At 41.0% G+C, this 67,506-nt stretch overlaps 1 protein-coding gene across 1 annotated transcript; it reads right to left on the bottom strand.

Moving 5' to 3' along the window:
* Positions 1-6,805: 6,805 nt before the first annotated feature.
* On the bottom strand, positions 6,806-60,584 carry VAT1L (vesicle amine transport 1 like; the record flags this gene model as incomplete). The annotated part of the gene is made up of 9 exons (XM_082290276.1): positions 6,806-6,934; positions 8,792-8,875; positions 34,243-34,437; positions 36,160-36,215; positions 37,051-37,154; positions 39,329-39,471; positions 50,300-50,515; positions 54,223-54,352; positions 60,355-60,584. 9 exons carry the CDS (start codon positions 60,582-60,584, stop codon positions 6,836-6,838), a joined length of 1,257 nt encoding a protein of 418 aa, XP_082146402.1. The 3' UTR covers positions 6,806-6,835.
* Positions 60,585-67,506: the final 6,922 nt, after the last annotated feature.

The raw sequence follows: 67,506 nt of genomic DNA, 5'->3' as shown, positions 1-67,506 counted from the left end.
AATGGTGAGAACTGGCAAGAGCAAGTGTGGTGCAGGACAGCCAGTGGCATCCAGCACGTTCGGGTGAGTGGTTCCAGACTGATCGTTCAAGTGAGACCTTAAAGATGATTCCCTCTGTCAATCCCCTGTCCTGTGCCTGTGCTGAGCCTGGGCACTGCCCTCTCTAGTGCCACCCTGCACAAACACACCACTGCTCTGTGGGTTCAGCATCCCCTGGCAATCAGACTTCAGGATGGCACTCATTTTTACAGCCCACTATGCAACACCATTTCCCAGCTGATCTTCAGATGGAGCAACCTCCGCTCTACTCACCAGGTGAGGACGAGCCAGAAGGGCTGGATCTGCAGCCTCCTCTGAATCCAGGCACTTGCTGGGTTTGGGGGTCACTTCTTTCCCTGGGATGCCCTTACCAGAGGCAATTATTCAAATGCACATGGAGAGAATGATCAAGAAAATAGCAGAAAATTCTTACAATGGCCACATTCAGTGTTGGTTCATGCTCTGAGTTACCTGATGGGAAAACAAGGAAAATTTATATTATTGTCTCTCAAATCCTTGTCTTTTTATGGAGTTTTCCTGTCTGGGCCTTAGCAGAGGGCATTCAGAACATGATTCTGTGCATGTCCATTGCTTTGGAGCAGGTATGATATGAGACACAGCTGTGAGCCATGCAGGCAAAGCTTCCAGCTCAGCTGCTGTTAATTAGGATTCCGCTATAAATTTGGTAAATTGAGAATTAAATGCCTAAGAACCATAAGTCCTTAAACCAAATGGCAGTATTATGGCAATGGACAAATAATTTCATTTTTCCTTTCTACAGCAGAAATGGTTCAGAAACTCACAGGGATGCTTTTGTACAAGCAAAGAGATACTTGGTGAGTCACAGGAGACTTGGTTGGTTTTTTTTGGTTTTTTTTTTACAGAGGGAAAATATTTCTAATATGAAATGCAGACACTAGAAGGAAAAAACAGCAGCAGAGAAACAGAAAAATAATCTGTCAAATCAAACTGATTTAGAAAAACATTTCACTTATCATCATCTCTCTTCTGTGTTAGCAACAGAAGAAATGTTTTCTCCTAGAAGCCTCTGGAAAACATCATGGATCTACCAGGGCTCCAGGCCACAGAATGCCTGTCACAACAGAAGATACCCCAGTGACCACTCAGCAAACTTTGCACAGCAGCATTTACAAATGTTTGTTTATTATCTTATCACCTGGCTGGCCCAAGGAGAGAAATCCTTATCACAGATAATGCATCCAGCATCTCTGCCATCTCACTGTGTTCTTCCAAGGCAGGAAGATGCTGCATCATGTCCTGCTGCACGACACGGTGAGCCCCAGCTCTCCATGGGGGAAATGTATTTACACAGATTACCCAGCAGACAGGCACAACAGGACTGTACTGCAACCTGCAGCTTGTCAGGGAGATGATGTTTGGCAGGGACACAGCCAATGTCTGGCAGAACATAGCACGTTTCCAGCTCTGGCAAAGGCAGAGGTGCTTCCAGCAGGGAGCAGGAGGATGGAGCAGGACTGGCAGAGCCCCTGGGCTGGGCAGGAGGGGCAGATTGCAGGAGCTGTGGGCATGGGAGGCCCAGGTGCTTCACACCTGTGGCTCTAAGAGCAAACCTGCCCCAGAGAAATGCTCACCTTCTACCCCCCAACCCCTCAGCACTCACAGTAAAACAGGCTTTCCTTCAGCACTTTTCCCAGTTCTTTTGGGCTAAATGTAGCACCTCAGCCTGGTCCCTGTGCAAGAAAAAGCAGCTCTTCCAGACAGATCAAAGCCCTCCTAATCTGTGAAGGAAAAGAAGCAAGTCCCCACAGCTGCAGCCCTCCCTCAGTCAGAGACCTCATACCCCAAACCACAACCCTCTGCCCCTTTCAGTAACTGGGAGCTGCTGGTCCTAAACTAACAAGTGTCAGTGGCATCTCTAAATTGAATCCCATTTAATCCCTGGCTGCCCAGTTTGAATGGTGGTATCTGTATCAAGCATTAAACACCATGAGGCTTCAGAAGCTGAAAGAGTAAAGAGTCTTCCTTTGATTTTTTAGATTATGCTTTAGTTGAGACAGTTTCAAAGCTTTTACCAGCTATGCAGGCTGTTCCTTCCTACATGAAAGCTGATCTTACATGATGGCAGGTGTAGGAGCTTTCAAGAGACAGGACAATCACTATGAAGGCTGTCAATGCTTGTTCCTTCCCTTTTTTTCCTCATCTTGCCCAAAATGCCTGCAGTTCCCGTAAGTGAGAAGAAAGGTTTCTATATGTGAAGGGTTAATCCAGATGTGATAAGTCCACCTGGAATTTCTCTGTCACTCCCTGAGGGGGATGAAAGTGGACTTGACCCATATTCTTCAGAAGGTAAAAAATTAATTTTCCAGAGAATAACAATGATGATTGAGTATTGCAGGGACTCTGGAACCCCTTCAGAGAAAGGCTGGGAGCTGTTCCAAACACACACATGAATCAACAGAAAACATGCTTCAAATGCTACTCCATCATTACTCTTGGGCAGAGATACACAATTCAGGTTTTTTTCCTACATTCATCCTCTAACTCTTCCTCACCTGCACTGTTCTCCCAGCACCTTCCAGTTCCTGCCCAGTGCTGATGGGGAGGTGACAGAGCCAGGCCAGGCAAACTCAGGAGCAATGGCTGGGGTAGGGTAAGCTGGGCACCATCAATCTGCAGGGCTGGACTGTGCAGATAAAGCAACACTCGCAGTCACGCTCCAGCCTCTCACAGGAGAACACGGGCATGTTTGCCTAGGTGTCACAAATGACTTGGGAGAAAGGTACTTAGAGTGTGTGGATTGTTCTGGCTCTTTCTGCAGTGGAACAAAGCACTGGCTCACATCAGGGGACCCCAGTGCTGCTGGGGGAGAAACTGCCGCACAGTTCTCCTGGAACTGGGCGGGTGTGCTGGCAATCGTAGCCAAACTAGGAGAATCTTTCCTGACAAAACCCAGTCAGGAGGAACCAGTGAGCTCACAAAAAATGAGAGGGGAAGCACAAAATGGAAGATGAGGTGAGAACCAGGGATACTGAGGATCCAAGGTAGATTTTTGCATTTCATGCAGATGGTGCACAAAGGCAACCTGCCACATCCTGCTCTGTGGTAGAGTGTGTGACAGGGCACTGCAGATGGCACAGTGGGAAAGCTGGTAAAGGCAGAGCTTTAGTGGTAATCACAGAGAATTTGCAAAAGGCTATGGCTGTTTGCTTTCAGCCTCATACTGACCCTGTGATTAGGGATGCACTGATCATTATCTGCTTATTAAGGCTTGAAAACAGAGGGCAGAAATTTACTCTGCTCCTCTATACACTCAGCAGCTTTCCTATGAGCTTTGAGATTATAGAGCAGATTTGGTAACTACTGAAGTGAGAGCTTCCAGGAACATCACAGGCTTTGGAGTGTGTCCTTCATGACTGGAATGAACCAAAGCCAACACTCCCTCTTTAGATATTAAAATGAAGTTCATTCACTTCTTTCCCTCATGCAGGGAGACCTTTAAAGCCATATACTCAAGTAAAGACTGGAAATGACTGTAGGCTTTGGTAACCATCACCAGTTCTTCCAAAGACATGGAGCCCTGGGTTAAGACCAAGGCCCAAGAGAGTGGGATTCAAAACTCAGTCATGTCCTCCTGCTTTCTATAAGCTAATCTGGTGATGACTGCTTTGGTTTCTATTTTAAGATTATTCCATTAGAGAATTCTAATTTCTGGAAGGAGCTGTCTCTCTGAGGATCACTTGTGTGGCAGTCTAGTCCTGAAGTTCTGGAAACTAGTTTCTCTTCATATCAAAATACACTTCCCTAAACACTTAGTGAAAGGTGTTTCTTTAATGTTTTGAATTTCCTAGACTGTGACATTCAAAATTTTATATCTACGTTGTTAATGTTCTGTAAAGCAGCAAGCAGCAGTTTTAATAACCTCAATTTACTCTGTAATAGACAAAGTAAATTCTTTGTATATCCCACAGTGACCAAAATGGAAAATAAGACCTCAAATTTTCCTCTTAAGCAGTTCCAAGTTAGTTCCCTAATGTGACCATAATACTAGAATAAAACATAGAGGCCAAGGATAATGCTATGCTCAACATTTTATTTATATTTTTGTGTAAACATAATTTGCTTTTTGCTTTGTAGGCACAATATAACAAAAGCTCTAAAGCAACAAATACAATTAAACAGTGTTTCAGTTCACTTCAATCAGGCTTAAGTTAAAGAAGCTTTCACAGTTCCTTTAAGGCAAATTGAGAAATAATTGGTTTCACTTGAAGAAACTATCCAATTGTCTCAGAGTTGTTTAAACAACACTGTCAGTAGTAAGCACAAACCTTCATTTCTGCTACAGTAAGACTTGGTCAGTGACAAGCCTTGGCTTCACCAGTTTGAACAGCACCACCTCCACCCCTTCCAGCGTGATACTACTGCTTGTGGTCTCCTGAAAGGTGCTTAGGGCTTGTGGGCCAAATTCTGCTAGCACACATCCTGCTTCCAGAATGGATGCCTGGAAAACTTCCATTCATTTCAGTAGCAACCTCCCTACATGCCATATTGATACCAGCAAAACACAGAGCAGAGTTTGGCTTGCTGATGGTCACACTCAGCTATGTTGCACCCAGGTACTTCCAGAAGTATTCCTTTGTACTCACTGCAATTACCTGAAATTCTGCTGATCAGAAAATGGCCCTAAAATTGGTATGAATTAGCATGAAGAGTATTTTTTGCCTTGCTAACAAAACCAGAAGGAACTAGCCAAAATTATGTGATTGTTGTCCCTGTGGTGTCTGTGGCCGTGACCAAGATCACCCATACTTGTCTTGCAGGGTAATTTAGAAGTAGAGCCCACCAGACTGTGGTTTAGAACAGAAGAATGGGTTTGCTATTCTGCTTGCCCTACTAATTTAAGGCCTTGAGAATGCCACTTACTGCCAGCTCGAAGGTCACCAGCAATATTGCTCACTTTGGCGTCAAATCAAAATTCCTAGTTATGTTAAGGTCTGTTGCAGGACAACATCATTACACTAGCTGCAAAACAAAATTGGGCATGTTTCCTACTGCTGTCAGCTGATGAGTCATGAAAACTTAATGGCCCTACTTAAAAGTCCAACTGGCAAGCCCAATAAATGGAAAACTCTCACTGAATACATATTTTCTTCTGTGGATAAGGTCCCTGTTTGGGCCTGAAATGGCACTGGAAGTGTAGGCAAGCTTGACAAGAACCTCAACTAAAATGAAGAGAAAAAAATGAAGTTCTGGTTGGATTAATAGTTCAAAAGCTTTTTGGCATTTTTCTCCACAGTTATTTCTTGCTGTTATTTTTGAATTTGTTCAACCCAAGGGAAACTCCTTCAGAATGAACCATCTACACAAGTATCTGACAATGATTTCATGAGTACAGTGTAAAGAGATGGACATTAATACTCAGGCAGCATAACCAAACAAACAGAAAAAACGTAATGAGACTCTTCTAAAACCACACATAAAAGTCATCCTGACCCAGAAGTGCTCTCACGCTGAGAAAAGCCTGAGAAGCCCACCCTTTTCATTTTTCTGTATTAATTTTTAACTTCTATCACAACATGCTACTTATAGATTTAGGTGAACAACTAGTCATGTCTGGGTAAATACTTCCTTTCGAAAAGAATATTAATTTGAAGCTGTAGGCATTATGCAAGGTCTCTGCCAGTCCTTCAACATTTCTACTGTACATGACTGCAGTAATTTCAAAAAAACTGTTTTAACAAGACAGTTGAGGACCTGAGTAGCTGCTGTTTGGACAGGTGAAGGATGTGGAAAAAAGATTTACTTTTTTCATGTTTAAATATAGTTTCCACTAGTGGGAGGTAGATAAAATTAGCTGGTCTTTGAATACTTGATCCTGTAAATAATTATAAATATAACTGTACAAATGGAGCAGAGCTTTTGATAGAACAACTCACCTAGATAAAAGTTATCGCTGTGCATGATTTATGGTGGGATTGAGGCCAAACCTCATTTTTTACAGGGTTAACTTCTGCAGGAGTTCAGCTCCAGCCTGACAGTTGACCACACATTAGCGATTTCAGAGCAATAAACTCCATCATCAAATTTCTTTCCACATCCTGGTAAGTGATCCTTACCAATGCTACTTAAAAATGATATTTCAAATTGGTTTGAATTTGACATACAAGTCGATGTGTCCTTACCAGAAGATGTTGATCAAAGGCTCTCAATTAATGATTTCTTGCACAATTTCAGATTCCATGATTCTAGATGAGGTACTTTTGAAAAGGAAGATAGGATTCCTTGTGAAATTATGAAGTATGACTGAGGAAAATGAAAAGTCATCTTTGTTGCAACTTTTATTTGTGGTTCATTAAAGAAAAATTGTTTTAACACTGAAAGTCCAGAAATACAAAATTATCCCTCCAGTTACCAGAATCTTTCAGACAGCAAGTGGGGATTTTTTTTTACTGTTTCCAACTTGGAAAAAAAGCCCAAACCTCCCAAATAACTTTATGCAAGATGTTGGAATTTGCATGAGAAAGATGTCCATCTAAAATTACACAGTAAGTTAATAAGGCTTTCAAACAAGAACAGAAAAATCCATGGGACTCCTACAGGGAAACTGGGTATTACACAGCAATGTTGTAATACTGCACTGAATGAGAATGGCACTTGAGTTCAAAACAACAATGATCAACAGCTCATAGCTCAGCTGACTGCAAACAAATACAACACACACTGTACTACAGCATTTGTTCACTGATGCACAGAAGAGACTTCCCAGTCTTGTTCCCTTCTCCTTCACGACTCCTCCTGCCTCCCCCACCTCTGGCTGCTACTGGATGAAGGGCATGCGCTCCTTGTTCTCATTGTCCCCTTCGTGGTCCTCTTCCTCCTCTCCAGCCTCGCTCGTCTCCGTGCTGTCGTTGGCCATCTGCACCATGAAAGACGAAGGACATCAGAGCACCTTTCTCACCCTTTGATTCCTCCTTATTTCAGTTTGGTTCATTTGACAAAGCGACTTTGGAAACTCAAGAAGACAGGGTTGCCACACGAAAATCAGCATTCTGTCTGTGCAAAGCCTTTGCTGGCACTACATCACTTCCAGCTAAACCTGCAAGCTGTTCCCCCACGGCTCACAGCTCTATTTCCTAACAGAAAGCTGCTTGTAGGACAGCTGCACACGTGGACTCTGCTCTGTGCACTTACTGATAGTAAGGTTCTCAGATAGGAAACACAGCTGAGTAGGAAGTTTACAGAATGTGGGACCTCTGGTTTACAACTCCTGTATCTGCTCTTCCAGGAGCAGGTAAATGCATGGCCCCATCTGAGGCACAGTGTGAAAACTCAGGGGGCGATTTCCTTTCTTTTGTAAACTAAAACCCCAGTGAAACTTTACAGAGCAGTGGATATGTAGATACTGGCAAAATACACCCACGACAGAGTGCAGATCCCAGATCATACAGGAGTGGGAAGAAACCGCATTTTCATATTTTACTGAAGATGCCTGCACAGGCAGTAGGCAATTGCAGAAATCAATTAATTCAGACCAGCATTTAAGGAGTACACTGTGGGTTTTTTTCACATGGAAATATTTATTACAAGCTGTGTAAAGGTGCAGGACCCTCCAGCACTTCACCCCGTCAGTGTGACAGGTCTGTGGAGGCACAAGAGTCTGGTTCACTGGATGGGGGTAGTGTTTAACAGCACAGATTAGTGTGACTGGATTCTCTCACACACCCACGTTACCTCTCACAGGACACAAGTATTAGCTTACAACTGTTTCAAAACCAACCCATTTACTTTTAAAAGAGAAATGCGGTGATGTTCCTTCCTTGTTTGCTTATTAACCTTTGCTGGAAATAAAAATCTCAAACACAACCAGATTTTTATGCAGAAAAGTATTGTTCTGAAGTTACCCATATTTTTGAGTTAACACCCTTTCATAAAAGTGTACTGTTCCACATGTGAGGTTCTCAAAGCCTTCCTTTTCCTTGCAGAGATTTTGTATGAGATTTGGGGTGGTTTTAGAGCAAGAGCTTAACTGTAAGTCCAGGTTCTTTTCTGTTCTTTTGAAATGGGAGATATCTCAGGTCTGAAAGTGAACTTCATACATCAGTACTGATTTAAAGTCAGTTTTGCATTACCTTCTTTACTGCTCTTTCCTATACCACCAGTGAATGCTCAGGCGTGAGCCCGGCTTTCATTTACCACTGCTCTCTGAAAGGTTTCTGTACCATGTTAGCATGTGCTCCAGTAAGTGCTCCAAATCCAGTGCTCCATCACTGCTATCTTCCTTCAGGACATTTCTAGAAATATTTACATATTATACTTCATGTATTATAAAAACCAGTAAACTAAATTCCTACCAAAAGTGCACTCTAACTTTAGTGTGGGAATCAGAAAGCACTTCTATGCACGTTAAAGTAATATTGACTGGGTTTTTTCCTGTTGAATCCACTTACTCATTCAGGAATTTTTTAGTGTGAGAAATGTCTGTTTGTTTTCCATCACAAGGACAGAAAGACACATGGCAGTTTTACCCAGATCCAACACTTGCAGGCACATTTTTGGAGAAGGAGATAGCCATTCAGTATAGAATAGTAACTACTGGCATTTCAGGAAGTACATTACACTTTGAGTTAAATACACAAATTATGGTTACTGGTGGTATTTGGGTGCTTTGGATTTAGAAGAAATTGGTGTCAAAACAGCATTGCAAAGGACAGAAGTCACTGCCAGGCTGTACTGTGCCTGGCTGTACATCATGTCTGCAGTGCTTTGCACTCACCAGGGGAGTGGGTGCTTTCTCCACATCCAGAATGAGTTTGCCTATATTTCCTCGGTCATGGATTCTCTGCATGGCCTCCTTCACCTGAAAGAAAGATCACTATTGATAATTTTCAGTGACACCCTAGGAGAAGCCTGAATCCCTCCCTTCCAAAACCAGCAACATGTTTAAGGCGTGCTATGTGCAAGGTCACTCAAAGAGCTGCTTGAGAAAAGACTGATAGTTAAACATTTTTTTAGTGAATTTATAAGGCCTGGCTTTTGCACTGTGTTTGCCAAAATGGGATGTGAGTCCTGAAGTCAGTCTCTGAACAGCATAACACGTCCATACCATTAATGCAGAACCAAAGTGATGGATAGCTGAGGTGCAGAGAGAGAAATACAGGCTCAGGGAGGTAATCCTAGAAGGTTGTCCATTGCATTTTATCTTTGCAGAATATTTATCAAGACATCCTACTTTCACTGAAAGTATGAAATGTTTTTCTAATTGACCTATGATATTTTTCAATTAATTTCTTACAGGTTACCACAGAGGAAATGCTGTGTCCAGGCAATGGCTGTGATCAGTGCAATACTGTGGGTCCTGCTGCCTAAGCAAACATTTATTTCTTTCTTCGTCTCACTTTTTTTTAGCAACTGTTAAATAAGTGGTGTCCTACTGATACCACCAAGACCATCTGTTTAACAGCTGGCTGCAATTAGCAGTGAGAAAGGCACAAGAACCTCTTCTTTCAAGTGCACTGGAGAGAAGCTTATTTTGATGTATGATGTTTCAGAACTCAAGAGACCTCATTGTTGATGAATTGAATTTGTGTGTGTGTTGCACTGAATGTGTAATATGCAGCACACAGACCACTGTTGAGTCACTGGCACAGGCTGCCCACAGAAGCTGTGGCTGCCCCTGGATCCCTGGAAGTGTCCAAGGCCAGGTTGGACAGGGCTTGGTGCAGCCTGGGATTCTGGAAGGTTCCCTGTCCATGGCAGGGGGTTGGAACTGGATGAGCTTTAAGGTCTCTTCCAATCTATGATTCTATAAATCACTGAAAATTGGAAGATGTCAAAGAGTTTCCTCACTTTCACAGTGGGAAACTTCAGGAACTGAAAATGTGCCCATAAAGTCTGTTCCATATCCTCATCACAGTGCTCTTTGCCAGCGTAACAGGGTTGGTCAAGACAAAAATGAGTTTTATGTTAATAGGATTTAGCACCTGTGACATAGTTTGTTGAATATTTTAAGAATAACGGCACGTAAGTTTGAAAGAAAATGTTGAGTTGGGACCTGAGGAGTCCCACAGTACATTTAAAAGCCTGAATTGGGGTCCAGGCCCCCAGAATAGTCCCTGAATGTCTAATACAGAAGGAGTTATGTGATTTTAAAGGTAATACAACATTCAACTTCCAAATAAATTTAATGGATGCTGGGCACAGCACAAAATGTCTTTCCCATCTGTTGGCCTTACTTGGGAAGCTGACTGCAGTGAACTCAATATTACTCCTTGAGTTTTGCAGAGATGTTCCCTCAATTATTAAATACCGGACTTAAGAAAAATTCTATTAGAACAAAAGAAAAATTGCACTGCAAACACAATGACTTTCTAATTTAGGGCATTATGGTAAATTCACCTCAGAAAACACAATCTTATGAATCCCACTGGATAGCAGGCTGACCTCTAAACGTAGTCCACAAAATCACAATACCCTTTATGAAGCTACCTTAGAGCATAAACAACACCCAACTATCCTGTCAGACTAGTTCTGTACTATGGATACTAGTCCTTTAAGAATATCCAACAAAGATGCTGGAGAAGCAGCAGCTGTATAATTTTTTATGGCTGTTATTAACCAAATCAAGCTTTTAGGAGGTTACAGCACAGCATAAATAATTGGAGAAATAAAGAATTGGAGAAATCAGCAAACACACTTACCCATCCACTGAAATTTATAACCAGAACATCATGTGGAAAGCAGGGTATGCAACATTTATTTTAATTTGCACCATATCATATTTAGCAAGGCAAATTTGAGAAAATGTGCTTTCCCTGCTTTTTTCACATACACAATATCAAATTTTAAGCCCCTGGAGAAAGGTTCAGGAGTTGTTTCCAAGACACTTGTAAGTAACTTGCAAATGCAAACAGCAGGCAGAGGCAAAGGGAACAATAAAACTTATAACAATAATAGTGGCTATGGAATCCAGATGGAGCTATTAAAATATATAAAAACATTGAAAAAAATTTGAAGAGCTGATACAACATCTGTGCCTTTTAGTGTTATTTGCAACTTACCTATCCAGTCAGTCACATTCTGTACTAGTGCAATGCCATTCAGCACACGATGTCTGAGTTGAGAGACCATGAGCTATTTTAGAAATGAGTAATTTTTATGTTTATGGCTGCTAACAGTCCACTTGTTCAACCAAGACTGCAACTACTTGTTTCCCAAGGTGCCTGACTATTAAAACCATTCCCTCTTTCCCTCTTCTCCTATAGGGGACAGAGTATTAAAAACCTTCTTTGCTGTGCAAGTATGGTTCAGTTGCTCTGCACAGACTATATGGAAGAGTTTACTTTTTTTCTGTGCCTTTCACAGAGGGAGGAGCTTCCATGAGTTTGTGCCTCAGTGTTTGCACATTGCTGATGAAGACAGTGCATCCCTCTGAGCTGGGTTAAAGCCAGACCTGGGCTTAATTGGTAGTACAGGGAGGCAAGTGGAAATTCAGGAATTTACTGGAGGTTCCCTGAAGTGGTTGAATTTTGATTGAAAATAAACATCCCTTCCAGCAGCAAAATCACAAGGGTTTCCCTCTTCTTACAGCATTCTACCCCTAAATCCCTCTTCACCAATTATTCCATATTGGTTGCTATTTGCATTTGTCAGCTCAAAGCCAAGTAAATGGATTTTACTTTTGTTTATATGGATGAGTTAATTGGAATTATTCTTGTGCAGAGTCATCAACAGAGGGCTCTTGGACAGGAAACAGTGCAAAGGAGTGTTTATTGATAGAAGAGTTTCCACTGGAAAAAAGGACAAAACTCTGTTGTCCTGTGTTTGCTTTCAGTATGGCCCAGCCCTGAGAGGGTTGTGTCTGAGGTAATGCCAACCTACGGATTTTAGCCTTGAGAGCCCCCAGATTGACACAATTTTTATCAGAGCTCTGCTATGGAATCAGAACTATTACACATTAGTGGACCACTGGTCCTGGCAGCAACAATACGCTGAATTGACATAGTATCTCTCAAAAAAACCCTATAATTTCATTCTCTTTAGTTAATGATTTGCAAAGTTTTTATTTCATTAAAAGCGTAAGTGAATCCTCTACAGTAATGGTCATAAACTGTCTTCCACTACTGAACACAGCACCTGTGTATGCACTGGGAACATGGTATGATTTTATTGTAGTCATTCTGGTTTTTGTGAGCTGATAGCAATTTTCCTTTAAAATAAAATACAAGCTTGCATAGAAAAAAGAGAATAATCCTGATCTCAGTTTCTTCCTTCTACATAGTAAAGTACTAATAATAGCAGAGTACTAACAGTGAAGCACTACTACTACAAGTAAGAAACCAGCTTTCAGGAATCACAATATATCCATAAATGACTTAGAGAAGTTTAATGAAGTCCTCTGTCAACATTCCTGACTAATTTACAATACACTTATCTTTGAGAAATATAAGTTTAAAAAGCTCCAAATTAAGCATGTTATTACCTGTGACCACTCATTACTCAGGATTTTCATACTGAAATTTTAAAAACAGCAAGCACTACATGATTTTTTACTCAAACAGTATCTGCAATGCTAAAACAATGAAACAAAGATGTATTCTAAACAGAAGAAATAATACAACATGCTGTCAGAGGCTGGCATTGTATTTGATTATTTGCAGCCAGCTTCTGATTACAGTGCTTTTCCACAGTTTTTGATGTCAGGGTGTAAAATCAGTCCATTTAAAATCAACTAAAAGACTTTTTTCCCCCCTGAAATACATATTGTACACCTGCCTTAATTCTGTTTCCCCCCCTATGTTCTCCTTGGATTTTTCTTGTTTGTTTTTAGCACTATGCTTTCCCCAGGTAATTGGGACAGAATTCTTGTCTGGCATTTCATTTTAAGTCATTCATTTCAGGTCTCCCCCTCTGCTGTCCTGGTTCCTTTTCCTGTGGAAAGTTCCTGAATAAAGACACTTTCCTGGGTGCAAGTCTGATTCTCTGTAAATAATATATACCTGAAACAGTTATGCTCCAACTTTGTATTGCTATAGTCAGTCCTCCACTTACCCATTTTACTGCCAAACTGATTTTTTGGCTGCTTGCATTCAAAATCAGGAGCCGACAGTAATCTCTACTGAGGTATTCATAAATCCTTGCTGACATTCAGTTGGCTCTGCAACTTCATTTTGCTGTTAGAACATAGCAAGAGCAGTCTACTGCTTTATAAATACAGGGAAATTCAAATGGAAAATGTATTACTAATTATCTGTTGCACCATTTCAGAGTGTGAAAGAGAAATGCAGCCTGCCTAAGAAGTGGATGCTATTTTCAAGCCTTTGGATATTATTTTAAACATTGATCCATTTCTGTATTTGGCTCTTAGAAGGAACCAATCTTAGGAGTAAAATAAAAGAGACTGGGAATCTGGAACATGAAACCACTCACTCTGCCAGCATAAAATATTGGGGGCTTTAGGCCCACGTCAGTAACACGGATGTTTAGAAGGGAGAAACAATGAAGGCGACATGCCATGGAAAAGCTGCCTAGTCGAAATGTCAAAACACAATGCTTTCATCATCCTACATGAAGCTGTTTAGCTCAGTAATGTGATTAATTTTATTGATTTGGTTTTTTAGTGAAGTTCTAAGTTTACTTCAGAAAAACAAAATACATTGAAAGACACTGGTGCAAGAGAAGAGTGGATATTCTTCAGCTGCACGAGGTTGGATGCAGTCTGTTGCACAAACTCCCATCTGTAGATTAAAGTTTCATTTTTTCAGACAACTTCTTTAGCCCCTCACTTCCAGCTAAGGCAGGTTTATTGGATGGTGGCAGAGAACTTTGTCCTTTCTTTTCTTGAGACACTCTGATGACAGTGTGTTTCCCTGAGGTATATGAAAGGATTTCTACTTACAAATAAAGAAATCCTTCATTCCCCTTTTTGGTAAATCAGGCCATGGTGTGAAAGGCTAAAGAATCCTCTGACAAGATTAAAAATTTAATCCAAGCCAGGAGTGAAATCAATTCAATTATCTCAGTGCAATCTGTAAAACTCCCCAGTCGTTCTAACACTATCATCACGAGCTGTCAAAAAGGTTATCAGCACCCAAATGGAGGAAACATCCCTGAGTTCCAGATGGGCACAGTGAAGCAGAGCATCAGTTTAGGTTATGATCTACAACTGTAATTTTCCCTCTCATTAGTTCCACACCTTTAGGTTCAAGATTACTGTTTATTTTTATACATCATCTCAAAGAATCACTTTTCATCCTCTGCTTACACCCTGAAAATGTCCAAGCCTTCCAGCATGTCAAGACTCTTCCCCTCTAGCCATGAAATAATCCCCTCATCCACTGTAACCTGTGCTGCACACTTCACCCCAAAGCCCTGCTTTTCCAGCTACATCCCCCTCTTTAATCCTTCAGCTGATTCTTCAGACCAAAAGGAAAGACAAAAGGAGCAACATTTACCCTCTGCATCTGGCCATCAATCCAAGTCCCTTCTGCCCACACCTCCTCCTGTGAGCACTTCTGCCCAGTACTTTTTTTAAGCACCCATGTAACTTTTTGTGGGTTTTTTCACATAAGAGAGGGTCCAACACAGACATCTCCAAAGCTGGTGCTTCAGTGATTCTTTACAGCAGCTCCCCAAATGTCAATGTCACTGCATGCCACAAAGCCAGTTACACCATCTGCCTGCACTTACTGGCTCATCCATTCACATACTGGCTCTTGGGCAGTTTCTGAAGCCTGCACTGTCTCATTGCCATGTCTACAGAACCCCCACCTGATCCTAGGGCAGCCTGCTCATCACAGCTGTAGCACCCAGAAACTGTAACAGCACCTTTTAACCATCTGTCGTCATCCAGCCCATTCATAATTAAGTAAAAGAGCTGGAACAAAGCATTTTGCCGCAGCAAAATGACTTTATCTTGAGGCTGGCTGACTTCTGTTCTTCAAAAACATGGGGAGAAAGGAGGGAGCCCCCTTTAGCCTGCTTAACCATCAGAAACAGAACCATGTCTCTTCTCAAAAGGTTTGTTAGGTCTTTGGTTTGGTATTGTGCAAAACAGATTCAAAATCTACTTCACAGTCCCATTGTGAGGTTCATCAGAGGTCAGAATGGAAAGCACAGCATGACAGCTACTTTTGGAAGATATATACAGACAGATATCTGTATATACAGACAGATTTCAGTCCCTGATCTACTGGCATAATTTCCTTGACATCACTAGGCTGCACATGAATGAGTGAGAGCAGGTACTGGGAGGAGAAAATATCCTCAGTTGATAAAGGAGTACCAGGAGTGTCCAATAGCCTTCAATCACTCAAACATATGTTCTGTAAATGAATATTATCATTCAAGCATGGATTTCACACAGGTCAGCACTCTTTGACCACTCCTCCCAATCTGAGCATGAACTTTCCTGCAGGAGAATTCAGTGTTTTCCATACAAAAGCCCAGAGAGCTCCCTCCTGTTACCCCTGCCCTGCTCCTCTATGTGCAGCTGAAACAACAAGGCAAAGTTTAACTCGTGCTTGACTGCAGGCTCTGCCTGCCAGGGCAGAGCTGTCTGCACCAGCATTGCTCACCAACAATTAATTCCTCTCTGAGACGCCTGCAACTGCATCATGCCTGCAAAACCACGTGGACAGGGTCTCCATGGTGACAGTGCCATGCGCTGTGCAAACATCAGCTGGCTAGGCAGGGTTACTTTGGCAACCCAAGTGCCACAGGTAATGATCCAAATCTCCTTCACATTTATGAAAAAATAATCTGAATTAAAAACATGCCCATGTTTCATTCTAGGGCCAGCTCTGTTCTGTTGCTGCTCATAAATGGCACTATTTCGATGAGGCCAGAGCTACCTCCATTAGAATTACAAACAAGAATATCAACAATAATTATTTAACCATCATTTCTATACAGTAATGAAGAAAAAAGATGCACACTGCAGTTGATTCTAGCTGAGATACCACGTAAGCAAAGCTTTAATACTATAGATTTCATTAATACTATAGAGAAAAATAATTTTTATCAGGCTCACTGCTGTGTTCTATTACAAAGCTATGCTGTCTTTAAGATGGATTGTGAGCTGCATTCTAACTGCAGATGCTCTTCTCAGACCAGAAGAGTTTTCTTTCATGTTTTTGGTATATATGGCTTTTAAAACTAACACTGCACTCACTACAAAGAAAAATCACATCATCTGTCTGCTGGATTATGTCTGTCTAGATCTGGTCTGTGGAAGGCAAGAAACTCAAGGAACCAAGGACAGCAGTTTCTGAACTTGCTGGCAGCTCTGAGGGAATAGCTGGTGTTCTACTCCCTGCAGACCCTGCCAGGGCACAGGAAGCACTGAGCAGAGGTAAATCTCCCTTTGCAGCCACAGAGCCCTGTGAGGGTGGCTTGGGCTCAGTGAAGGGACAGCCAGGACACACACATGGCCAGCAGTCACTGGCTCCTTTGCTAATGACTGCCCTTCTACTCCCAAAAGAGACATCTGTCAAAATTTAGTCCTGTTGTTTTGCTGGCATATTTTCTCCTTAATAATCTTGAAATACCTCTCTCGTGTTTATGCAATATGATGTTGGTAATATTTCATTGGGAAACATGCTGACTTTTTTCAAACTTTTTTTTTTTAAGTGAGTTCGCACTATTTCCCTTTCTCAGGCTGCCTTCTGTACAAGCTTTTCTAGAAAAACTGTTTTCCTGTGTGATTACTGACAATTATCCTACCAGACACAGTGATCTGGACAAAACCATCCTTTGCTGTTAGGGATTGTTTCCCTTGAGAGCAATGGAATAACGTGTATTCAGCACAACACTCTTCCATGGGAATGATCTGCATTCGTGATAGGAATATTTCCCTTGCACTGTGTAGCAGAATAGCCAGCAGAAAAGTGCTTCTAGTGTTAAACTGACTTACCTGCTGAGACAAAATCCTTCCATTACCTGTTTGTGTGGGAGCTGGGTATATGGGAGGCCGGCAAACCCACATATGCAACCAGCCTGGATTCTCCTGTCCCACCTACACCATCAATTCTGAAGAAACCTCCCAGACTCTGTTCTCCTGGAGGCTGAGGGTTTGCAGCAGTTTGCACAACAGATGGAAAAACAGCATAATATTTACAGGATTTTGAATAGGCTCTATTCCTGCCTGTGGTGAATGCAGCCAGCTCTTGAGATGCAGAAATTGAGCACTGAGCATATGTAAGAAGACACATCAAACTCAGGGTATGTGGGGCCCAATTTTCATAAATGCCTACATGGGCATGGAGAAAACATGGATACAATCAAAATGTAAAAAATTAGTATCACTAGCAATGATTTTGAGCTGATTATTTTTCCTACAGGAGTAGTAAAATAACTTGGATCATGAAGTCTGTTTCCATGTCATGTCACATCATGCCATGTCCTGTCCTGCTAGAGCCCATCTGAAAGCAACAATGATTTTACCCAACTCCACTGGTTATGCCCTGTCACACTGAACTTTTGCACCAATGGTTTTGCCTGCACACGTGCAAACAGAAAGTACTTTTTAAATCCCTTTCATCCCTCCACTGCTATTTGCAGCTGCAAACAGCAGCAATGGCCTCTGTTCCCTTCTGCTGCCTGTCAGTGAGGAGAGACCTTTTCTCTGGAGTACCTTTCAGCCTCTCTGCATGTTGCCATGGCAGCAAGGCTAAAACCAGACCCAAGATGAGAAAAATGTCAAAGGAATAAAAACTGATGCTCCAGGCAAACTCTGAGTCCTCCCTTGCCTGCTGAAGATACCTATTAAGTGATACATCTTCTGGATGGAGAGCTACAGCTGCAGAACTGTGCTGTTTTCACTCCTTCCTTATTCCTATAAGCTCCTGCTGACGTCAACGAGTATTTGTTTTGTCTCAGTAAAATTCAAAGAAAAAGAGATTTAAAGCTTTGTAATTACAGAATAACTGAGCCAAATCTTGCCAGTCTTTACTTAGAGAGTCACCAGGGATAAAGCAGGAAAACAGGCAGAATCAACAACAAATTAAATATTTAGAAGTACTGAAGAGCAGTGCCTAGATTATCAGTTTGGTGAGAGCTTTTCTACATGATAAAGGAGGAGAAAAGAGCCTGAAATTTGATCCATCAACACAGGGAATTCCAGCAGGTTAGGACAGCTCAGGGGCATTCAGCATCGTGACAGCTAAAGACTAACTTTTGGTTGTAGCAAAGTGCTATAGAATGGACATTTCTGTGAGACTGTGCATTATCTCAGAACCTGCACAGAGCCAGAATGGACACTCATTTTGATTTAAACTGGCACAGCTTTTCTCAGTATCACTTATTATTAAGATAAGCTCAAAGGAAAAAGCCATTTTTTCCCTGCATTACTATAGGAAATTATTACCTTATTCCTTTCAGAGTCAAGGGTTGTTTCTGAGGGGTAGAGATTTGGTGACGAAATCCCTGGAACACACTTGAGCAGAAAAGACATATCCTGTGAATCAGGATGAAGCTTTGAGGGTCCTGCACTGGTATTTCTTTTAGAACAGCAACAAAGCCAGAACTCCTACTCTATTCCTGGGAGCCACTGGCTCCCCGGGACTGGCTGAACCCTTGGAATTGATGGCAGAAGTTACAATAGCATGGTCCCAATGTTAGGAGAATGGCTTTGAGCACATCAAAGCCACGAGTAGAGGAGCTCAGAACCGGTCACCTTCATGGTACCTTTCTGAGCATTAATGCATCTTGAAGTAAGTTGCAGCCAGCTGTGCACACACAGATGCTCCAGACACCCCTGAAGCTTGAGGTATTCAGAGGTGTTGGACTGCAGCAGCAGCTCTTATAGTGAGGAAAATTCCTTTAGCTGCAAATGAATTTTAGCAGGAAAAGAGACCCTCTGTATTCTGTTAGGATGCAGCAGTCTGCTGCCTAAATTGAATTAATAGATGATGCTCAGTTTGCTGTATTCCTGTACTCCATCACAATCTGTTATAACAAATTATAGCAGGAAATAAACTTTATTACATTTATCACTATGCAATTAAAAAAAGAGATATCTTATATTGTTATTAACTATCAAGCTCCATGCCACCAGTTTTTAAACTCTTCCCTCAGCAATGTTGCCCTGTGATCTCTTTGAAAAATGTCTGGAGGAAAACTGCACCAACCCAAAGAAGATCCTGTTTGTTCTCTTGCCCTCAGCTCCACGAGTGTCATTAAACTCTCCTGCTCACCCTCAGGATGTGCAGACCTAATCCTGAGCACTCTGCTTTGTGTGGTGCTGTATTGCTGGCTTTTGAATTACAATGCCTGGGCTGTCCAAGGGGAATGTTGCTGATCTCCTCTGAACAGCAGGAGTCCTGTCTGGTTAACTCCCTGTGGGAATCCAACAGAGATCCCTCTTCACACAAGTGAAAGATCATCCAGCCTTTCTGGAGCTCCACAGGAATATTGCTGTGTGCCACCGTGGGTCAGGGGCTCTTCCAGCCACACCACTGCTTTAGTGTTCAGGCTATTACAGCTTTTAGTGTTCAGGGTCCAATAATGTAAGAAATGCCACAGAACTCAGAGGGCCTGTTCTGTGTGCTGCCTCTTTTACTGTCTCTCTCTAAGCAGCAGTCCTAGTCCTCCCAAAAGCTGGACAGTGGCGTGGATGGAACCTTGTTCTGACCTTCTGCGATGCAAATCTACACACACCCTTTGGGCTTGTGTCTGTAAGCATAAGATAATTTGTACTATCACTTCCTTGCTACTATGGTGAAAAAAAAAAAGTATTTCTTTTCAGTTTTATGTTTAGACCAAAAGTCCTTCCAAGCCCCTTCTGGATAAAATAAAACCAAGACCCCACAGGTGATTACTTTCTTGCTGTTTCCCAAGCTTTCATCAGCATCTGTTTATTCAAATTTCTGTCTATTCACAAGAAAAGAGTTTATTTTATAGAGAGGAGATATTTCTTTGTGTGTACCTCACTAGAGAGAATTTGCTTTCTTTTAGGAAGCTGCAAAATTAGAGAAAACTTTCCACAAGGAATGTCCTTTTTAATCTACTATTTTATTTTACCAGCACTCCATGCTGATGGTTTGTATTAGTTCCACCTGATTTGTCTTTCAGGCTTGTTCCAGTTCTCTGATTCACCAGGACCACTATCCAAAACCGGATCTTCACAAAAAACTAATTTCTACAGTCTGTCAGAGGTTTCTCCATCTCTTACCAGCACCAACAATTTTTTTTTTGCATTTCTCACCAGCACTTTTGAAGCCACACTTCAAGCCCCACAACCTGCATGAGAGTAGTTTCCCGTTTTTCTCCCTTAACCTTCCCTGTTGCGGCCTTTGTCCTTTCCTTGCTTTCTTCTATTTGATCCTTGTAATAAGATCATAAAAACACATCCTCATTCTGCACCTTTCCCATATGGCAGGTGAGTTTTTTGGAAGTCAGGCACAAAACGTGTGACTAACATGGCTTCTGCCACTGTAACCTTTCATGTTATTTGTTAAACAATTCAAACAAGTCAAGTATTTTCCTCCCAAAGACCTATCACATATTCCTCAGGCTCTTCCTTGAGCTCTATTTTGAGTTCCTTATTTCACAATATGGGATCTGAAAATCAGTAATAAAATAATGAGAAAATCCTGTGTGACCTGTCTACTTATTCCAAAGAACTCTAGGTCTTCCTTTATTACTACTAAGGAACAGAAATTGTGTTTTATTCCAGAACCACTATTCCAAAACCACGGGAAGTAAACGTAGTGATTACAAAATACAGTAAACATTCCGTCTTCCAGATGGTAATCAGTAAAAAGTCTTGACACTCTAATTTCCAAAGTCTGAGAAGCTTAATGTAAAAATCCACCTACTGGGATCAGATTAGCAGACACATTAATGTTGTGACTTTGAAAAATATCTCCATGTTATTTTGTAACAATGGATTATCTTCAGTAAAATCCATCCCCAATCAGTAAACTAATTATGTAAATTCTTGAAACTCATCAAGATAAATACCAAAGGACTCTGATGATACAAATGAGAAAATGCGTCTCTTTTGATTTCTTGTGTAATTTTTTTTTTTTGTTTCACAAAGTAGTGTCTTGAGAATTGCAAACCTAATTCTTCATAAGTTATCATAGTATTTTACAATCATTCAAAAAGTGCTCCAACTCAGCCCTTACCATTGGGTGCCACTCTGTAACTTCATTAAAATGAAACAAAAACCACACACTGTGTTATATGAAACTGTAATACAGTTGTTATGATAGACAGTATGATTCATGCTTATCCTCAGTTTGAGCTACATCACTTTACGGCAAGATGGAAATCATTCACCCAGGCAAGATGAAAGGTATTTGAACTTATCTTGTTTTCTGGTTGACAGTTTTACAATATATATTGCAGTCCTATTTGCTTTATTACTTAGTATTTCTCCTGGCACTGTTAAAAAATGTCTCATTCTAAGCCTATATCAAAGATCTTAACTTCCAGTTAGCATTGTACCAGTGTGATTGCTATAAAACTGATTTAGTTTACAACAAGTTTAATGCTGGTGTGTGAGCACTCATTCAGCTCAGCATTCCATTCTACTGACCCAGCTCAGACTGCAATAATTGGTAGCAGGGAGCCAGAGCACAAGTGTCCGTGTGACAGAACGTCCCTGCTGCAGCCCAGGCAGTTTTTAATCTAATTCAATTAAACTTGCACATGTAGATGTACCCCAACCCCCAAAGGCTTGTGCCTGAGCCACAGCAAGGCAGGGAAATAGGCAAGAACCTCAATAACACGCATTTTGCTAGCTGGAGGCTAAGGCAGGTTTAACTGCAGGAACTCTGAGAATTATGCTGGGTGTTTCCTTTAGATTGAAGGGAGAGATACAGTATTGTTTTACTTCTGCTAAAGAAATCAAAGGTTATGCCCTTCTTGCTCAGAAAAGTTTAATATCTTTAAGATATTTTACCCAGGACATAATCACAGCATATAACAGAAAAAGCCTTCAGGTTCTTCTCAAGGTTTTGAGTATTTGGTGGTGGTCAGGAATTCAATTTTATACGACCTTTATTCTACTAAACGGAATTAATTTAAACAAAGATTTGGAGCCGTCTGTGATGTGTGCAGCTTTATTTCTTATAGGTATGGCCTAACATTTTCAGATGTGTGCACTGTAACATCACCTTCAAAAGCCTGAGCTTTAATTCTCAAACTATCATTTTCTGTGCAATCAAAACTCTGGAAAATCAGTGCTCATTTGGAACTCTTAAATTACATCACTCCCTTTTAGTATTGTTTTCTCAAAGTCAATGCTCATAATACAGAGTTTTTCCCTACAAAATACCTTTGTGTTCCATCATTCCCAACAGGTTAATATATATTTAGGAGTCTTTTAGTATTGACCATGTATCTGCTTGTGCTGCCTTGGTGTTAATTTAAATCATTATCTGTAATGAGCAATAATGTTATTACTAAACTGCAATACCACATAGAACTCTCAATTATGACATTAAATTTAGATTATATTATGCTAAGAGATATCTTTATGCCCGAGAGTAATTCTGCTTTTAAAACTCATCTGTGCTTAAAATGATTGAAAAGAATATATGAGCCATTTTCATTATGTGAGAACAATTATCTTGATTAACAATTGTTATGCACCAAAATGAAGTGTTATTTTGATACAATCATGGCATTTTGAGTAGAATTATATAAACCAGAAAAGTAAACTTGCTTCCAGCTAAAGTTCCCCACTATACTTAGAAAAGGAGAATTCAATCATACTACATATTGTAAAATGTTATAAAATTGGAATGTTTTAACTTTTTTAAAATCACATGACAGGGAATTTTGGATAAACAGGGGGAAGAGAAATCCAAATCAGAACAACCTGGTAATCAGGTGCATCAAGAGAGGTGAACATAACGTGTGTTGCTGCCACTACTGGGTAAGTGCCCATGAGCAACTTCCACAGCCTTTGAGGAAACTGCAGGGGCCTCCTGGTAAGCTCCAATAACAGGCTCTAAGCACAGCCTGGAAGATCCTGTATTCCACCAGGTGGGATATTCACCCTCCTGCTCTCCAGAGGGCAATGAATGAGTCCATGTTGTGATGGTCCAGGAACAAATCTCAGGGTGGGGAAGGCAGGATTGTGATATGCTGACTCGTGAAATGGAATATTCAGCTGTCTTTCCTAAGTATCACCAATACCAGCAATGGATCATCTGGTCAATATGTAGAAGTATAGCTACATAAAACCACAAAATTATCATCTACAGTTAAGTGCCTTTTCTTGGATCTTAGTAAAGTTGTGTGAAATAGAACACAAACCCTGTGTTTTCTTTGCAAAAAAGGCAATTTAGTAACCTAATCAGACCACTAGTAAATTAAAACAACCCTGAAGAATAATTTTGTGCTACTGCTCAAGAGATTTCCAAAATTTCTACCAGTCTGCCAAAACTAGTCATCAAAATGATCAGCTGCTGAGAGATAAAACTGGCTTTGCTGATGGAATTAATAATTTACTTTTTCTTTGGCCATTGTTAGTAGCTACATCCATAAGCAGATCCAGGAGAAGAGCTAGAATGTTCACCTTAGAAAAGCATTGCTAAAACCAAAAAGGCCCATTTAATTTAATTTACTGTACCAGAGTTCAGTATCTATTAACATCTAAACATCCTTCTACTGTAGCTAAAAGCTTATGTCAATGTTCCCTCTTTATAGGCCAAGCACCCAAAATTCCCCAAAGCAGAAAAATGTGAGCTAGAATTTACTCATTTGCTCGAGGCACAGCATCTACTGACGTTTCTCACCAGAGTACTGCAGCAGTGTATGAAAGCATCCCTTTTCCTTCTGCTCTATTAACCTTTCTGCTCCCTGTCAGTCATGGAAATGGCCATAGGGATCGTGCTGCCAATGTAGCATTATTTAGACAAAATTTAGACAAAATGGACCCATCAAATTTAAATATATATAGAGAGATATTTAATTTAATTATTCTTATCTCCCACTCCCCTTTTGATTCTTTTCAGTGACTTCTTAAGTGGATTTCTGGGCATACACTGATTAATGAAGTAACAGACTCATAGATTACAGTGAGAAAACCAAACAAAATAATTACTTTTTTTTTTTCCCCTGCAAACCAAGAGGCCAAAACCTCATCCAAAATCATCAGGGATCTCCTTACAGTCTGAAAATGGGAATGTGTCAAAGGCAGGAGGAATCCAAATTATTTGTATTCTCTACTGTGCCAGACATATGAGGATGACACCTCTCGTCTCTCTCAACATCACCAAATAGACTCCATTATTTCTATCTCTCTGTTTTTAATCCTTAGCATCTGTGAAAATAGGTCTTTCTTTAATTTGAATGCAGACTAAAAGAAGTTTCTCAGAGAATGTAAACAATCAGGAGGAATTGTTAACACAAACCTCTGATTTCTGCTTCATGCTGTCCCAAGAGAAAAGCTGAATTTCTCACATTAGCAGTCCCTGCCAGCCTAAACTGACCGACCAAGAGCTTTCTTCCCAAACCACCCAACTAATTAACAAAGAAGCGTGAGTGGAATTTTTTGAGAGGGAAACCCAAGGTTCCATTCACAGGCTCTGTGGCTGAAACCACACACATTCACAGAGCACAGCACAAGAATGAAATAGCATCTAAATGTGGCTTTGAAAACTTTTGTTTCTAATATTTTCCCTCTAGTACCTGCTATTTGTGAGTCTTACTCACAGCATCCAGTAATTATTTCTGAGTGACAGAAAACACTCATTGTTCCAACCCTTAAGGAATTCCTTGCCAATTAGTGGTACTACCAACTCTGTGGAACAGGAGACACTGTAAACTTTCTCTTAGAATTAATTTAAAACTATTTCTGCTGGTGGATGCAATAATACATTGGCACATATTTCATCCACATGCAAGACTGAGAGAAGATAGGCAGATATTTCCTTGCATTATCAGGTAGAAGTAAAAAGGAATGGTTTGAAGCATGCTTGGAACAAGGATCTAAAAGAAGTGTCTTTTATTCTCTGATACTTCACAAAGAGTGTAGAAATTGTTTTTGAGTAAGGAAATGATCCCATGACACCCTGTTTTCCTGTCTTTTGAGAAGTGCTTACATTTCATGACCACAGACAGCAAAAATGAAGTGTAAAACAACCGTGTTAGAGCCAAATATTCAAGATAAAGACAGAAGAAATATACCCTGTCTTCTGGAGCTGTGCCCATATGTTGGTGTCACTGATGGGTAGAGTAAAGCTTTCCCTAACGATGTCTCTCTTTATTTCCTTGCAGGGGAGCAGCATCACCAATCAGCTCAATCCATAAGGAATGTGTGCCCATTTATTACTTAGCAGCCAGCTAATACATTTCAGAAAGCAGACTACTCCTGTAAAATACTGCTTCTTCACAGTAATGAATCAGCAGCTTGCTCAGTATAACATCTTTGTCCTTATTCTTCTAATAAATGGCAAAGCACCGCTCCCCATACAGTCTCCTGTTGCTAATTTAATTAACTGGAAGCATGTGACTAGTTTAATAGTGCACACTTTTTCTTCAGAGGGATCCATCAATGCTTCCTATATTATTTTCCTGCCTATTTCCCCCTGCCCTTGCACTATCCATCAGGAACCAAATCTACTTGCTGTTTCCCCTTCCCTGCAGTTCCAGAAGCTATTATGGCTGTGGCACACAAGGGCAAACAGAAGAGACAGCCTCACCTGTCCCAGAAATACGACCATGACTCACCACTGCACTTTCAACCTCCAGTGCCTCTGCCTTCTACCAAGTATTTTCTGCCTGTGCATCTCCATAACTAATTAATTCTTAGCAGAGTGCTTACTAAGTAGATCAGGAAAGCGCTGTAGCTGCAGGCTGTATTTATGTTAATGGGGAGGTTTAGTCTCAGGCTGGTCAGATTCTAACCTTTGCAACAGCAACATCTGAACACAGAATCAGTGCTCATCAGAAACACTGCCAAAATACATTTCCATGTTTGCCACTTCATTCCAAAACATGAAAATAGCATTCCCCTGGAAGAAAAGAGCTCACTGACCTTTGGCAGAACACACACCTCGGTGAGATCAGAGCCCCCATTAAGGCACTCAGTCACAAAGGCTCGTGGAGATGCTGAGATGCAGCCCAGGGCTATGGCTGTGAGAGGCCACAACTGGCAATTAGAGATTTGCAGGCTAATCCGTGATCTTTCCATTGCTGTGCTGCATGGCACCAGGCAAGGAATGACATCCACCATCTCTTCTGTTATTCATCTATTAAATGGGTATTATAGCGCAAATATTCTCACTGTGCATAAAGGAACCTTCTGAAGACTCTAGATGGCAAAACTGTTTAAACACAGGTATTCAACTGGCAGGCTAGATAAAACAAGCTCAATTTCAGACACTGTAAAAAAAATACTAGAAAGCACAGAACTGAAATAAATTACTTGTCTAATTAAATTCCATTCATGTATCTTGAATTGCATACAGTGAATTTATGAATAATATATAGCAATTGAAAAGAATTGACTTCTGCTTATGTATTTAACAAGCAAAGTCTGAGTTTTCTAAAACAGCTCATTTACCCAATCAGATTTTGTGGTAATCACAGTTAATGTCATGTATTTGAGGCCTTATGGAGCCACCGTGCCTGTATCAAGGTCTTGGTTTTTTTCTTTCCCAGGCTTTTAATAAAATCATACCCATTGCCATCAACAGTGTGTGAATCTAAAAAGACCACTGGGTTATGCCATCCCTTCCTGATAGTGGTAAGAAGGGTAGAATGAATTATGAAGTAACATGAAGTCCTGTTAAACAGCATTAAATGGGGAAGAAAAGCAAATGAAATTTTATAGGGACTTTGTAGGAACTTCGTAATTCACCCAAGAGCAGCAAAGATCCCAAAATCACGTATACAGAATGTTTTAAGGGGAAAAAAATTGCAATACCTAATTAATTTCCAGTACTTTCAAGGTATGTTAAATTCATCTAAGCATACAGCACCAAAATTATTTTGAGTTTTAATTAATATTTATTTCAGATATGCATCTTGGGAAAATTCTTTGCCAAGCCTTAATTAAAGATCACCTTGCTCATGGCCCAGTTTTCATTCCTTTAGAACTTGTGTTCATTATATTTAATGTTAGTGAGGTAAGATTCAGGTGGAATACCTTTCCCCTTAGCCTGGAGAAGAGAAGGCTCCAGGGAGAAATCAAAGCCCCTCCCCAGAGCTACTGGGGCTCTAAGAGAGCTCAAGAGGGACTTTGGACAAGGGATGGAGTGCCAAGACAAGGGGGAATGGCTTCCCAGTGCCAGATGGCAGGGTTAGATGGAATATTGGGAAGGAATTCCTGGCTGTGAGGGTGGAGAGGCCCTGACACAGGTTCCCAGAGAAGCTGTGGCTGCCCCTGGATCCCTGGAAGTGTCCAAGGCCAGGCTGGATGGGGCTTGGAGGAGCCTGGGATAGTGGAAGTTGTCCCTTCCCATGGCAGGGGTGGAATTACATGAGCTTTAAGGTCCCTCTCAACCCAAACCATTCCGTGATTCTGTGATTCCCCAAATCTGAAAGATATTTTGGCCTCTAACTGCGTATAACTTGATTGTGAACACAGAATCAAGCTACCCTGAATTATTCAAGCGTTGTTCCTCAGTCTGCTTTCCCCACATGTCTATTTTCAAACCTGTTGCATCAGCAAGACACAGCTCCTTGCATTTTTGTACGCTTTGATATCTGCAAGAAGCTTGTATCAAGCTTGTGTTACACCTGTTTGTATACAAGGAACAATGGTGACGAACAGATAAAAGATTTAAATTTACTTTGAACTACAAGTATTTATTTCATAGAGTCAGCATGAATCCCCACACAGGAAGAACAAAGAGGGTTCCAATCAGAGGACAGTGTATCTGCAGAGTTAACACCTGTCCATCAGGAAAGCTGTTCATGAACAACTGCAAAAGAAGTTGTTCTGTCAAAGAAATACTCAAAACAAGCAGGGTTTGTATGCTGTGTGCAGGATGAGCCATCACAGCACAGACACACTGACAAGCTCGTGGGAGGTTTCACAGAATGAGCTGCAGTTCCCTCTTTCGACACCATATAACTGCCAAGTAAATTGTTTCATGCCTATGAAAAAATTAGTATTTTATGTATGTCAGGGTGGGTTATTACTTTGGTTGTAAATGTACTGCCACTTTTATCATGGTACTCTGTTATTCTGCATACCCTGAAGAATAAACACTATAGAAGTCCTTGACTTCAAAAAAGGCATAATTTGTTCTGCTGGAGAATGTTTTCATCAAGCAGGGAAGACAAAAACCTGCACACATTATTTGACATTGTACCTATTAAAAAAAACCCCGCAGAACTGGGATGGTATGTAGTATTCCTAACAAGATACCAGCCCAATCTGATATTATTAGATTACCCTCTTTCTACATTAAAAGTAACTAATGGGTCAATTTTCTGTAGGTCTCACTACAGTGATACATGAAAGGCTTTTTACCCTGAAGCTAAGATCACAGAAATATAAAACAAATAAACAAAAACCTAAATAGAAACACAAAAAGCATAAACAGCTTTTGATGAAATTAAAGTCTCTCCTTTAGGGGGTCCACTGTTATTATTCTGCTATCATGGGTTTGAGATTTCCCATCCCCCTGCCTCTCGAATAATGATATTGCTGATATTTACAAGCCTTCACTGAGATGGTAATTTATATGAGAGGATGAGTTCAGTGGAAAAACACAGGTTTACAGTACCTGGATCCCATGAAGCCAGTGAGCAGTGCTAAAACCAGACAAATTGTGACTGCTTTGCCCTCCCCAAAACATGCCATAAATTCTGTATGGAAAATGTTCCTTCATCCAGTTCTTGTCACTGGATTGCAACTCAATAAGGCTGTGATCTTAGTGTTCCTACTCTTTTCCTTTGCATGCTAACAACCCTGATAGCTAATGCAGAGAACAAAATGTGTGAGAACAGCAACATATGAAAAAACGTGCCTTTTAAAGGAAGTTTAAAGCAGGTACTCTATAATGTCACTGTAATGTGATCAGTTGCACTGCATTCTTTTAGCTTCAGGTTCTTAAACTGAGCTTGGGTTTCCTTAGCAAATTACCAAAGAGAAAAGCTTGGCTTCAGGAGCAGGAAATCTCACTTAGATAAAACCTGTATTTACAGCTAGACCTACTGATACAGTAATTTCCTTTAAAAGGCACATTTTCTCATATGTTGCTGTTCTCACATACATCTGGCCTCTGCATTATCTATCAGTGTTTTTAGCACGCAAAGGAAAAATAATACAAACCTTACATTATGATCTCTCATAATTATTCAGCCAAAAACACCCCAGGGACTCAGTGCAGTGCTCATTACAAACTAAATTAAGGTGCAGGGCTCTTTCCAGTTAAAAAATATTCTATGTACTGACCAGAGGGCACAGTCACTAGAGCTCTCTGGTAGTTATATCAAGATCTGTAATATTTAGTGCCTTGATTCCACTGATTTTTATCACAGCTGAGAGCCATGGTGTATTCCTGGGTCGGGGCTACAGTTTTGCATGACTGTTCACTAAGTGAGGTGTTGCTAAAGGCATTATTGCATCATCAGTGCAAACTAGTAACATGTGGTGACATTCAGTGCCTCCTTTAAGGTACCAGCCAGTTCCTGCACAGGTTTCAGTATCTCATCACTCTTACTGACCCTTAAGGCAGTAGGAGCCTTTGATACCATTATTGCTACCTATCATGGCACTCCTTTAAATCATTTGAGAGAGAGGAATGCAATGAATCCTTTGCTACATGACACAGACCTGTAGTCAGGATGTTTTTCCATAATCTCACTCGTCACTCACATGGATCAAAACACCCAAGTCTGAAACCTTCCTGACTACTGAGAGTCCCTTTTGAAACAGGAAGTTTTGGGTGATGGAAAGGTGCCCCAGAGATTTTGATGACTTTGACCATGACTGGCAGTTCCTGTGCAAGAATTTGTGAGGTTTGTTTTACACATGCTCAGTGCTAACTTTGACCGTTCTACATCACCCAAGAAGGTGCATACAACTTCTGTGTCAAGAAACTGTTCTACCTGGAACATACATTTTCTTTTGCAGCTATAAAGAGATGAAAAAACCACAGAATTTTAATAGAAAAGTGCATGTTTTTACTCAACACACTAGATTTTTTTTGAGAACTGTCAGTTTTCATCCTGTTCAGTAATCTAGAATTGACTACTGTGTAAAGCAAAATACTCACAGACCCTTGGGAGAATGCTAATGCACAAATGCACAGTACAGATTAATCAGAATGAGTGGTAAATAGTCACTAACGAAGAAACAACCACTAATTTCAACGAATATTCACTGAATACACATCCTGTTTTAAACTCTGCTATTTGTAATGAAATGCAATCCTACCAGACAATCAGCTTTTTACTACAGAACAGCATTTTAAGCATGCGCCATCTACAAATCATCTCATCTTTTAAACACTTGAATGCATAAACAAATAGATGCAAAGCAGGAAGACATCTCACCAGAAGCTAATTTATTGTATGACTTCATTCATTTCATGATGAATTCCCAAGTTGGATTTCCATTTTAAAGCATCTATGGATTTTGTTACTCTCTTTTAGTTAAATCCTTCTTGCTTTTCCACAATGAAGTGGTTCTAATTGCCTACTTGAGACAAGACTTGGCTTTACTAGGATTTATGGATGTAAATTTGAGATTAAAATTACCCTTCCCAAACAAACACCAGCAGTTAACACAGCAATACAAATAGTTTTGCTCCACAGTAGCAGTCAAGAGTCTGGATCTAGAGCTCCCTTGTGTCAGCAGTAATCTGATGCATTGAAGAAAACTAAGTCACTTCTAAGTTCCCCTTTTCAGTCAGTTGGCAAATTTGCTTAAGCAGCCTGTACTGAAGGGGCAGGGTAATCCTTATCCTAAAACAAAGGCCAGTGAAACTAGGAATCCTTCCACAGACTTGGTGGCCTTTGGATGCAGCCCTAAAGCAGAGAAAGGAGGACACTTGAAGGGATTATATCCTAATTAGAATGATCTCATGGACACTTGGGCAAACCTTCATGGTTCAACAGGAACACTATCAAACCAAGTCCATCTAATAATTTCTGAACAGTTCTATCTTTAATACAATTTGACAGTCAACTAGACATCATGTAACACAGACTGCATAATAGGCAAATGGGAATCTAATAACTTTCTCTAAATTCTGTATTACTGCCACTTGAAACACTTTAAAATGGAAAATCTCACTGCAATTACAATTTTCTCTCATCAGTATATTCTTTTAAATTCAAACTGTGTGCTCACAAAGAAAGTATTAAGAAATAAATGCTGTTCAAGGAACCATACCAGGCTTTTAGAACAATGAGGTATTTTTTTTACACTTCAGGGAGACCTATGAAAACGGACACAAAACCTGTCTCTGGCTGTTCTCACAAACACTAGAACATAAAGCCCTCAGTTTTGGGGTCATCATGTAAGGGAACAGTCCTGTAGCAACCAGCCTTGAGCAGCAAAGGAGAGCACCACTGGATATAACCCATTGTCCTCTGCTCTGATACATGGATGGAAACTGATACAGGACTGAAAAGAGCTGCATTTGTACTGTAACACAGCTTTGAAAGAAAACCAGGTGTCTTCCATGTTGGCTTTAGAGAGTCTGCCTTAGTTTGTGAATTGATATTTGCACAAAGGAATACATGAAAACAAATGCAGATGCAGAGTGAATAAAGTGAGCTGAAGGGATGTGTTGGGGATGCCTTTCATGGAGAGATCAAACCTGTTATGTGTGTGATGAGACATTCAGGTATTTAACATAAAACATTTGGAAAGGTATCCCATGGTGAAGGCTTCACTGAGAATTTTCCTTACAATATTTTCATTTTGAATGTCTCTGACTGGATTCAAGCTCACCTCTAGGGTAGAACTGCTAGAGAGAGGACACATGGATTCCCCCATGAGGCTGTGGTAAAGGTAAAATTCCTCCACAGAAAACTACTCAGCCATTCGTTTTCAAATGCCATGTTGGGAGTCCACCATTCTGCTACTCTCTAGTTAAACATTTATTCTCAAGGCTCTTATGAGTCAGGAAGTTTCCTAAGGAAACCTGGTAAAAACTGGTCCTATATTGGTTTAATCTCTGATAAAGACTACTGGGAGAGGTCAAATGGAAGTGGAAATTTGGTCAACATCAGGCTTACTCAACAGGAAGTGAACAGCAATCAAATGTTCCCCTGTGAAGGGGGGAGATGTTCAAGCTCTGGAATTAAAAACCTACCAAACAGAACAGAAATGCATCAACCTTTCTTCAGTCTGGTTCCATTTAGTCCTCAGCTATGACACATTCTCCATGTATCATATTAACTCGAGAGTCAGCCCTAAGTTATTTTTATGCCCACAAAAATATATCCCTAAAATCATAATGCTCTGGGGATGAGTAATATTTCAGTAATACTTTGCAATCAAATAAACAACTCTTGCACTACCATATCCCTGAAGGTACAGCCAGACACTTCCTCTGCCAATTACCAGACAGCTCATGGAAAGCCAGCAGGTGTGACAAATGAGCTGGAGTTTTCTAGACTGTGCTTTACAACAGATGTATTTACACATTTCACAATCTACTGGTAGGGATGGTGCATGCTACTGCCAAATGTTAGATGAAATGTTATTAAACAGAAGTCTCCCAACAAATTCTCATCATGTTGACTATTAAGATCAGCCTGCCACATGTAATTTTTCATATTATGGCATGTCCTCAATCAAGTTTTTTTAAGCTATTGTCACTATTTTAATTATCCTTCTCTTACTCACCAGTACATGAAAAGTACATATTTTACATGAACAAAGAAACTGTCTAGAGACTTGTGCCACTTAAATTTTTAAAGTACTTCAAAAGCTTATTTAATAATTAAATTAAAAAAAAACCCCACATCAAAACAATAAGTCCCAGTTTTATTTTATACTGCTCTGCAAAGGGCTCTCCCTTTCGGACAGTAGCAGAGGATTTTGTCTTGCCTGAGCAGCTGCTCTTTACCACAACATCTGACATTCCTGGAGCAGATGGATGCTGAGAAGAGCCCCTTGGTGCCCCCAGCTGGGACAGCCCCAGGTGTCCCTCGGGTGCTGTCGGTGTCAATGTGGCCTCAGGCAGACCTTTCACAGGAACAGCAAGGGGTTCCTGGGGAAGTCATCACTACAGAGTAGCCCACAGGGGCTGGACCCTTTGCACCTCTTCCACGTGAAGTGGCACCTTGGGATGCACTGGGGCATTTGTAGGGACAGTACAGAACATGCTGGGCTCAAAAACCAACTCACAGGCCAGTCACAATCTTAATAAACTACAGCACTACTCATGGACTGAGCCTGATGGTTACAACTTCCTCATGGTAACACCACCTACTGTGGTCAGACAGAGACAGGATTTTGTTGCAGCACCCTCTGAACAGCGAAATACAACAGTACAGACACTACCCCACTCAGCAGAGCTCCTACAGACCACACACTCTAAGTGGTGTGTCAGGCTCAGTGCACTTCACAAACACATAAACCACAAGTATTAATCTGGTGGTGCTATATAATCAGGTTGTTTCTTTATATGGTAGTGTCTGTTCACACCTCCAAAAATACTTCTCTTCCTTCATCAGCATCTTAAATACAAATGTGTCAAACAGTGCTTTGAACAAGGGGTTTATAACTGCCCAGGCTAAGAGCAGGTTAGTTTCTTTACATATCTTTAAGGAGAGCTGAACAATTAGAGGAATTTAAAAAAGAATCAAAAGAAAATCCATAGTCCACAATTGCAACTTACATTAAAAGTGAGTTCTGATTTCTTTGACACATTTTCAATAACTTCCAGAAAACCTGCAAGCTTCCAAGGTTTGTTAGCACAACTATGGCACTGAAACTAAAGCTTGTGTATTAATGCATCCTGAGGAAAAAAATCTAACTTGTCTTCAATTCCAGTGTTTGCATTTCATTCTGCACTTGTTAGTCACGTTTCACGCACTTAGGAAACAGAAACGATTTTTTAAGATTGAAAAAACACATTTATTATTAGCATTTTCAAGAAATATATTTAGTAGAGAAATACGTGGATAACTCTGGGTCCTGGATTCTCCAAATAGCAGGGGCTCTGGAGACAACTTGTGCACAAACTAAAAAGCAGAATACATTAATAACTAGAAAATACGTTTAAATACGATTTTACCTCTAAAAGTGCATATTTTTCAGAAATTTCCAAATGAGGAAAGAGATTTTGCTCCTACCTCTTCCAAAGCCCACAGTGAATCAACCACAGGCTTGATCTTCTTACTGTTATATAGATTTAGGAGTTTGTCCATCACACCCTTGATCAGGCCAGCTCGATTCTGTTTGAAAAGTAGATTCAACAGGGAAAATCCAGCAATGACTTTGTTCTCCTCATACAGCTTGATAGGATTTACTTTCTCAACCTGCCACCACTGGAAACCAATAAACAACAGCATGGTTAGAAAAACATTTTTCAAGAAATGTACAGGAAAGTTCACAAGAAAACTGTCTGTGCAGATGTGATAAATGACTCATCTGTCAGCTCTGAAGCAACAGCCAAGAGAAGCAGCAAGGATTTGATTTAAGGATGAGGCAAGAAAGTGTGCAGCTGACTGGCACGCAGAAATAAAACACAAACTCGTGTTGCAGGAGGTCAGGGGAGAAGCGTGGTGACCAGATGTGGGTTTGTAGGAGGGTCTGGCAGCAAGGAGTTTGGATTTCCTCCTCTCTTCTGCTCTCCTTCTGCTGTCTCCAGGCAGCCACTCAGCTGCCCGGATGTTCACAGGTAACTCTTGGCTATGACTCTTCTCAAAACCAAGGGAACCAGGCACTGCCTATCAGCTGCCAGTTACTTTACACCCATTATTATGTTTATGACACTCCAGCAAACCTCCTAGTATCTAATGAAAGGGTTTTATTTCATTTAGCCCAAGAGCATCATTGAGAGTGAGAGATGCCACTTCCCTGCAAATTTTATTCGAGTGGGTAAATTTTTAATTGTAATTTTCATACAATTTTGATGAGTTAATTTTGCAGCATAATTACATAAAAAACTAGCTATACTTGTAGACAAAATTTTGTATGGTTTTTTTTAATTCATTCAATTTATTCATACTTATTCCTTCAATAAATACTAATACTATCTGAAAAACACTTCAGTGGAAATTTATTTCATGGGGCCAACCTACCCTACAAATTACATGCATCTGGATATTCTTACATTAACAGTAAAAAGGCTGCATAGCAAAGACTATCTTGTTTTAGTTCACAAATGTGTGACAATAACAAAGATCCTCCCACTACAACCATTAAGAAAATGTAGGAGGCAAAGAACAGCTCCTTGCTACAGTCCCTGACTTATCTTGTTTTCAGCTACACAGAGACTTTTGAAGCCAATTCCTCCTGGGAAGGAGTTGTTGCTGGAAGCTGTAAATGAGCTTTTGGCAGAAAGATCATATGACAGATGTTCAGAAAAGATTTTTCCCTATGTTTTTTCCTGTATGAAGGAGTTGCTTTCACTCCTGCTTGACTGATTTCTTGCTGGCAGTTTATTTGATATATTTGTCCTTTTTTTGATCTCTAGGATTTCTGCACAGATTTCTGTTGTTGTAGGAAGCTGAAGAGAAAAAAAAGTAATATTTGGACTTTGAATTTGTTGACATCATCAATTAGGAAACAAATGCCACATCATCATCTCTTTGATGTCACTTGAAATGAACAAGGAGAACTGAAAAATGCTCTTCTGTATGAAACAAATTTCTGAAAAGCTGGAAATGACTGGGCATAGGCCCCATCTTATGAGATACATGTCCTTTAATTCACTGCACTGTCCTGACAGTGTCTTCAGATACAAGGAACCTACAGGGTACAGTTATTCATGTCCATGGATGTGATATTCTGCCAGAAGTAAATAAATAATGCAGTCTAAACTTGTCTGTGTAACAGATCTATGCCTCAAAGCCAACAATTTCACCTGAAATATGAAATGTACACTGATCCAATTCCTGTCTTCCCGTCCTGACATAAGAAAACATGGCACAAAACCACAGTATCAGAAGTAACAACTCAGGAGAAATAAATTAAAATGATGAAGATGAAAATGCTACAGAAAAGACCAAAGTTAGAGGACAGAGCAGAATCACAGGGACACTTACTGATTTAGCAAAACTGAAGAAGCTTTTTGTCTCCCCAGTAACCATGTTAGATGAACCTGTAAAAGATGAGCACATTCATACACAGCTTATGACAAGCTACAGCAGACCATTTAGTACATGTAAAATCATCTCTATGATTAATATTTAAGAAAAAAACATGCCCAGGTTTAAAAGAAATACTTATACTTTGAATAAATAACAAAGAGGCCAAGGCAACCGAGCCCTCCAGGCTTACAGGAATTCTGAGATGACACTGACAATCTATCCAATCTCCCAAAGCCAGGGACAGGTTAAGTTCTGTTGGGCATCTTCCCACAGATACAGCAATCCCTTCAGCTGTCCCTTCCTACAGGAGCTTTCCCCACACAGCAGGGCAGCCTGGCAGAACTGCAGGGGAGATGTGTCTGCTCTGTGTGGGGAGCAGTCCACAATCAGGAGTGGAAATTTGTGAACAGAAGCCTGGGCTTGGATTCCTCAGAGTCTTGTGAAATAAACCCAACAGTATTCTTCCTGAAATTGTCCTTCAAGCTTCCCTCTCACAAGAACTCTATTGCAGTTTCCTTGGACACACAATGATTCCCACAATGAGAGATCCAAACCCTCTCCCATGCTTCTCCTGTATCACCCAATGATGTTTAACAATCTGAAATGTATGTTCAGTTTCAATTTTGGATTTCCTTTTCTAAATTTTTTTTAAAAGAGTTTCTTTGTATTACTGTTTGTATCTCAATAAATTAGTCCATGCTCAGCTTCATTAAAATCCTTGATTGGAAATTATTGAACTCAGAAAGCATAACATGTCAATCACCAGTTCTGGAAGTGGAGGCATGGATGATTTTAAGCTCTGCAAAGCTTTAGTTTTGAAATATGTACCTGCTTTTTTCCACTCACCATATAAAATGTAAGTCCCAAGTGGTTTGAGAAGACTGAGGCCTTTCCCAGTATTTTCTCCACAAAGACAGTCCAAAACAATATCTACTCCATCTGTTGAGATTCTAAAAAGCAAGGAAAAAACTCTGCAGTAAGATACACAAGGCTGGTCAGGCTGATTGTTAACAAAATACCAACATTTTCCAGGTACTGTAGGAAGGACTCTAAGGCTGAGACTCTGACTCTGTGAAAACTTTACCCTCATCAAAAGAATTTCAGACTCATTCAGTGGCACAGTGCAAGTTTTTCAGGCGAGCCAACCCACACCTCTTAGGCTTTAAAGAGGGGGAAAACCATCTTGTTCTCCCTTTTTCAGGGCTTTTAGTAAAATTGTATTATCAAAAGACAGGCAACAGATACAAAGTTCTTTTTTGACTGAATGCAAATGTCAGAGAATGTCTGGGGGTTGTTTTTTTGCCAGTGAATACTATAAAGAAAAAGGATACTTTTCTAATCAAATATTATTTTTCTGACTTTGTAAGGAAACAGATCTTCTCATCCTAGTTTCTTTTCAGACCAAATGATTTGTAAAGTTATTTACAGTCTTCTTCCTCAGATGTTTTATCAACTAGATATCAGCAAAGAGTTAAATTAAGCATAAAGAGAACTCACCAAGAGCTAGAAATCTAGCAAAAGGGTTACAATCAGGCCATATAAAAGAAAGCAGAAAGTATTTATACTGTTTCAATAAACAGTTTGCATATTTATAACTTTCCAACCCCTCTGTCAATGCAATATCAATATGATGCTGACAAAGAAAAAAAATATGCCAAATATCCTGATTTAGGGGAGAGGCAAAGATTTATGGCTTGAAATGCATCTTTCTGTTTCCTCACAAAACAAAGGTGAGACCCAGACATCCAGTGGTTACAAAGAGCAGCAAAACCAGACAACTTTGCTCCTTGGTACTGCTGCCACATGTGGGGCAATAAATTGTTTTTACTCAGGCCACTGGATGAGTCCTCAATGTAAAGGAATAAAAATTTTACAGTGGAACAGCTTTTGGAGGCTTCCCTGGTTGAAGCAATTCCTCATCCCCTAGGTACATTTCCACATTCCTAACACCTCTTATGGGTTTTTTTTTGGTTTGTTTTCATTTGCTTGGAGTTTTGGGCGTTGCTTTTGTTTGGTTTGGTTTTTTGAGCTTCCTCCCTGCTGAAAGCTTTTCCCTGGAATGCCCCAGTCACCTGCAACAAAGCAGGTTCCTACCACTCTGCTGTCTTCATCATAGCTCCATCCTTTTCTGCTCACAGACTTTTAAGAAATGAACACTTTAAGCAGAACACAGTACACAGCTAATATCCATCAAACCAAACAACTCCAGCATTCCCCTTGCTGCTGCTGCCAAAAGACAATCTGTCAAAACAGCATTCTCAGAATTACTGCTGAAGGTTTATTAAAAATCTTTTCAATGCAAACTGAGAATGGAAGGATCTGAGTAACAAATCAGAGCACTGGCATATTCTATAGGGTGCCACTTCTGTCTTGCAATCAGGACTATTCATTGAGCTGGTATTAAACACCTCTGGGCCAGGAAAGAAGCACAAACTAGCTTGCCACATACATGTTCTATCTCTTGTACCCACCCTAATTTCTCCTGCAATACCAGCCTGCACTGCTATCAGCTCAGACAGAAGTTCTGCCACCTGCACCAACACCAGTATCAACAGTTAGACAAACTGAAAACCAAAGTATTTGAAAGCACATAAACAGAAACACACATGATGACTTCAAAAGGCAACAGGATGATTTTAATCTGAATGCAAACAAACAAAATCTAAGGCTCTGAAATTAAAGCAGACATCATGTGTTCTGATATCAATCCCTGGCAGAGGATAAAAACCCAGGCAGATAAAAGCACACCAGAGAACTCCAAAACCTGGACACTTTACAAATCCACTGAAAATATCTTATTTAGTGCATTACAGTGAGCAAATATGTATGCAAATGAAGGCAAAGAACATCCTTCTGTTAAGACCTTTAGTTTCTTTCACTTAATTTAGTTTGCTCACAACAGATGTCCAAGTAGGTACATGGATTGAAAAATCTTATGCTGTTCATCAAGACATAGGGAGATGCTTGCTATCCTGTCCCTAGTGGACAGATGGAATAACTGGACTAAACTACAGCTCCCAAACTCACAAATGTAGTCTCTTTCCATAAATATGATCAGCCTGGTGCCTTTCACAGTGTTTTGCCAGATACTATACAGACCTTACTCAGGAAAATACAAGATTACCTTTTAACTTCTTGAACATAGTCTGCATTCCTGTCAAACAGGTGAGTTACCGAGTTTTTGATTGCTTCATGTTTGAAAGATGAAGCTGTTCCAAAAACAGTAACATTGGGAATGGTTGAACAGAGCTGAGCAACAGCTTGACCCTGCAAACACATTATTATGTTAGTTCACTGACATGGAAATTGGTTGACAAAGTTTGCAGCTGCCAATTCACTCATGATGCAGCAAAACCAAGACCAAACATGTGCAAGCACTTCCCAAACGAGTTTATTTCCACTGAAATGCAGTTCAACCACAAGAAAAAAGACACCTAAATCACAAGGATATTCTGAAGACAAAGCAGTCCTAACAAAGAAGGTCTAGTCTTCCATTCCTAAGGGATCATGTCTCCTTATGGCTTCAGTAGGAGACAGCAAGTTGCTATAACAAATGCTGCATAATAAAGAAACTCTGCTTTACCTCTTATTGATAACAATAGTTATTACTGATTATTCAAAATGCAGGAATAGACTCCAGTCACACTAACAGGTCTGCTTAGGCAGGGCCCCAGGCTCAAAACTGATCAACAGCAAAGGGGATAAAGCTTAGAGCACATCCAGGAAAATCATTCTCCCTCCTGGTCCGGGTAGGAATCCAGTGGGGTCCATCAGATGCTATGTCAGCCTTTAGGCAGGACCTGGGACATTGAAGAATTTGTGCAATTAGATGTCTGTACTTCGAATTTCCAGTTTTGGGTCCCAGAAGGCCGTAAGTGCATTTTAACCTCTAATTTCATGAGGTGGAGAGTAAGGAAGCACTGCCTAACAGCTGAGCCACCTAGATTTCAAAAAACATCCCAGCAGGTCATCTTTCTACCACCGTAGGTTTTGTTTTACTCTTAACACACTCACAAAAGGAAAACAGACTTTTGGTAGCCACACCCTACCTCTTCTTGCACCCATATTATTCTACTGGAGCCAGCACAGTTACATGGATATACCCAGAAGTTAAAAAAATGGCACTGTCATTCTAAAAAAGAAAGTCAGATGGAATTCAGCAGGATCTTACTTACATCTACAGCCCAGAGATTGTCATTTGTAAACTGTATGCATGACCAGTAAAATCACCCAGGGATAAACACATTTCTGTTCACTCCAACCAGAAACTCTGATTATTAGTTGTACTAATAATATAGTAATTAGCACTTGAGTTTTATTCAGAGCAGGATAATTAGCTAACCCTGCATACCCTGGGGATCTTGGCATCCTCATGTATTCTGCTGAACATAACTCCAAGCAGAACATCACCAGAGAGGGCAAGTGTAGCATTTAAGTAAAATGAAGGCCTTGTTGCCTTTGTAAAATTATGGCTCAGGCCTGTTACTTTGGCTAGAGAAGGACTGTGAGAAAAGTCCGTGAGAAGAAAAACAATTAGTTTTTACCCATGAGAATGTAGTATCATCAGAAGCATGAAAGTTAAACAATGGAAGGAGAAAAACAGCAACATACGTTATTTTTCTGAATGTTTGAATGTCTATGCCATAGGTAGCCAATGGTAGTGTGTTGTGGTTAATAACAGCCAATGAGTCTGTTGTGGTAGTTTAGCAGCCAGTGAATCTGTAACACGAATGGTAACATACAAAAGGTGTATAAAAGAGGCTGCTTTGTTCAATAAATGGCTTTTTGGCCCTTGAAAGAGGCACTGTCTGTGTGTGTTGTGACTGCCCCAACAGTGACAGGCAAGGATATTATTTATGTATGGAGGCACCCAGGAATTTCAGACTGGTTTCCTACTGGGTTAGTCAGCAAACGCCTGCACAGCAAGGCACAGCTTAGGTGATCCTTTAGACAGGCAAACAGACACAGAAAAGAGAGCAAGAGAGGGCATCATTCTCATTCCTACTTTGCAGAGGAGGGATGGAACACACCACAGCAAATTGAACAGCTTGTCCAACAGCTCAGAGAAGCTCACAGCAGGACACAGGTACCAGTGCTTACTCCTAGCATGGTAAATCCAACTCCATACCTCTTCTTTTTAGAACTATCCACCATTTTCCTTGGTTGGAATCCCTAATCTCTCAAAAATCATAGGAAAATCCACTCCGGAGGGACCACATCTCACAAGATGTAAGGTTTTCAGGGAGCAGAAAATGTTTCACTCTACTTATATTTCAATTCTCTATTACTTACCTCCTCATTCTAAACCACTCCCAGATTTTAGCCTCCACAAATAATGTAATATAAAATTACAAGAAAAAAAATTGGGGATTTTGCATCTGTTCTTTTCTTAGTAATTTTCCCAAGCAACCCTCTTTTCTCACTTTCTGTGTCTCACAGAAACCCAACACCCACAGTGATTTAGATAAATCAGTATTTTATAATGCATGGCAGTTGAATGAAATTCTGACATTATTGATCTATTCTCTAATTAGTTTTCTGCATTTTCAATCTAACTTGGGAAGATGAGGGGTAGTGAATATATCCTGAATCAAAACCACTGAATGTTTAAAAGGTTAAATATTCAAGAAGAAAGCATGCTGATTTTTATCCTGCAGAAGACGATTAACATTTAGCAAACTGACAGTCAGATGAATAGGAGAAATGCACAAAACCATCAGGATGTGAATAACCTATTTTCCTCCTGACTCAAACTCGTTAGTACACCTCTCCCTACCCCCAGAGATAAGCTTATCTAAAATCCCAGATCAACTGGGAATACTTTCCAGCTTTCTGTAGATATTTGAAGCCTAAACCTGACTCATATGACCAGTACTTTTATAATTGGATGAAGTATTTTGAAGCAATTCCACAAAACAGCCTTCTAAAGTTTTCTGAAATCTTAATTTGAAGTTGACTCTTACTTATTTCTGTGCAAAGTATTTTTAGCAGCTGTATCAGGAATCTAGGAATAAAGGCTGATATTGGACTTTTCACACTTTCCCCACCGAAACAGGAGAACTGAACTCAACCTATGAACTCAACCATTTCCCTAATTTCTGTGGAATTCAGCTAAGCTCTATAACAGCATTGTGGCTATGAAAGTCACTCTTAAGTCTCCTTTCTAATCCCCCAAATCATGTAGCTGCCTCTGGATTAGTCGCCAGTGTTTAGAGGGTTACACATTTTAGTTGCAAGTACTGAGCCCCAGTGTTCAGAAGATCCAGGGTTCACAAATGAAGCATCCACAAAGGGTTTTGCTGCTGGATGGAGGAGCATCCTCCTCCCAGGGCAGCTGAGGAGTCCATGCTGGCTCCTGTGCCCCTGCACGCTCCCACCACGGGCACGGCAGCCCAGCTCTGTGGTAAACAGGGACAAGAGGGTTTTCTGTCTCCTCCCTGCCCAGGCAAAACCACATCAACTCTGCTACCAGCCTTCACTGGCTTTGGAAGCAAGAACCATGTTAGCAGAAATAGTGTATGAACTCCAAAACCTTCCAAGAAGGTGCTAAATTACACAAGCATGGGTTGAAAAATATTCTTCACATACCTAATTTTCTGTATACAATGCCAATTTCTACATGTAAGTACTGACCAGATTCTTGCTTTCTGAACCTAGGAAAATGAAGAAGTTTAAATGGCAAAAAATAATTATTACTCGGACAATTAATTTTACCTTTAATGGAATTTAGCAGTCTTTGGGAATAAAAAATAATCAGGTGATTCATTGAAGGGATAGACATGGTTACAAATTATTCCCTTGAAGCGGAATTGATCTCCTTTAATATATTCATATATTTTATACACTACTTATCACAGAATCATAGAGTCATTATGGTTGGAAAAGACCCCTAAGACCATCAAGACCAACTCAGCACCATCACCATGTTTTATCACTAAGTCGTGTCCTCAAGTGCCACATCCACACATTTTTTGAACGTTTCCAGTGAGGCAGAACATCATGTGGTGAAACCTCAGAGAAATTAATGGCTTGGATTACATAGCTTAGATTAAAGAAATCAATAGCTTGTGGAATGAAGGATGTCTGCTAATGCTGGATGTGTCTCCAGCTTCACAGTCTGCTTGATGGATTCCTTTTCAAGGTATCCTGTCAATTCATAAAACCAGTATGTTGAACCTAATCTACACATATGATTATTACAGAAATTAATATAAATTTATATCCTTACAGTAGTTTTAGATCCGCCAAAAAAAAAAAAATTGAGATTTCTTCACATTCCATTGCTTTAAAACCCATGTCTAAGCCTGAAGGATTGGAACCTTCTCATACTGAGATAATCACCTAAAAGAATGGAAAAGTTGTTTTCTAGGAAGTAACAATGAAATTGACTGTTCTGTGCATTTCAACAATTTCAAAGAAAAAAAAGTCATTGATATTTGAAAGTCAATATAGAAAGCATGAATAGAAGGAAACTTACTAATCTAATTAACTTGTTAACACAAACAGTTCTGGATGAAATATAAATAAGGTGTACAAGTAAGTGGCTTTCCCAAAGAGTCTGACCTGATGCCTGATGCGTCAGCTCCACACTGAATTACAGCAGCTATGAGGCAGAATCTTCTCAAGAAGAAAAGTATCTTTTTTGCTATTATATAAACTGAGGACAGCCTGATAGCAGGAGAGAATAAACCATGTAAAAGATACCACCCTGCAAAACTACATCAGTAAAGAATTACCATTTCTATGATATATTTCTGCAGCCCAAAGGTGCTACAGCATTTTTAAAAATAGCATTCAGACTTTATCTTGCACAAGAAACTTGTCTGGAACCAAACGTGAGAAGAATCCAAATTCCAAACTGCTGTGATTCCACATAACCATACCTGAAAGTGGTGTGATGTACTCAAACACAGCACGAAAACTGCAAGGGGAATCATCTACTGATCTCGTGGCATCAGGAAAACTCTTCTCTGGTGTTAGGTGAAGTCTGATACACAACATTTCATCTCCTGAAGGCGTCATTTGCCCAATTACAGCAAAGGAAATTGGAAACCAAACACTAGGGTGAACATGCAGAGTGCACAAACTAAAATGTGATTATTGGACAAGCATAAGGCAGCATCTGCTACACTCAGTGCACCACAAATGAGTTTTGGAGTGGAGGGAAGGGAAAAGTGACCCTGAGATAATGATCTCTCTCACCCTCAAAACATTTTCTGCAACAATTAGCAGGGTGTGTTTTTCTTGCCCCTTTGCAAAATTGTGCAGCTGAGCTGCATCAAAAACTCAGGGCTGAATCTCCATCTGGCACAAATCCTCTGCAGTTCAGTGGAACTATGACAACGTACCCAAGCAAAACCCATCCAGAGGAAACAAACTCCACCTGGAAAGGCAGAACAGCCAAGGGAGAGCTGAGCACTGCCTGTGACCTGGCTCTGCAGGTGACCTGGGGACAGGACATGTCCTCTGGGGAGTACAGGGCTGTGAGAGGCAAAAAGAAAGTCCTTCAAAGGCTGCAGCTTGCTTTGGTCAGGGAAATCGCTTTCTGTGCATGGCTTGCTGGGCTTTTGTGTTTGATTAACAGATCATGCTCTGAGGCAGTGTCTGGAAATGGGCTTGGCTGTGGCACCAGGACTCTGCAGTGCTGCTGAGGGAGAGAGCACATCCGCTGCTTCAGAAGAAGCATGTACCAGCAGCTCAGCCTCCACTGCCCTGCCTGGCTTGAACAGCTTGGTACTTACAGCAGCCTAGACTTGGTTACACAGTGTGTGAGCTGATTTATTCCCTTCCTTGGCTGCTGCAGATGAAACTAGAGGAAAGCACTTCATCAAACACAGAGCAGCTGTGAACTCCTAATATGAAAAGAGCAAGTGCTCTTTTCCAAGGTACCAAGTAAAGGTGTCAGCAAAGTGGGCTGGATTAGTGCCATGGCACAGTGTGCTGGCCAGGACCATCCAAGAGAAGAGCCAGTTCTAATTAGTCACATTCAAGGAGTTCTGACTCAAACACAGGAGTGCTATTTAATGTGCTCCTCCCTGCTAAGTGCAGACAGAGCAGCCTACCCATACAATATTTGAAAGGATCACAAATGCTGTGAGACCTATTTTAACAGGATCTGGCTTTCGTACCATCTTACTGCTGCTGTGCTCCCTAACAGCTCAGAGCCCAGGAAACACATCCTCATCTGCCTGGAGCAGGACTTGCCTGGAGGATGACCGAGGAAAGAGACACCAAACCTTACAAAAACAGGGTATGACCAAACAAACCTGCTTTCAGCCTGAAAAATATAGGCCAAGGAGAGATTTCATGATGAGCGTTGTAGCCATAAACACATACATATCCTATCACAAAGATCTGAAAGAAGTGCCTCAAGAGGAAAGAGGAGCTATTTTAATTAATGGACAACACCAGGAGAGGAACAAAGATACATTAACTGGCCATAAATAAAGTCTGAAAAGCTTTCTCACAGAGCAAGACAGAGTAGAGAGATTCTGAGTGGATAAACACACAGGTATTTTTTCAAGAAGAAATTAGATTGTTCTCTTGAAAGGGTTCCTATATGCTGTCTGTGATAGCAGGTGACTAGATTCACTAAGAAATGCCAGTTCTTTGTCAGACAAAATATCACCACTCCAGTGATTCAGCAGGGAACACATTCTCAAATATTTGCAATGTATGCAGGGGAGACACAATAAAAAAGAGGGTTCCTGCCAAGCAGTAACAAATCCTGCCAGGATGGCCTAGATCTGTTGCCAAGTCAGATTTACCCTTCAAATTTGAACATGAGAACTGCATCTGTAACTTACTCTGCTTGCACTTCCTCTGCTGCTGAGCCTGAAAGGGAAGGTCAGACAACAGCTCCAGGAGAAGCAATCAATGCTCCTGCATGGAAGGCAGCTTATTTTTAGCATCTGCAAGATCAAAATGCTAAAGAATTGGCTTATAATTCTGCCTTGAGTCTGAGGGGTTAAGTGATGAGACTGGTGTTTACAAAAACCTGGTAAATAACCAAAGCTTTGTGCTCTAAATATTCAGAATAGGAAGTACATGAAGAACAAACAAATAAGCAAATGGGCATAATGGCTCTCTCTCACAAATATAAAGCCCTGCAGGAATTCATTTTCCAGGCAGATATCACAGAAATAGGGACTGGATTTATTGAAGCTCAAGAAGAAAAGATAAGGTTTTTTCCCTTTTTTTTTTTTTTTTAATATAACAGTCCTGTATTTATACTAATTCAACAGTTTACATTCATAATTTTAAGCAAAACTTTATAATCTCATCCATGCCTGTGCTGTGACTTGCACTGAATGCACTGACTTAGTCTTCATTTTAAAGAACTAATTGCCTCTTAGAGCAGACCAGTCCCAGCAGGGTGCACACTACTGCTCGGTTTTCTCAGGGTATTTTCTTCAGTCACCACTTTGCTTCACTTTAAAGAGATCTAGGAGTATATATGTGAAGGAAGCTACTCTTCCATTGCCTTACAGTCATTTCAAACTACAGTGTTTCACAGTTAAGATAAACCAATATATGTTCTACAGTAAGTCTCATGTTCTTGCAGTCATCATTTTGAGCATTAATGTCTGCTGATGTTATGGCTTTCTCCCTATTTTAGCAATCAGTTCAGAAGGACACAAACATTTCCCTCGCTTTAAGCATTTAAACTCGATTTGTATTAGACAATTATATTTTTTTGTTAATTACTGAACTGCCCTGCTATTCAATTTAACAGTTTAATCAGAAGTCCTAATTGTCCTGCCAAGCAGAGGCCTGAAAGGGAGCAAATGGCAACCTTGTTAGAATCTCAGTCAGCAGCAGGATTTAAAAAGTATTCATCTCTTGTCAAAGCCTGAGGGAATCATGGAATGCAGCTGTGAGCCTGCCTGTTCTGCGCTTTCTGGGAAGGCTCCTGAAATTTCTTCAGCCTCCTTCACTGTCCAGGGTGAGAGCTGAGGGTCAGTCTGTCTTAACAGCCCCTGTCCCAAGGAGAAAAAAAGAGACAGGAAAGCCAAAGCAGTCCCCTTTCCAAGCAATCAAAATCAACAAGCTGGCCCTATGAAAACCAAATGTCATCTCTCCTTTCAATCCCCCCTTGTAAGCATTGCAGCAGCTCCTCTTCTGAGGGAAGGGTACAATGTACCAAGTGTCAGCAGCAGAATTTGTGGGTGTCCACCTCTCTCTTGGTTCATGGACACAAAGTGCTTCCCTTCAAGTGGCCACGTCTCCTTCCCTGACCAGGGAAGATGGCACGATGCCCTGACCTCTCCAGGGAGTGGGTGGCAGGGAAGGCACTCATTTGGTATATGGAACTTGATTCAAGTCTGTAACACAGAGACAGGTGTGTGAGACATTTTTCAAGACAAGTCATCTTGGTTATATTTCCTTTTTCTCTCCCTAATCTTCTGATGTCCCCTGGAACTTCTGGAATAAATAAACTGACTTATCTAAAGCAACCTGTCAGACATTAAAGGATACGGTTCCCTACTAATCACACTCCAGGCACAGCTGGGAAGACAATTGCTATAGTTACCTCACTACCAAAAATATCTACCAACAAAAAGAAGGCCACATAAATAAACTGAGATAATACACAAGAGTAAAAGTCCTAGAGAATTCTCCTTGACTCCATTTATTGTAAAAGCTGCAGGATCTTCCTAAACAGGACTGAGTAGCCAGAACAAAGAACCTAACAAACATTTTTGAAGCAACAAGTTCTTTTTCATAAACTGCCTGAAGCAGCTAAAATAATGATCTTGCATAATGAGAAATGAACAATTAGAAACTTCTAGTCCCACAGGGAGCCTATTGTCTCATGAAAGTGTTCTGGAATTTCTCTGACATTTAGAAACAAACTGGACAGATTTCCCACTTGCTGAAAGCGGGGAAGGGCATTCTATCTATTAAAGCAACAGCACAAAAAGAGATCTTCTTACAGCAGCTTCAGTGACAGTTTTCTGTTCATTAACAAAGATCTTTGTGAGAATGATTTGTTTGATTGAAACTGTCAGATTTCTCAAAGGATCAACAGACAGATTATTAAGGTAACACAGACCCTTCTGAAATCTTTATGCCTGCTTAGCAGAAAGAAAAAAAAATCCATGCATCTTCAGAGTGGTATTTTACCTCAAAAACCTATCAAGCAATGGGAAAATTTCGAATTCTTGCTCTCCGTGTTCTTCCCTTACAAGGAACAAGGGACTGTGTGAGGCCCTGGGACAATGATCAGCATCCTGGCTTGCAGGCTGGCCAGCCCTTTCATCACATGGTCTCCCTCTCATTTACAGTCCCCCCTGGATCCTACACAGCCCTTCGTCACTTACTGGCCAGCCTGGCTGCTCTTCCTGCATGTTTGGTCTTTTCCTTGGAAACTCTGGTTTATTTAACTGCTTAGCAAGTGATGGATCTGATTTCTCCTTGTTCTCCTGGCAGCCAAGCAAGATCCATCCCTCCCTTAGCTTCTCTCAGAGAAGGTTCTGAGCAGCCACAGCAGAGGACCAGCCAAAAGCTGCCCACTGAACAGCTGGGATGACAGAGGAAGCCAGCAGCTCCTTCCAGGAACAGCCCAGCACAGAAGCTGGGCACTAGAGCAGAAGATACGTGAGAGCTGACATTAACAAAGCATGACAGGAAAAGAAGAAGGAAGTAACAGAGGCAACTGAGGTCAGAAAGAAACACAGAAATCTTAAAAAGGAGGAGTTCATTTTCTCTAGATACACAGGTATGTGCAGGGATTGTTTTGGGGCTAATTCTGTATGCTCAGCCTACACAGGGCCTGTACACTGCCAGGTGGGCAAATGGCCTTAGAGCTACAGCTGAGACTTTGATTCCTGTAGAATATTCCCCTGAATGTGTGGCCCCATGTTGCTTTAACAGCCCTGAATTCCACACGAAGAGATTTCCCACTACAGAACAATAGTCAGCCATAACACTCGGGGCTGTGCTGTGCCAGAGCATAATACGATTATAAATTCCGTTCATTTACACGAGTATTCCAATAGGACCAACCCTTTACTGCCAGTGGGATTATGGTTAGCTAAAAATACCTTGTACAGGGAACTCATGAATTTATTCCACTGATTACAGCCTTCATTTATATGAGAACCCGAAAGAAGGTCTAAGGGTACAGAATTAAGGATGGCGTGTTTGGGGCTGCCCACCAGACCTCAGTAGAAAACAGAACATTAATTTAGCATAAATAAGCCATAACAAGAACACAGAAAAGGTACTCCAGTTTCAAAGGCTGGTATCTGCTAATGGCTCAGCTCGAAAAATCTGTCTTACGAAAATGGACTGCATAATTTCAAATGTAAACAAACTTCCCAGTCAATATCTTATTATTCTGCACAAAACTTTAATATTTTTCCAAAGGATAGAGATTTTCCTAAAAGATACTTCAAGGAACTGGTAACACAAAATCCCAACTCTTTATTTCACTGTGTGGCCTGGTATTCCCATAAACTCATCCTTTGCCCGTGCCACACAATGCCTCCGCAGGAATGATCCAAACTGTAACATGCAGCAGCCACCACTGGCTCCAATTTAGAATTTGTACCTTTTCCTCAGGGTTCACATGAGAATTTTTCACTGCCTTCAGTCCATCTACAACACAGGGGAAAAAGAAATCTTTCACAGTGAAAGCATCACACACATTCACATGTTGTATGTGCACGTGTATTCCAAGAGGGACGAGTACTGTATGGAGGATTAGGGTTACCTACAAAGACCTTGTGCAGGGAGCTTATTTATTCCTTTCACTACACCCTTCTTTAACATGAAAGTACAACATGTGTAAGTTCAGGAATGCAGTAGTTGGGACAACACTTGATCCTTGATCTGCTGACAACCAATTAGGGGATTTTTCGTGAGGTTTTTTCAGAGTTTAGTGTCACAACATTTTTATTTCACCAAGAGCTCCTGCCAACCATTCACATCAGCATTTGGATGGGAAAGCAGATGCAGTTCCTCCCAGTGCAATCCCTCACACACAGGGATATCAAATCAAACTGCAAGTTCTGGCTCATTTCAGGAACCAAGACACATCAGACTCCTTCAGTTACTCAGTGACAGGAAAGCAACAAAAGTTCCAACTTACCACCCCACCTCCTGCCGAGTGTACCAGCACAGACATGCCTTCTCTCAGGTTAGCAACCTCAAAGAGCATCATGTAGGCAGTTACAAAGTTCATGGGAAATGCAGCAGCTTCAGAAAAATTCATGTCATCTGGGATCTTGTAGACAAATTCTACTGGGGTACACACTACTTCAGCCCAGGCATTGTAGTTCACAAAAGCCATGACTCTGTCTCCAATCTACAAACAAGGAAGAAAACAACGTTGAGGATCTGACTGCAACTGAGACTGTAGAGAGCAACCTGCAATACCTGCAAGTCCTGTTCAAGGTGTGGGTCACTGGCTGACTGTGAGGAAAATGGTGCTCCACATCTTTGACAAAACAGCAGTTAAGCTGCTCAGCTTTGGGCTTTTACCATTTTTAATGTAACAAAAATAACCAAAAGAAGTTAAAGCCACCTCTTCTTCTTCTTTTTTTTTTTTTTTGCTACACTCTTGTCTGATAGAGCAGTCTTTCTCATCACTAATACAGATCATCTTTTGCTAGCAGAGCTCTCAAATAACAAAGGTAAACAATGAAAACAGCATTCTTCTTACTAATAACCAGGAATTTTGCTTAAAGATAAAGAAATGAGGGGAAAAGGTTATAATTATATTGATGAGAAGCATGCAATAAAGAAAATTACATCTAGGATAATTTTCATTTTGTTTTCTCAATCCTCACACTAATTTAGAGCCACCTTTCCTCTCTGTGGAGTGAGGAGGCCTTGTACTCTGGTAGATGGAGCACATGAAAGGGTTGCAAAAGCTCTCATTCAGAAGATAACACCATCTGTATCCACTCTCTGTTTTTATTATCCTATTAACTGATTCTACCAGGACATATCCATGATTGTAATCTCCACAGCCATGCATCAGAGCAGAATTTGATTCTACAACCTCAAATAAGCCGCCTTAAACATCAAAAATATACCTTTGGATTTTAAGGCACTGTTAAATCTGCAAAGTGAATTTGACAGGATTTAAAGGAGCAATGAAATATTACCTTAAATGCAACATTTCTCTACTCAGTTTCTTCTGAAAATATATGGTAGCGAAAGAGTAATTCACTATGGAGATATAAAGGCTTTCTGTAAATATTAGATACAGCTGGCTGCTCCTAGGAACCTTTCAGAGGTCCGGCACATCAAGCTCATATGTTTGTATATGGTCTTCATTGCAGCTTCAGGTTTTTAAATCAGAGATACTGACTCTTCTCAGATGGCCAAGAGTAACAACAAGGCACAGCCAGACTTGTAAAGCAACGCTCACCTTCAGCCCTGGAACTGGGCTGCTGGGTCTACAAGGGACAGCCACACTGAGCAAATGTTTGGCCAGTGTGTATTAAAATCTTCACAGGCACAACTCTTAAAAAGTCTCAATAATTGCTTGCCACCAGCAACCCCATGGCATCTTTCACCTTGCTTCAGACCCTTTGTCTTTCTGGAATACACCAACCAAAATAACATCCTTAACCACAAAAGGAGCTGTTCAGTGGAGCCACAGGATAAGACAGGAATAGCATCAAACTCCAGGTCTTTGTGTTTTAACTAAAACTAACAGCAGCTGTCCCTCTAGAGTAACTTTGCTCATCTGCCTGATACTCTCACATTCTACTAATACTCTCTAATGCTTTAGAAACTACAGGTATGGAGTAAAGCACAACACTTTTGCCTTCAGGCAAACGTTTACAGCACAAGCACATTTTGGTCTCCTGAGTGCTTCTCACCACTTTGGCTTTGGGATATTGCAGGTTTGCTCAAAGCTAAGATGCTGCTAACAGTTCTGAAGGATTTGTCTCTTTTTAGAATGAGAATGCTGAAACTGAGCTGTCATTCCAATTTCACTGAAATGCCTCCTCCTTTTGAAAAACATTCAAATTAACAATGCCTCACTGGTAATCACTCTGTGGTTCCCTTTTGCTCTTAGAGAAGCATCTAAAATAGAAAGTCTGCTAGGATTAACTAGTGCAGATGTTAATATGCCCTATATTCTTGCCATAAATCATAAATGATTACCAAAAAGAATGCAGAGAAGTCCCTCTTGGTGATTCCCAAGGGATTTCTTGGTAACAGTAGGTACCACATCTTACCAGACACTATTCAGAGCCTAGTCAGATTAGACCTCACTTCTTGGAAATCATCCCCAAAACTGGAGAGAGATCAGGCCTGATACAGCTGTCATCATCAGAAACCAGCTTTTTCTTTTAATGGGAGAAGGAATAGGCATTACACGTATTTTAGGAGGGCTTGAACTGGAAGAGCTCTACCCAGGAAAAGAAGGTCAGAAGACAGAGGGTGCAATCTCTGCCGTTGCTGTGGGCAGAGGTAACAACAGACGTCAAGGAGACACCAAGAGATCTGGTGTGCTCCTGTTCTGTGCAACAGTTCCTTAAAGAAACCAACAAAACATTCTTCCGTCATCCTCGTGGCACGTTCTCCTGCTGATGGATTCATTCCCATGCACAGCTGTCATTCTGAGTGTGGACCCTTTTCTAGATCACTCAAACACAACCAGGGCTATGCAGATTATATACAAAAAATGAAATACTATGGCTTGTTTCAATTGCAGGGAGTACACCAGTGCACAAACGTGCTCCCCAGTCAGAACAAAGATGTCACTTTAAAAAGAGGCACCGTGTATCAGTCAGGTGCAGTGTTATTCAAACAAGCACCATATGCTGTAGCCTCACAATGCCCTTTAAAAATAGCAACAACTTTAAAAATGAGAGTGCTGATCTAGAGCAGAGGCTTTCTGTACTCCTTTCAGAGAATATTCTTCAATATGGAGCACAGCTATGAAGTACAGATACTAGAGCAGAACTACTGAAGCAGCAAAGGTTTTCAAACAGCAAAATTATAATTCAGTTATTGTTTGTAACAAATACATTGAAAGATTACGACTTGTTTCAAGGCAGAAATGAGGCAGGAAGGGAACTGAGAGAAATCCCCTAAGAAGATCTCATCACTGAAACCATAGTTGAAACTAAACTGGCCATTATCTTCATTCAACTGACAAATTTTAGCTTTTCAAGAAGAGAAAAATGTTATCTTTAAATAAAAATATTTATATTCATTTATACCTTCTTAAGATCCAGATATAATAAGAATTCAGAAAATTTGATTACCTTTTGACATGACTGATTGCAAATAACTAAGACAGGATTGACATGTATTAACTCAGGATTTACTTCCAAAATTTTCAACCTACTTAGGCAATAAAATGAAAGTTTGCAGTGAATATAGACATTTAATATCAATAATGGAATAGGAGGCAGGACAAAATGCTGTTTGTATGCAATAAGAGATACCAAAGAGCCCATAACCACTTACGAAAGCTTTATTATATACATAAACTATTTGTCATTCACCACATCCTGTCAAGTGAAATAGATGCTTTTCTGGAGAAATCAAAATAAGTCCTATATCCAGAATCAGGATAATTTAATCTGCACCTTATTAATGCACACAGTTTTAAGAAGCAATGCTTACTGTAAACAGGGCTCTCCTTATCTCGAGATCAAAAGCTGGAACTAGAATCAGCAGCACCTGGGCTTTGAGGAAAAGAGCAGTGATTACAGCAAACATGGCCAAGAAAAGAAACTTAATAAGTTAACTTAATTTCTTTCATTTTATTAAAGGACATCAGTCCTGCTTTCCAGTTCCTATTTAGCCATCAGGATGTGCACATGGCACAAGTGACTTTTCAGGAAGGATTTGATGACAGTGGTCAATTCAGAAACTAATTCAAGAGGTCATTCTCATGCTTGGGGAGCAACAAGGAAAAATTGACCTTTTAGATCTCAACAGGGTGGTGAAGGGTGCTGTCACCAGCAGAGCAGAAAGGATTAGAAACTGGTGATTATTTATATGAGACTTATAACTCACTTTGAAAATAAAAAATATTACCTCAAATCCTTTCACAGTGTCTCCAAGAGCTTCTACAATTCCAGAACATTCAAACCCAGGAACAAGTGGCGTCTTAGGAGGGTTGTCAATATTCCCCTGCCGCACCATCAGATCAATAAAGTTCAAACCACTGTAAAACACAGGAAAAACTAAAATCAAGACTATTACCACAGATCAAAGTAGAGAAGGAAAACTTGACCTGAGTGATGGGACAGCCAGAAAACTCCAGGGCAGCATTAAAAAGCTGGGCTCTGCAGGGTAACAGGGGCCCAGCAGACATTCCCACTCTTGGGCAGAGGGTACACGTGCCCAGCAACCAGAGCTGCCAGCAGCCCCGAGCTTACTGGACTGCTGAGCAGGCACCCAGGGCAGTTAAAAATTCAATACAGCAAAACATTGACGTTTCTAAGAATGCATTACCAGCTGGCAAATAAACCCAGGTCAATTTAGGAAGAAAAACCCCAAGCCTCACACATTATAGGTATTTTGGGCTAGGAGCTACATGATCTAACTGTCCTAACCTTTGATGTGACCCCAGGAATGCATCTTGTGTTTTTCTCAGGCAGGAGTCCAAACTCTGGCATGAACTTACTAAGTACCAGATAGGGTCTGGTTCTAAAGCTTTTCTTTCCTGGATCATGTTTGTACATTTTTGCAAAAGTTATTAAGGTCTTTGAAGTCCTCAGGTTTGCCGCTCAGAAAAAAATATAGGTCTTTCCCCATAGTGTCAGCTTTGCAAAAATCCTAAAGCACTTTTGCATTGTGTTTTGTATGCTATCCAATTTTATTAAGGAAAATTTTGTGGTTTTCCAGGCAGCCACAAAAAAAAAGAAAAAAAAAAGAAAAAAAAAAAAAAGAAGAAAAAAAAGAAAAGGCACCACTTATCTACTATGTGCATATATTGATTACTGGCCTTAATGCCATAGTTAAAACTTTAAAACTCCTAACTAGCTGAAAACCTCTTCATCATTAATCCATTGTTCCAAAACACAGCCCTGTTTTTATGGTTAGTCAAGCAGGCAGCCAGTACTACTCACACATGTGATACCAGCAACTGCTTGGATACGTCACATTACTGATGTGCACAAGGATTTACGAGATGGAGCCTTAATCAGATACTAATCAAGACACAGACAGACTGAACAGACCCAACAAATTAAAAGATAGAGTAGACACACAGCCCTAACACGAAGACAACATGGCATTCATGGGATGTAGGTCACTGGGGAGGGGGAAGGAAATCCCACCAAATGTAAGCATTCATAATTGTGGTGGAAGGTTTAAGAGCAACCTGAATGCACAACTTTCACCATGCTCCTACACAAAGCTTATAATATCAACCATATGGAAGGTTAGGAGAGGTTTTCTCACAGTTAAGTTGGAAAATCTGAAATTATTTTGGAAAGGTCACTTCTTATCCAGTGGGTAAGACCACTTCCTACCATAATGTCAATAATGAAAGAGAAATTCCAAATAGCAAAATGCCTGCAAGGCAGTCATTGTTTCGGGAAGAGGAACAAACAAACAGACAAAAAATCCCAAAACATACCACAAACCCAGGAACCCTACAGCACTGATGGTGGCAACCACTATCTGTGTGCATTACCTTCAGCAACAGTTTTTAAAACACATCTTTCCACACTGCAAGCGTTTTACAAGAAGTTAACTTTTCCCTACATTTCTGGAAACACTGTGATGTCCTAACAAGTAGGCAAGAAGGAGACAGGTGAATATGCAAAGGCCATTGCTCTTGCTAATGACAATGATCACAAATAGATTCCTTCTCATAAAGTAACTTGTCAGACAGTTTTTGAAAAGGCACATGTTCAGTTCTGCATCTAATGACATAATACTGGCAGCTCAGTTCTGTCCTAATTCCATTCTTTATCCCCAATGAAGGGCAGCAAAATTATATTGAGAGTTCATCTCTATTAAAGTAAACCTACAAGATTTCACACTAGAATAGGTGTGATAAGGGAAGAAAAACCACTACACACGGTATGTAATAATCAAGTCTCATGTTCTTATCGATTTAATTACTAGTTGAAACATGGGGTGTTGACCAGGCTTTCCAATAATTTCTAGTCACTTTACAGAGAGTTTCTTCTTCATTCACTTAATCTGTCATCTCATACATCCTACATGTTGTCACATCCCTGGTACTCATATACATGTATTTATTCCTATTCTTCTCCACTTTCAAGGAAGGACAGAAGTTTTATTTTACCTGAGCAATTTGAACACCAGTAGATCTGAAAGCATGATTATGTCTTATTTGTCAACTCAGCCATTTTTTTTTCCTTAGAATAACCTGGAGGGCCTAAAGACGGATGGCTAGTTTTGTAACTACATCCAAGACACCCAAGTCTTTCCTTGGGATTCAATCAACAGCAGACTGTTGGAAAAGTTTGGTTACACAGAACATCACAAGAAAATACGTTTCATGAAGAGTGGTGGTTTCAGAAATTAAGCACAGTTTATTTCTTGTACCAGGGCAAGCCAGCACAGCCTGTTCGAAAGTGACTCCTGAACTTTAGCTAAGGGCATATATGCAGCGGGAGAGGTGTAAATGCAAAGCAATCCAGTGACAAAAAGTAGGCAGTGTATTTTTAATCCTAAATCAAGAGCTGGATGCAAATGAAGATAGGGAAGGATATGAATTACCAAGAACAATACACTGACATAGGAGCTCTGCGAGAACCTCCCTGTGACGGAGCAAGGATGTCTCTGTGACCTGCACAGGAGGGATTAACTGTGCATCACTGGAGGCAGAGTTTATCAAATATAGAAGTGTCCTTGAATCTGAATCTGACTTTCTGAGTCTACGGTGCTCTACCATAACACCAGGTAATTTAGAGGGCCTTGAATGTTATTTTTTGTACTTACGGTTTCGTTTTGCTGCATTTTTATTTCCCTTTTTTTACATATGGAAAGCAACAGTCAGCTTGTTGTTCCTTGCTCCGTCCCACACACTCAAGGATGCCCAATACCTTCCATTGCAAAATCCCAAATCATGCAGACCACTCTATGACACTTTGGTTTGGAGAGGTGCTGCTTTTGGTCTGTCTCTCTTATTTCACAGTAAAACTCCACTGAAATTAATTACTGAAATTAATAAAATGCAAATATAAGTCAAGAGCAAATATAAGGAGTACTGAGTTTTGCATTCTTAAAATCCTTCCTCTTAACCCAAGCCAGCAAACTGCCCAATTTTTAAATTAAAAAACAAAAAACCTCATATATCTATATCTATATCTGTATCTATAGATATAAAGGAAAGGTTTAAAGTTATCAGGTCTCATGCTTTTTATCCAGAAACACCAACACTATATGAGCAAGGCTGCCTTTAGGAGCAACACTGATTCTCTGTCCACTACGCTGTTACACTTAGAATTTCTTTTATCTGCTCCAGTCTTTTAAAGTGCTGTTGTCTCACAGCCACAGTCAGAAGGGTCACTTCTGCCTCATTCCTCATGAGGCACATGTACAGCAGCACAAGGAAGAAATAATTATAAGAGAGAAAAGAACAATAGAGGGATGTAATTATAAGACACCATTGCTTATTCACACAACCTGTCCGAACTACGGCTTCCGTTCGTTCTAGCTACTTGTCTCATCTTTTAAACAGTACGTATCCCAACATTCTGCTGCCTGCAAATTACAATACAAACAAATACAGGAATTTCAACTGCTTCATCATTATCAATCAAATATTATTTCAGGAAATATGCAGAAGCTGTGACTCAGCTTGGACATCAATGGCTGTTCCATTTCTTAGTCACTGAATGAGGCTAACACATGACTCATCTCAGCTGACACATTTTCAATTGGATCACTGATATGCCAGACCTTCAAAAGAATTATTCATCTGGCTTAGTGCTAATAGCAACACAGCCTCCATCTCCTCCATTTCTGGTACCATACTACGAAGTGTATGTATATGACTTACTGGGTCTAGATATATGATTCAATTGGTTTTATCCCCAGGGAATTCAGAGACCACACAGAACTTGCACTGCTACTGGTGTATACTATTTATCAAGCATGTGCATATCCTTCTTAAAATAGATTATTTTTGTCCATCAATTTGTCGAGTCAAATAATAATAATAATAATCTCTAGGGGCAGTCAACTGCAAAACTGATTCAACTGATAACATGACTTGTAAGAAGTATTGATGACTGGAGCAACCCATCTTGGGTGTGTTCAGCACTGCCTGCATCACCACGTGCACGCTGCCCTGGGCAGAGCCAACACCTTTCTCATCCGGTCTCCCGAGTCCATCATCATCCCAATCAATCTTCTGCATTTACAGGCTTGGGTCAAAAAGATCAGCAAACTGATTTTGCCTTGCCTGGAAGCACACTTTGGTGACCTGGTCACATTTCAGCCCTATGGCCATTTCCAGTGAGGAATGACAAGCAGATGCTACCCAGCCTGCAGGCTCCTCCAGCGTGAAGGGAAGCTCCCAAAACACACGAGGCATTGTGCAACCTGGCAGTTAACTGTGGAGCAGCTGAGCAGTCTGCTGATGTCAAACAGCACGCATGCAACTCACACAGCTCTACTGATACTGCAGCCCTGGAGAGCAGCTGCAGCTGTGGCTGCACAATTCTATTTTATAGCCAAGTGTTCTTGTGCAGGTAGCTTGCTGTTTGTGATACATATGCAGCTACTGGTTTCATGAAAGTGGAATTTATACAGGTACTGGAAAATGCTGTAAATCCCTGACACATTTCTAGGAATATACCCATGTGCTAATAGTATTTTTAGTTTTGCATGTTAACTTTCGTTAAGCCAATGGCTGAAAAAAAAAATCACTCAGGAAACAAAACAGACTGTTCTCAAATGGAAATACAGCCCTGCTTGATAGCAAAACGAGCTGCCCAACAGCTACTATGCTACCATCAGTTCTATTCACTTAGCACAGAATTTCTTGCATTTCCCATTGTGACTAGTAGAGAGGAAAAAACCCAACACCAAACGTGAATGCAAAAAATCCCAGCCCATTATTTATTAGTATTCATTCAGATTGATGGATATCCCTATTTTTCATAGGCAACACCTTGGTAGGGGGAATAGTCACATGGGTCCCAAACCTTATGAGCACCATTAAGAACAGGATGGAAAGCACAGCATCTGAACAGGTCAAGAGACTCAGCTACATCAACCTATCAGGATATTCCAAGATCTGAAGCAGATCCACTGATACATGATTCAAAACAAGCTCACTGCCCCCTTTCAGTAACAGTTTTAACACAAGTTACTTCTTAAGTAAACAACTTGGCCTTCGCCTTCCAGAAGCTCCATGTTTTCACATAGCAGAAAAGGACAACAGAAGATAAATCCCTGCCTAGGCAAAATTAATTCAGTCTTTGGTAAACATCAAGTTGTGTAGTAAGATCCTAATGTGGCTTCTGTCACTCAAAAAAAAATTAATCCTATTTTCACGAAGGAACATGTGCACTACGAACCAACAATCTAGGAAGAACAATCTGCTCCGATTGTCTGGGAATACGAAAAAAAGCCATCTAGGAAAGCTTGTTTCAGGATGCTGCCATACTGTAGCCACTTGTCACCTGAACACAGGGACTAAAACTGGGAAGTTATCCCGAGCTCTGGCCACGCTGCCACACCAGCTCCGAGGAAAAACGATGCTGACTTAAGTAAGCGATTCCCAGGAGAAAAACAACAGCCAGTGTCAGACGGGAAAGAGACAGGTGCTGAGCAACACGCACAAGCTGGCATCCACATTTCTCAAAGAAACCCAAACCCTGAACGCAGTTGCCCAGGCTTTACCCCCCCCCCCCCCCCCCCCTTCCTCTCAGCTGGTACCATGAAATACCACTGACAATTTTCTTCCCTTCGCATCCGCTGCCGAGCGCACACAAACCCCGCTGCCCACCCCGGACCGGGGCTGCTCGGAGCTCAGCGCTGAGCCGGGGGTCCCGGCGCCCGCGGGGAAGGGACGGGGCGGCGGCGGCTGCCGGGAAGCCACAGGTGAGGGAAGTCGGCGCAAGAGCCGGGGGCTGCGAGCACACGGCCGCCCGGCCCGGGGCACCCGCGGGACCCCGCACCCCGCCCGCGCCGCCGCCCCCCGCGGGAAGGAGAGGGCGAGGGGCGATACTGGACCAGGCTTTGACGCGGATCTTCAGCTCGCCCTCCTGCGGCTCCGGCATGGCTTTCTTGGACACGCGGAGCTTGTTGAGCCCCCCGAAGGCGGACAGCACCACGGCTCGCATCTCCTTGGCGTCCCCGGCGCGCAGGCTGCCGCCCGCGCCGCCCTCGGCCGCTTCCCTGCCGCCCTCCTTCTCGATCATCTGCTCCGTCTCCTCGGCTCGCTGCGCTCCCTCCTTGGCCATGGCGGGGCTGCGGCGGCTCCCGCGGTGCCGCCGTGCGAGGCCGGTGCCGCCGCGTGGAATGGCCGCGGAGCCGCCGGGCCCGCCCGCCGCACTGCACCGGCTGCGCAGCGCCCTCCGCCCCGCGCCGCCCCCGCGGCGCCCCGCGCCCGGGCACAGAATCACAGAGCCAGGCCGGCTGGAAGGACCTCTGAGATCACAGAGTCCAACCTGTGACCCATCCCCACCTTGTCAGCCAGACCATGGCACCGAGTGCCACGTCCAGTCCTTAAACACCTCCAGGGATGGGGACTTCGCTACCTCCCCGGTCAGTCCATTCCAGTGTCTAATCACCGTTCTGTGAAGAAATTCTTCCAAATGTCCAACCTCAACTTTTCCTGGAGCAGCTTTAGTAAGTCCTGTCACTTGTTACCTGCGAGAAGAGCCCGATCCTCACCTGGCTTCACCCTCCTTTCAGGTAGTTGTGGAGAGCGATAAGGTCACCCCTGAGTCTCTTCTTCTCCAGGCTGAATAGCCCCACTGTCACCTTAGGCCAGCACAGAGCCCAAAGCCCGCTGAGTTGAGTGTGAGGCCAGGCTGTCTGTTTGGACCAGCCACCCTCTGTACCCCAGAGCTCATGGCATCGCAGATTAAATCCCCACTCGAGATACCCAGGTCTTGATCCTCACTGGGGAGCCCAGTGTGCAAAGTCACACCTTCCGTGTTCCTTGTCCTGAAGCTCTTCTCGGGGCCAGCTCAGTGAGCACTTAGTGTCAGAAGAACCATGCAGGCGGACAGTTGTCTCATGACTGACACACACCTTTGCAGCAAGAAACACAAGCTTGAGACTCTGCTGTAGAGCACTTCTACATATATACAACAGATCTTTACCTCGTGATCAGTGCTGGTCTTTGCTGGCTCCTGTGGGGAGCCAAGTCCTTTAATATGAGCACAGGGTGTGCTGCAAGGCACCCATCCACCAGAGCTTCCTGGGACTGGCCTGCTTTGGGTCCCTAAGGAGGCTCAGGCATCATCTACTTAGCTCTGTGTTAATGAGGGTCACTGCCTGCAGCCTCAGCTGAGGCAGCTGAGCATGGATTTTGATGGATCACTAGTTGTGGCTCCATGGATGTTGATGGAGTGTCTGTTGAGTTCAGTATTAGATCCCTGTACCAATGTGTTGATGGCCCCATGGTTCGAGTAAATCAGCTTCTTACCTGCCTAAAATGATGCATGTATTTATGGCGTTCCAAAATTCATTGTGGCATGCAGTGTGTATGGAGACCGGTCCTGCAGACCTCCCTGTGGGCACAGTTCTTCCATCAAGGCCCCCCCCCTGCAGCAGCTGAGTTCTTAAGAAATTTCAGGACCTCTCTGTTGGGGATTATGACCACCCTCTCTTTAGGCTGTGTAGTTGTAGTGGTCTGAGTTCATCAATACTCCTTAATTTCACTATATGCATTTACTTCATCTTGGTCATGTATTTAGGGTTCAAATATTTAAAGGAAGCCAAAAAACATTGGAAATATCTTAGCTATAACAAGTAATGGGGTAAAACATTTTCATTAACAGTAACAAAGTGAGATAGTGGAGGAATGGAGAGAGCTTTAATATTCCTTTGCAATTTTGGGGTTTTTTCTCCCTAGTCTGTGAAAACTTTGCAGACAAAGTATTTTTTAAAGGCCGTTTCTGAGAATTTGTCATCTAAGCTGGACATAAATGAAGCAGTAAATAAATACATGTTAGGGGCAAAAGAGAAATAGTTCTAGCCTCAGGGAAGCTTCACTAGCTAGCATCATTACCTCAAGAAGTTCAAACAGGTTTTTTCAAAAGTGAAGTCTGATGCTTCAAAGACCACTTCAGTTGTCCTTAAGGTATGTTTTGACAGACTCAGAACCAGCTCATTAACACCATCAAGAATTTTGTGTGTGAGGTATTAAAGCAATGCCATTCACTTCAGTCCAAGTATCAGTGTGTGGAGAGATCTAACTGTTTTAGAGATCAGGAACCTTTTTGCTCCCTTACTCCCCTGCTAATACCATAAATATCCCCTCCCTGTTCCATATACTTGGCTAATTCAGTGCTATAATGGGGAATACAAGGTTCTGTCACTTTCGATCTGGCCATTTGAATGCATGACCAGGCGGGCAGCAGCTGAATAAAGAATAACATGCACTTGTCTCCAAATTACTCTCTCAGCTGGCATCTTGTTCCAGTTCTAACTCAAATGAATGGTGAAGTGTAGACTGACTGGGGAAAGTAAAGCAGATAACATATGGCAACTAAGTGACATCCAGAATGATGAAGAGACTAGGGGACAGCTCACTCGCATCACTCCAGCAGTCTGAAACAGCCACAGAAGTGAATCTGGGCCTTCAGACTGCATTTGTTTTGCAATGGTTTGTGAGTCTTCTGATTAAACCTCCCATATTGATTTAAAGCTATCTCTATTCCCCCTTGGTCCTGAACCAAAAGTAATTTATCCTAAATACCTTAACCATATGCTGTTTGCAAGTCAAAATGTTGAAGGACGGCCATTTTGTAGAAACATGATGTATGGTAGAACCAGTAATTGCACAGGTCAGTTGTGGCAACCAAAGTAATGTGCAGCAGATATTTTTGCATAATCATGATTCCATTACTTTGATTTAATTCCTGAGCACTTCTTTAAGAATATTAGATGATGCAGTACAGAAGCTTACACTGATGTAAAAGCAGGATTTATTCTGACAGTTGACTGTAAATGTAACCACTCAAGAAAGAGGCTGTGAGATGGCCATTCATATCACCTAAGTCTTCACTAAGAGCATTCCAATGGTGGCTTTCCACTGACTTCAGCGGCCGGTGGATTGGACCTGTAGAAGTGAAAACACAGAACTCGATTTGATGGGTATAGACAAGCAGTGAATATTCATGAACATACTGTGAGAACCTGAGCAAAAGGAAATTAAGAGTTCTTTTGTCACCATCTGTACCTGCTGGTCGAGCTGGGGATATCTCTTCTTTGAAATAGTGATTTTTAAAAGGCTATGCAGAAAAGAAGGGAAATGGAACAGTGTATTTGTGGATAAGTGCTGGCAGTCGCAGTCAACATTTCCTCCTGATTCAGATCTTTTATTTCCAGAACATACTGTTCCTTTGTGCAGCAAATGAACCTAAATATGACTACATCAGATACTGTTTTGAGGGTTCAGGCCTGAATTTCATGGAGGGAGCAGCAATTCAGGACAAATCTGACTGTAGTATTGCCATACTTCTGGAGGAAGTTAGTGGAAGAATTTGAAGTTGCCACTGGAAACACAGACCCAGTGGAAGGTTGGTCAAAAACTGAAGTAGATGAGTTAAATGCAAGGTCTGATGCTGTGTGGAGATGAAACCAAACCAAACCAAACCACCCTTGGACCATAGTGCAAAAGAAATATCCCCCACTAGATACTCATTATGTATTTTACACCACTTCTTTTTGGAAGAACAATGAGGTTTGTATTCAAGAAGGACTCAATGCCATTGTATCAGTTTCCCTTCTCAACAGGAACAAGACCCTGAATAAGGGCTAATAACTTTGCTCAAAGGAAGTAACACATAAATGGCAAAACCAAATCCTCAGTTAGAATGCAATTTTTATCTCAGTAATTTTCTCTGGGGGCATAAATCATGTTCTGCTTTGAGAATAAAGTATTATAAACATTTTTGTTAGGTTAAATTATTTATTTTTCTAATAGTTATAAATTAAATTAGAAAATTGTATTGATGCATGTTCTGGCTGTTTTAATGCATTATCAAGGCAGTTTATAATACACTGAGGTCCAAAACATTGGTTTTTTTACAGTCTATTGTCACCAAATTCTGTCTAGTGCTGAAAACAAATCCAAACCAAATTATGTTTTGAAAACCTGTTCAGAACACCTATTTCAGCTGTTGCTAATGCCCTACAGTCCACAACATCTCTTATCTCTAGGAAAATTGGTTTAGTGTCTTTTCCTACCTGTATCCCTGTGTAGAATATATTAACAAAGATACTTCCAAAGGAATCTCCAAGAGTACAGGATGCTAGATTCATTTGTTTGGGCTTTTTAAAAAGAAAAGAGACCTCTATTTCCTAAGGTTAATTCACATTAAGATGATTGTATTATTTTATTTTATCTTAATCAGGGGCTTTCTCTTGTTGGTGAAGTTATGTATGAATCATAGCAGCAATGAAGCAATTCTCTGATCATAGACACTAAAAAGAACTGTACAGTTCCCTTCAGTAGATGGAGTTTAGAGCTCCTCTGCATCATCAAAACTAATGAAAATGTGTTGCACTTTAAACCAAAGAGGAAAAGAAACGAAAGCACTCACAGAGGATTTGGCAAAGCAATATATGCCAGTATGACTTACCCTGCTGGCTGCTCAGTTATTGTAGTCCTTTGCTACTTTACCATTTGTCTTGTTCAGAGATTGTGCTCAGATAATTCAGTGATGGGTACAACAGAAATTAAATAAATCATAGCTGATCACGAAGTAATACAACTTAGGAAAATTTAAACAGATTGTGAAGTATTTACATCATGGTGATGACAGTTGTCACATAGACACCAAAATAAGCCCTTTTAACAAAACTTGATTTATATCCTTGTTCCTCAAGCCATACTATCAATTTGTTTGGCTGACGTAGTATAATGTAAAAATACTGTTCAATATCTTCTCCTGTTTATACATTCCAGCACTTCTGTTGTGTTTTCTAAAAGCTCTGAGTATTTCTCACTCTGAAAAAAACCCTATATTATTTTGATAGTAACACTGAAGTTGCATGTTTCCTTTTGGCACTCAACTGACGAAATGACGAAAAAGAAAAGGTCAGAAAAAAATTGCAGAGGTGGATAGTAGATCACAAGGAGCAAAGTTACAGGAGATGAGTACATTACTACTGCCACTGCTTAAGAGCATCTCTCACAAAAAGCAGACTGGCTACACTGTCCTAACTCCATAATTTCCATGACTTGTTTCCTGCTTTGTAAAGCTGAGTTGAGCCATGTTTACCTAATATGAATAACAACTAGTAATACACGCTCACAGTTGTCTTGTATTACTGCACCAGCACTAGGTACCCTTAGAATTTTTTAGTGTATTGCAATGCCATCCCTGAATTTAAACAGCTTCAAGATATTATTTGTAGCTTATTTTAGGTAATTTGTAGCAAAAGTTAAAAACGATTGCACATGTTGAATCTCCCTTTGTAAGTATTATGGTCAGTAACTGGACTGTAATGTATATGGGGATGCACACGATGCTTTATGTACTTATTCATTCTGTGTGACTCCAGACTTTGAGAAAGAGTAATCCCACTCGGCATTTTGACTCAGTTTGGTCTCAGTAATTATGGGTCCAGAGTAACTCATTAGAAGCTTGTGAAAAAATATCTCTGAACTTTACAGCAGAGCTGAAGTGTACAGAAGAATTCAATGAATAATCCAATGAATACTAAGTTTGAAAAGCATATCCAGTTATCCTACTGGCTATGTCCAGTTGTTATCCACTGTTACAGTACAGTGCACAACATCACCAGGAACACTGCTCTGTGAATGTCATCTTCAGACCAATCAAATAACGCATTGTATTTTTGATCAAAATTACTTTCTACAAATTACCAAGCTGCTTTGCCTTTTTGAGGCTCTTGTTTTTTTCTTCTGAAGTATTTACATGTATAATACAGGTAGCTCCTGGATCTGCCCAAGGAAACCAAAGCGAGCTTTTAGGTTTTCTAAGCTGAGGGTCTGTTTTGCCTGTTTCTGAAGCTGCAGTCCAAGAGCAGTGACATAAAGGCTGCTGCTTTGGGAGCAGGGATGCTTCTAGCTTGAATTTAAACCTGAAGGCATTGCACTAATTTAAAGCTCTTACAGCTCTGTCACTGCAAAGAATTTTCATAGGCTTTACAATACAAAGAACTCTCTTTTCCCCCACAAGCTCTTGATGCAGCTTTCTGTACCACCCTGGTTGTGCCCTCTGAGATGGGCCTTTTGCAGAAAGTAACAGGATACTTTTTAGCATAACTGTGTTTTCTGTGGAGTGTTTTATCATGGTCTATTAATATTCTCTTTTCCTCAGTTCCATAGCTACTTATGGCTTTCTAACTCATTGATTTTAATAAACCAGCTGAGCATGCTGCTGTATTCTCTTCCACTCCCCCTGTGGAAGAGAATACACTCTTCCTCCCACTCTTTTCTACTCTCCCTACAGAGGAAAAAAAATTACCCATAAAACCAAACATAAACGCCAGCTTATTAGGAGATTGGTTTCCTCTGAGCACCCTTAAGATGCTAATGGAACTGTTCATTACACAGCTTCCAGGTTGGATCTCACTTGGGCTGGTAAAAACAGGGATTTTCACTGAATAAATGCATAAGTTTGTTGGCAAGGTTCAGAATCTGTGTTCTGTTTTGCTGCAATGGAGCTCTTTTTCTTCATAGTGGCTGGTGTGATGCCATGTTTTGGATTTACGACCTTAACAGTGCTGATAATGCACCAGTGTTTTTGTTACTGCTGAGCAGTGTTTACACAGTGTCAAGGCCTTTTCTGCTTCTCCCACCACCCCAGCAATGAGGAGGTGCATGGGGAGCTGGGAGGGGACACAGCTGGGACACCCCAACAGATGGAAGAGGAATCCTATTCCACATGGCATCTTGCTGAGCAATCACTGCTGGGGGAAAGAAAGAGGAAAGGGGGACATTTGTGGTTATGGTTGAGGCCCTACTTTCCTGGAAATGGCCGAACATCTGCCTGCCTAGGGAGCAGGGAATAAATTCCTTATTTTGCTTTGCTTGCACATAAAGCTTCCCTCACTTACTAATCTGTCTTTATCTGTTGTTTTCTCAGTGTTGCCCTTCTGATTCTCTGCACCACTCCACTGCTGGGGAGACATGAGAAACTCTGTGGGGTTTATCTGCCTGTCAAGAGTTAACCCACA

The sequence above is a fragment of the Coloeus monedula genome, assembly GCF_965178545.1.
Source record: "Coloeus monedula genome assembly, chromosome: 13".
NCBI lineage: Eukaryota > Metazoa > Chordata > Aves > Passeriformes > Corvidae > Coloeus > Coloeus monedula.
Note: the sequence above shows the minus strand (reverse complement) of the source record. Positions and strands in the feature narration are given on the sequence as shown.